Source organism: Stegostoma tigrinum, chromosome 32 (genome assembly GCF_030684315.1).
Source record: "Stegostoma tigrinum isolate sSteTig4 chromosome 32, sSteTig4.hap1, whole genome shotgun sequence".
NCBI lineage: Eukaryota > Metazoa > Chordata > Chondrichthyes > Orectolobiformes > Stegostomatidae > Stegostoma > Stegostoma tigrinum.
The window spans coordinates 36638658-36710746 of NC_081385.1; the positions used below are offsets into that span (position 1 = coordinate 36638658).

Below are 72089 nucleotides of genomic sequence, written 5' to 3' on the forward strand. Positions count from 1 at the left end.
TGGCAAGCCAGAAAAAGAACATAAGAGATTATTTATGCAGCAGAGGCCTTGTGCCTGTTTTTGATGCACTGCTGCCTCTGTGCTAGAAAGCCTTGGTTTCAAGTCCCACTCAGAAATTGTTGGCCACAGAGGATTTTTTTATGATGTGCTTTAACAATTGAGACTGTAAATCCTTCCAATGTGCCACTCCAATCTGCAGGAGGGCAATGAGTGCGAAAGTACAAGGACAAAAAGTTTCTTGATCATTTTGGTGGGATTTATGTTGGCTTGTATTTTTGTACCATGGTGAAGATGGAGTGGAGGGAAAGAAGGCAACTTGGTGGTGATTGTAAGCAACCCATAAGGTGGTTGAGTGATTGGAATTCTGATTTAGTTGAAGCATCGCTCAGTGAGCTGCTGTCTGAGAGCTCGGGTTGGTTGTCTGTCTGTTGGATGTTAATTTTCCATACCTCCACTACCCTGTAGCTTGTGGTGTCTTCCTGCTTGTTCCAATTCTGCTCTTTCTCAAAGGCATATTAAGGCATATCCTCAGATAGCACCTTCCAAACTCACGAGCTCTTCCATCCAGAAGGACAAGGGCAGCAGATATAAGGGAACACCACCACCTTCAGGTTCCCCTCCAAGCCACTCATCATCATGACTTGGAAATACAACATCATTCCTTCAATGTTGCCAGGTCAAAATCCTGGAATTTCCTCCCTAATGGCATTGTGGGTCAATGCACAGCAGGTGAACTGCTGCAGTTCTAGAAGGCAGCTCCCCACCACCTTCTCAAGGGCAACTAGGATTAGACAATAAATGCTGGCCAGCAAGCAATGCCCACATCTCACAAATGAATAGATAGAAAAGAAATTGGTCCACTGTTAAAGGAATGTAGGTGCAGAGAGGCCAAGGGATTCATGTGCACAATTCTCCGAAGGCAGCAGTACAGTTAGTAGGCCATTTATTAATTATATGGAATTCTTGGCTTTCTAAATGAAATACAAAAATGGGAAGGTTGTGTGAAAACGTTAATAAATCAGGCTTAAGTTGGAATATTATGTTTAATTTTGAGCACCACACTTTACAAAGGATGTCAAACTCTTGAAAGGCCTGCACTAAGAGGTTTGCTGGCCTGGTAACCAGAGAGCAGGGGCTTCAGTTGAAGCAGCTGGAAGTGCTACTGTTGGAGTTTCAAAGGTCCAGAGGAGATTTGGGAGAGGTGTTTAAAGTCATGAAGGGCACAGATAGAGTCATTAAGGAGAAACTGTTACAAGTGTGTGAGTTTGAATGATCAGTAACCGAAGGACACAAATTTAAGTTGACTGGCAAAAAAATTAGAGGTGAGGAAAATAATCTACATAGCAAGTTGTCATGAATTAGAGTCCATATCTGGTAGACAGTGGAAACAGACTCAAGATTGGATTTGATTTATGTATTACCATCTTGTTTATCTTGTTTGCAAAATGCAGTAAAAACTATTGAATAGTGTTGCCGCTCTCTGGCTCCATCTTAAAACTCAGAATAATAAACCAAAACGTAGAATATAGAGGCAGAAAAATGAAGAAATAAATGGTGTCCAACTTTACAGTCCTGGCTAAGTGCTCTATCATGGGCCATGGGCCTGAGATCCCTTCACTATGCTGCTGCTAGAACAAAAGTTGTCGCTCTTTGGTGCCATCTCACCCCCACTGGTGCCCTCACCAGTATGAGTTCTCCCTGGACCTTGCCAAAGCAGACATCACTGATACCGCCTGGTACCACACAAGCCCAAACTATGCCACCGTTATTCTGCTTCAGGTCCACATCACCAATGCAGCAGCTGCTGATGCTATCAAGTCTCATATCGAGCCTGAACTTGCCTCTGCCACTGACTCTGTGAATTTGCACTGGACATAGATATCGCCAGGAACTCAAACTCACCTCTGATGCCACTGCTTTGAATCAATGCTGTTGGGCCTATTCGAGTCTGTGTTGCTGGGCCTACTTGAGTCCACGCTGCTGGGCCCAATTGAGTCAATGCTGCTGGGCCTACTTGAGTCCATGATGCTGAGCCTACTGGAGTCCACGCTGCTGGCTCTACTCAAGTCCACGCTGATTGGCGACTCAAGTCCATGCTGCTGGGACCACTCAAGTCAATGCTGCTGGCCCTACTCAAGTCCGTGCTGCTAGTCCTACTCAAGACTATACTGCTGAGCCTACTCGAGTCCACACTGATGGGCTTACTCAAGTCAATGCTGTTGGGCCCACTCGAGTCCAAACTGCTGGGCCTACTCGAGTCAATGCTGCTGGGCCTACTCAAGTCCGTGCTGCTGAGCCTACTCAAGTCCACAATGATGGGTCTACTCGAGATTATGCTACTGGGCCTACTCAGGTCCATGCTGCTGGGCTGACTCGAGTCCACACCGATGGGCCTACTCGAGATTGTGATGCTGGGCCTACTCGAATCCACACCGATGGGCCTACTTGAGTCTGCTCTGCTGGGCCTTCTCGAATCTGCTCTGCTGGGCCTACACGAGTCCACATTGTTGGACGTACTCAATTCCACACTGCTGGGCCTACTCGAGTCCTCTCTGCTGGGCCTACTTGAGTCCACACTGATGGGCCTACTCAAGTCAATGCTCCTGGGCCACTCAAGTCCATGATGCTGGGCCTACTTGAGTCCAAACAGCTGGGACCACTCGAGTCATTGTTACCGGGCCTTCTCGAGTCCGTGCTGCTGGGCCTACTTGAGTCCACACTGATAGGCCTACTCGCGATTATGCTACTGGGCCTACTCAGGTCCATGCTGCTGGGCTGACTCAAGTCCACACCGATGGGCCTACTCAAGATTTGCTGCTGGGCCTACTCGAGTCCACTCTGCTGGGCCTTCTCGATTCTGCTCTGCTGGACCTACACGAGTCCACATTGTTGGATGTACTCAATTCCGCACTGCTGGGCCTACTTGAGTCCTCTCTGCTGGGCCTACTTGAGTCCACACTGCTGAACCTACTCGAGTCCATTCTGCTAGGCCTACCCAAGTCTGCTGTGCTGGGCCTTCTTGAGTCCATTCTGCTTGGTTTACTTGCCACCACTGATACCATAGCTGTGTCCGAGCTCTTCACCAAGAGGGATATGAAATAAAATAGAAGAGAAAAGAAACAAGGAGAAAGAGCTAAAACAAGAGAAACAAAAAGAAAAGTGTACATAGCCGCATACTCAGAAGCCTTAATCCACCGACATCTTACCAAAAATTCCTACAACTAGAGTTTAGCCATGCTAAATTGCCTGTAGTGTCAGGGGTATGTGGGTTATAGGGGGATGGTTCTGGGTGGGATGCATCAAGGGGAGATGTGGACTTGTTGGGCCGAAGGGCCTGTTCCACACTGTAGGGAATCTAATCTAATCTAATCTAAATTTACGATAAATATTTGAAGGTTTACATGGCCAGGAGGAAGACTGACTAACTTCTGAGCGTCATCGTCCTGACATTCTATAAATTCTGATACCATTGGACTGAATCAATAGATTTCTTCCCATTTGCTCACAGCCATAATTCATCATTTTCAAAGATCAATGAATGTAATGATTTTTGAAACAAGCTTTTGGGCAGACTAGCAAAGAAACCATCCTGTGCTTTTGAAAATGTTTATAATCGCAGAGCAGCTGTGTGCACTTAACTTCATTTCAGAATGAATGCTGCTGTTCCAGGAGCCAATTTATTTATTCAGATGAAATCTCAGCAGTGAAAATGGAATGTTAAATATTAAAAAACTGGTCTAGTGCTCAGTTTCTTCAGTTATATTTTATTGCCAGTATTAAATCCATTGCTCAGAGAACCCACTGCAAAAATTGCTGACTAATGACTAAGATTAATTTATAGAAATACAGGATGCCTACTGCCATTTTGGTTTTGTACTAAAATATTGTTCAAAATGAAATGTAATTAAGTTTGATGTTGTTCCTTATCTTGAGGGAACATAACACTAGGCTTTTGTCTCATCAAATAAAGGAAAAATATTGCCAATGCTGGAAATCTGAAATAAGGACAAAGAGCGCTGGAAATTCTCAGAAATGGGCTGGCTTTGGATCAATGAGCTGAAACGATGTCCTGGATGTAATATGGGGGCAATGGTGGTCATGTTGACTATTTGAAAAACCAATGAGAATCCTGTGTCACTTACACAAGGGAGTTCCAATGAAATTAGTGCCTATTGTTGCAACAGGTCAGAACATTGAAATACTGTCAGAGATAATGGGAACTGCAGATGCTGGAGAATCCAAGATAATAAAATGTGAGGCTGGATGAACACAGCAGGCCAAGCAGCTTCTCAGGAGCACAAAAGCTTTTGTGCTCCTGACATGCTGCTTGGCCTGCTGTGTTCATCCAGCCTCACAGAACATTGAAATACGACTGGTTTTTAGTTCTTAATTCAAAAACGGATTTTTTTGAAGCAATCTGTGACAAAAACAAAATAGCTGCAGGTGTATATTCAGTGGCTGGTGAGCAAATCATCTGTGTGGGAGCGATAGCATGTCATACTGAAAAGTGCGAAAGGAAACTTCAAACAGACTGGAGTGTGATTTCTTGTGACTACAAAGATAATGAGAAGCTGATGAACCCTTGCTCAGTAGCAAACAATCTTATGTGGATTACATGCAAAGCTCAGATGCATTTTGTCTCCAACCCTTTGAAGAATAAACAAGGACAGGAGTTAAAATGTTAATTTCAACTCTTCTGGAATGGGCTTGAAGAACTGAGCACTCTCTGTGCACCAGCCCAGATTCAAGCATCGGCAAGGTCTGAAGGTCACAGTCAAAGAACTACCTTCCAGTTACTCTTCAGTGATAAAGGGAACTGCAGATGCTGGAAAATCCAGGATAACGAAGTGTGGAGCTGGATGAACACAGCAGGCTAAGCAGCATCTCAGGAGTACAAAAGCTGACGTTTCAGGCCTAGACCCTTCATCGGAGAGGATGAAGGGTCTAGGCCTGAAACGTCAGCTTTTGTGCTCCTGAGATGCTGCTTGGCCTGCTGTGTTCATCCAGCTCCACAATTTGTTTTCCAGTTACTCTTCAGTGACTTTCCTTTGGAATTACAGAACCCGAAGCTGTCACATATGGGATGTACATCCAGACCCAGCAAGGTTTCAGGGAGGAGAATGAACTGACTCTACTTCTTCATTCGCCTCTTGGTCACACCTAAGATTATTGCGAATGAATGCCTTCCATTGTGGATACCTTTCACCGAGATCCAGGTGAACATATGTTTTAAAAGGAGTTGGTTCAGCCAGGCCTTCTTCAGTTCAGGTCAGAAATCACACAGAAATCACAGGTTATAGTCTAACAGCTTTATTTGAAAACACAGGCTTTCAGAGCATAGCCCCTTCATCGCTGAGGTAAGAAGGAAGCGCACAGAACACAGAATTTATAAGTAAAAGTTCAAAGCAGCACACAACTGATGAGGATGTATTAAACAAACCCAAGATGCTGTTAAATCTTAGGTTTGTTTAATACATCCTCATCAATGGTGTGACTCTTTGATCTTTTACTTATAAATTCTGTGCCTGACGCCACCTTTCTCACTAACACCTGAGAAGGAGTGAAGCTCTGAAAGCTTGTGTTTTCAAATAAACCTGTTGGGCTATAACCTGGTACGGTATGTCTTCTGACTGTGTCCACACCAGTCCAACACCGGCACCTCATCATGTTGTTCAGTTAAGAATGAGCAAGTTTCTTAATTACAAAAGGTGAGAAGAATTAGTACTGCAACATACAAACATAGAGATTGCAAATAAGAGGTGACTCCAAAAAAGATGAAAAAGGTAACAAACAGATATATATATAGATGAGCCTCTGAATTATTCACAAAGTGTGGGTAATTAAACACTATTGCTCTGGAAGTTACAGGTTATGGATTGCCATTAGCAGTTGAACATTTCATTTCAAGATTCTTAGTTAAGCAGATTAGTTGAGATTCCTTGGTGTTCTGCTTTCTTTCAGTGCCTGAATTCCAAAACCCAGGGTGAAAGTGCTTTTGCTGTCAGTTTCTTTTTGTCCAGCTTGCTGGTTAGCTATACTTCGACATTCAAACTGAGACATTTCTTTTACCTTCAACACAGAGATAACCAGGTGACAGTTCTCCAACTATGATCTGAACAGTATGCCAGCACTTGAACCCAGACTAGTATTATCTGGGTACCTTAACCCACTGTACAAAGCAATGTCGGTGGACAGTGAGATGTGTGTGGACAGTGAGGTGTGTGAGTCGAGGGGGAAGTGAGTGGAGAGATGGTGCGTGACTGGATAAGTGAGAGGGAGGTAAATGTGTGGAAGGTGTGTGAGTGGGTCGGAGCTGGGTGCATGGGAGGTGTGTGTTGAGAGGGAGCTCAGAGTTTGGGAGGCTGAATATGTGAGAGGTGTGTGAATGGGGAGGGAGCTGGGTGTGTGGGGGTGTGTGTTGAGAGGGAGTTCAGAGTGTGGGAGGCTGGCTATGTGAGAGGTGTGTGAATGGGGAGGGAGCAGGGTATGTGGGCGTGTGTGTTGAGAGGGAGTTCAGAGTGTGGGAGGCTGGATATGTGAAAGGTGTGTGAATGGGGAGGGAGCTGGGAGTGTGGGGGTGTGTACGCGGGAGGGAGCTGAGAGTGAATGGGAGGGAGCTGGGTGTGTCGGAGGTGTGCGTGTGGGGAGGGAGCTCAGCGTATAGGAGACTGGATATGTGAAAGGTGTGTGTGTGGGGGGAGGGAGCTGAGTGTGTGGGAAGTGTGTGAGCGGGATGGAGCTGGTTTTATTGCACTATGTGAGCAGGAGGGAGCTGGGTGTGTGGGAGGTGTGTGTTGAGAGGGAGCTCAGTGTGTGGGAGGCTGGATATGTGAGAGGTGTGTGTATGGGGAGGGAGCTGGGTGTGTGAGAGGCTGGGTATTTGTGGAGGAGTTTGTGTATGTGGGGTGTGCGTGTGGGAAGTGAGTGTGTCGGGGAGTTTGTGGGGAGGAGTGTGGGAGGGAGCTGGGTGTGAGTGAGGGAGCTGAGTGCGTGGGAGGCTGGGTGTGTGAGAGGTGTGTGTATGGGGAGGGAGTTGGGTATGTTGGAGGGAGCTGGGTGTGTGGGAGGCTGGGTGTGTGGGAGGGGGCTGGGTGTGTGGGAGGGAGCTGGGTGTGTGTGAGGGAGCTGAATGTGTGGGAGGCTGGGTGTGTGAGAGGTGTGTGTATGTTGGAGGGAGCTGGGTGTGTGGGAGGGAGCTGGGTGTGAGTGAGGGAGCTGAGTGTGTGGGAGGCTGGGTGTGTGAGAGGTGTGTGTATGGGGAGGGAGCTGGGTATGTGGGAGGGAGCTGGGTGTGTGGGAAGCTGGGTGTATGGAAGGGAGCTGGGTGTGTCAGGGTGCGTGAGAGGGAAGGAGCTGGATGTGTGGGAGGCTGGGTATGTGAGAGGTGTGTGTATGGGGAGGGAGCTGGGTGTGTAGGAGGCTGGGTATGTGTGGAAGAGTTTGTGTATGTGGGGTGTGTGAGTGGGAAGTGAGTGTATTGGGGAGGGTGTGGAGAGGAGTGTGGGAGGGAGTTGGGTGTGTGGGAGGAAGCTGGGTGTGAGGTAGGGAGCTGGGTGTATGGGAGCGTGCTGGGTATTTGTGGAGGATTTTGTGTATGTGTGGGAAGTGAGTGTGTGGGGAGGAGTGTGGGAGGGAGCTGGGTGTGTGGGAGGGAGCTGGGTGTGTGGGAGGGAGCTGGGTGTATGGGAGACTGAGTATGTGTGGAAGAGTTTGTGTATGGGGAGTGTGTGGGGAGGAGTGTGGGAGGGAGCTGGGTGTGAGTGAGGGAGCTGGGTATCTGGAGGATTTTGTGTATGTGTGGGAAGTGAGTGTGGGAGGGAGCTGGGTGTGTAGGAGGGAGCTGGGTGTGTTGGAGGTAGCTGGGTGTGAGGGAGGTTGGGTATTTGTGGAGGAGTTTGCGTATGTGGAGTTTGTATGTGGGAAGTGAGTGTGTGGAGGAGTGTGGGAGGGAGCTGGGTGTCAGAGCAGGAGGGAGCTGGGTATATGGGAGGCTGGGTAAGTGGGGAGGGAGTGGGGTGTGCAGGAGGTGAGTGTGTGGGGAGCGAGTTGTGTGTGTGAGAGGTTGGGTATGTAGATGTTGGGTGAGTGGTTGGGTGAAAGTGAGTGTTTGGGGAGCTTGTGGCTGAGGAACTGGGTGCGTGAGTAGGAGGAAGCAGGGTATGAGTCAACTGGGTGTGTGGAGATGGAGTTGGGTGATTGGGAGGTGAGTGTGTGGGGTGAGTGCTGGGTGTGTGGGAGGCTGGGTATGTGTGGGGGAGTGTGTGTATGGGCTGAATGTTTAGGGGGAAGGTGAGTGTGTGCGTGGGGTGTTGTGGAAGGGAGCTGCTTTTGTCGGAGGCTGGGTATGTGTGGGGGTGTGTGTGTGGGGAATAAGCTAGGTATGTGGAAAGTGAGCATGTGGGGATGGAGCTGGATCAGTGGGGAGGAAGCCGGGTCTGTGGGAGGCTGGGTATGTGTGGGGGAGGTGTGTGTTGGGGAGTGAGTTTGTGAGGTGGAGATGGTTGTGTGGGGGGAGAGTGAGGGAGGAAGCTGGGTTGTGTGGAAGGTGTGTTTTGGGGGCTTTTGGGGGGGAAGCGGGGTGTGTGTGGGGATGAGAGTGAAGGAGGGAGCTGGGTTGTGTGGGAGGTTTGGCTTGGGGATGTGTTAGGAGGAGTGTGTGTGTGTGTGTGTGTGTGAGGGCAGTGTGTGGAGATGTATGGGGGTGAGAATGAAGGAGGGAGCTGGGTTGTGTGGGAGGTGTGTTTTGGGGAGGTGTTAGGGGGAGTGGGTGTGTGTGGGGGGGACAATGTATGGGGTGCATGGAGTTGAGAGTGAAGGAGAGTGTTGGGTTGTGTGGGTGGTGTGTTTTGGGGCTTGTTAGTGAGAGAGGGTGTGCAGGCGGCACAGTCTGTGGGGGTGTATGGGGGTGAGAGTGAAGGAGGGAGCTGGGTTGTGTGGGAGGTGTATTTTCAGGGGAGGAATGTGTGGGGGTGAGAGTGAAGGAGGCATGTAGGGTGTGTATTTTGGTGGGGGAGTGTGGGGGGGTGAGAGTGAAGGAGGGAGCTGGGTTGTGTACGGGGTGTATTTTGGGGGGATTTGTGTGGGGGGGTGAGAGTGAAGGAGGGAGCTGTGTTGTGTGGGGGGTGTATTTTGGGGGGATTTGTGTGGGAGTGAGAGTGAAGGAGGGAACTGCGTTGTGTGGGGGGTGTATTTTGGGGGGTTTGTGTGTTGGGGTGAGAGTGAAGGAGGGAGCTGAGTTGTGTGGGGGGTGTATTTTGGGGGGATTTGTGTGTTGGGGTGAGAGTGAAGGAGGGAGCTGCTTTGTGGGGGAGGTGTATTTTGGGGTGTTGTGTGTGGGGGTGAGAGTGAAGGAGGGAGCTGGGTTGTGTGGGGGATGTATTTTGGGGGGATTTGTGTGGGGGGTGAGAGTGAAGGAGGGAGCCTGGTTGTGTGGGAGGTGTATTTTGGGGGTATTTGTGTGGCGGATGAGAGTGAAGGAGGGAGCTGGGTTGTGTGGGAGGTGTATTTTGCGGGGTTGTGTGTGGGGATGAGAGTGAAGGAGGGAGCTGGGTTGTGTGGGAAGGAGGGTGAAGGAAGGAGCTGGGTTTGGGGGGGCTGAGAATGAAGGAGGGAGCTGGGCTGTTGTGGTGGTGTGAGAGTAAAGGAGGGAGCTGGGTCGTGTGGGGGGTGTACTTGTCGGGGGGGGGGGTTAGTCTGTGCTGAAGAGGGTGTCAGACAGAGCCCGGTTGGCTCAGTGTGAGCAGGAGGGAAAGCTAGTGGCTGAGAATGCCTTCCCCATGCCCTGACTGGGTGATGGTGGCAATGTGACAGCGGGCTGTGATCACATGGCCGTGTCCCTCTCACTCCCCCGCTCCCCCCCATCCTTCCCTCCCTCCCTCTCTCTCTCTCTCACACACACGGACAGGCACACACACTGACGGGCGGATTTATAACTCGCTCCGCGGGAGCACAACCTGGAGCCGCTGCGGCACATTGAGCCAGGGAGAGAACCAAAGGGAGAGCAGCGCTTGTGATGGAGCGGGCAGCCAGACTGTACTAACCCGGGGCTCGGGCTGCTGTAAGTTCACTGGGGCATGGGCGGTGTAATTGCTGCGGGTTGGGGGTGGATACCTGCGGAACAGGGGATGGGGTAGGAACGGGGGGTTGCGCTGGTAAATGCTCAGGAATGTGAAGCCCAACGATGCTGGGTTCCAGTCAATGTGGGTCAGGGGCTGCCCTGTAACTGCTGCCCTGTGTGTGCGGAGCTGTACGGTGCCCGCTTCTCTCGGAGTTGGGGGCTTGGACAGGACACTGCACCACGACAGAGAGATCCCCCTCTGCCCCAAACCCAGGGCAGCTCCAACTGGATTCGCTCCGCTCCCGACAAAACGGAGATTTTATTCTGCTCGTGTAATTTAAAAAAAAAGCATTGAGTTTGCGAAATAAAAAGGCGGGGTAGGGGGATATGGTGGTGGTGGGGTGAAAGAATTTCTTGACCATGAATACTGAAACGGCAGTTCAGGAGTGAGGGGAACCACTCCCCACTGATTGCAGCCTGCAGTTACACTGCTCCTGCCGTGGTTTGTGAGGGTCTCCCCTGATTTGGGATTAATCCACATTAGCGGCCCTGAAGCTGTCTCCGAAGCACACCCGGATCACTGTGCTCGGAGAGAGGGCTTTCCCATTCCGGGCTAGGATCCCCTGCTAGATAGTTCAGTGCCCACAGGTGAGGGCTGGATAGTACAGCCAGACCTTCACAGAAAGGTCTCCTGTACGATGCAGTCAGCTCCAGGGGTTGCTGTGTGCCGGGGAAGAAAGCGCAGTGATATTTCAAATATAAAATCCGGAGAGAGTGAACAAAAAATGATCACCTCATTTGTTCCTGTTGGTCATCGTTCTCTCTTTGGAAATTGTCCATTTTACCCTTGTAAATTTAAACTTCTTTTTATGCTGTGAATAAGAATAGATGGAGGGAATCCTTTTTCAGGGACAGGAAGGATGGTTTAAAGAGGCCGCCAGCTGGAAATCTGTTTTTAAAGGCAGTATTTCTCACCGGGAAGGATAGATGGTGAATCACATCACAACTTTGATCAGGAAAGTGACTGGGCATTTAAAAAGAAGTTTATAGACCATGGGCAAGAACACAGAAATGGGATTAATAGGCGAGTTTCTTTCAAAAGTACCATCAGCAGCACGAAGGGCTGAAACGCCTTCTTCAGTGCTGTATGCTCTTCTTCAGATGAAACTGAACTCCAACTGAGAATAAATAATATTGTACAATCGTGCAGTCTGCTTAGTAACACAGCCCGTTCTGTTATTTAAATGGAGAAAGACTTCAGAAAACTACAGCACAAAGGGATTTGGGAGTCCTTGTGCATACATCACAAAAAGCTAAAATACAGATTAATCAGGAAGTCAAATTTAATGTTGGCTTTTATTAAAAATGGAATGGAGAATAAAATAGGGACATTGTTCTCAGACTACACAAGGCACTACTCATACCACAGCTGGAATACTGTGAACAATTTTGGGCCCTGTATTTAACAAAAGATATACTGGAATTAGAGAAGTCCAGACAGGGTTCACTTGGTTGATTCTGGATATCAAGGCACTGACTCTCACTAAGGTACGGCTCCCACATACACATTGACTCTCACTAAGGTACGCATCCCACATACACACTGACTCTCACTGGGATACAGTTCACATACACACTGACTCTCACTGGGGTACAGCTCACGTACACACTGACTCTCACTGGGGCATGGCTCACATACACACTGACTCTCACTGGGGTACAGCTCACGTACACACTGACTCGTACTGGGGCATGGCTCACATACACATTGACTCTCACTAGGGTACAGCTCACATACACACTGACTCTCACCAGGGTATGGCTCACATACACACTGACTCTCACTGGGTTACAGCTCACATACACACTGACTGTCACTAGGGTACAGTTCACATACACACTGATTCTCACTAGGGTATGGCTCACACATGCACTGACTCTCATTCAGGTACAGCTCACATCCACTGACTGTCAGCACCAGCAATGACTCCTTTGCCTCCACTTAAAATGTTAGTGCTGTTTGTTCAAATGCTGATTCCTTAAAAGTAATTTTCAACAGTGAGTTGTTAATATTGTTTCTTTCTTTGTTTCTTTCTTTTTGTTGAGCTCAGAACTAGCTAAAGAAATCTTGGTCCTGGGCATTTGATGGCTTGAGCTCCCTTTCATTTCCCTGTATATTACCCTCCACCAGCTCAAGCTGATAGCCAGGACAGAACATCAGAGCTGACTGTAGGATCAGCAGCAAGTGAAGGGAAACTACACCTGGGGCTTGAGAGCACTGATGGGCAGAGAATTTGCACCAAACGTTCTTTGACATGTGATGTGCCCCAATGGATTTGGCGCTGGGGTGTTCGGAGGAGGTGGTGAGCATTTAGTATTTTGTAAAAGACGTTTGTTTGTGGGATGTGGATGTCACTTATCTGTCTTCATGAACTGTTGTAGTTTATTTGGTTTAGGTAGACCCACAATGCTGCTAGGGAAAGTGTTCGAGGATTTTGTGTCAACAACACTGAAAGAATGAGATATATTTGTAAAGTTAGGATGCCAGGAGGGGAGCTTGCAGATTGTGCATGTCACCCACACACATACAGCCCTTATTGAGCAAGCTCCAAAAATTTGTGTTTTCAAATGAACCTGTTGGACTATGAGGAGTTCTGAGGGAGGATCACCAGACCCAAAACGTTAACTCTGTTTTCTGTTTCACAGATGCTGCCAGGCCTGCTGAAGTTTTCCATCAACTTTGTTTTTGTTCCTGTTGGACTATGACCTGGTGACGTGTGATTTCTGACCTAGATCATAGAGGTCGTGGGTGTGGAAGGAACTGAAGAAAAAGCATAGTGAGTTGTGCAATGAATCTTGTAGTTGGTACATGCTGCTAATACTGAGTGGAGGGAGTAGATGTGGTGCCAGTCATGTGAACTACTTCATCCTGGATGGGGTTGAGCTTCTTGACTGTTGTTGAAGTGTCACATATTCCGGCAAATGAGGAATATTCCATCCCCATTAATGTCTTGTGCCTTGTAGATGGTGGACAGGCTTTGGGGAGTCAGGAAGAGAATTACTCACTGCAGCATTGCCAATCTGTGACCTACAACAGTATCTATAAGGCTAATCCAGTTTGACCTCTGGTCAGCGATAACCTCTAGGATATCAATAGTGGGAGATTCAGTGATGGTAGTACAGTTGAATATCAAGATGACATGATTTGATTTTCACTTCTTAGAAATAGGTACTGCTTGGCACTGAGTGGCATGAGTAGCACTTGCCACTTTTCAGCCCATGTCTAGATATTGACCAGATCTTGATGCATGAGGACATTTGTAATAAAACTAGGGCAGAGATGGAATCAGCTGCCCTTTTGAACACAAGTGAGATCAATGGAAAAGAGAGTGAGGGACTGATGTGACTGCTCCAAAAATATGAAAGCAAAATACTACAGATACTGGAAATCTGCAATGAAAACAGGAAATTCTGAAAATCCTCAGCAGGTCAGACAGCATCTGTGCAAAGAGACAGGCAGAGTTAACATGTTAGGTCAGTGATCAGAAATATTATAATAATCAATTGCTATACAACAGCCAGACATTAGGCATGGTAAACCCCAATGTTTTAGGAAACAGCTTTGCATGAACACGCTATACCTCCAGGATGTTGATCATGGGAGACTATCATTCCATCAGGTCTCCATTTTAGAATCCCTACAGTATGGAAACAGGCCCTTTTGGACCAACAAGTCCACACAGACCCTCAGAGCATCTCACCCAGACCCATCCCTCTATAACCTACCTAATCTACACAACCCTGAACACTACGGGCAATTTAGCATGGCCAATCCACCCAGCCTGTATATCTCTGGACTGTGGGAGGAAACTGGAGCACCCAGAGGAGACCCACGCAGACGTGGGGAGAATGTGCAAACTCCACACAGTCACCCGAGGGTGAAATTAAACCCAGGCCCCTGACACTGTGAGGCAGCAGTGCTAACCAGTGAGACAGCAGTGCTAACCACTGAGCTACCATGCCACCCTGAACCAGTCTGGCTGTAAAGATCAGGCCTGAAACCAGCTGGAAATTAGTTCCTGCACCCTCCCAACACCCACCCCACATCCCACCCTATCCCATCATTTCAAATAAAAACAGAAAATAGTGGAGAAGCTCAATAGTCTGTCAACATCTGTGGAGAGACAAAAAGAGTTAATGTCTCAAGGCAAACATGATTCTTGTTCAAAACCTATCATTCCTAGTTACATATAAATTGCTGTAACCCGTTAATTCAATAACTCATTCCTTTGTGTTCATTATTTGAGATATCTTCGGTTATCCTTCTTTCAACTTAACTCTGCTGTCTCTTACAATGTATTGAAATTGAAACATTTAACTCCCTGTCTCCATTTGTAATTCATTCCAAGCTCCTGAAAGTTGTCTTCTTTCTCACAGTTGCTGGCCTTCTGCACTATGGGGTGTAATTGTTACCACTGGTTTTCAAGTTACCCCCAAGTGGAAGTCCCTGAGTTTTGAGGGAGGTCTTGGTCACAGTCCTAAAATGTGTGGACAAACCTGCACAGCTGTATGTATCCCGCTACCAAAACTGACAGGAAAGTTTAGCCCCCTAGAATTAGAACTAATTGCATTTTGAACCACATCCCTCCACCTTCCACCACAAGTTACATTACAGCCTCCAGCCAGGATTGCCATTAGTTCCTGCGATCATATGATATTTACGCTATTTAGATAAAACAGGGTTGGTTCAAAAGGATTAGTGTTGTTAAATTGAATTGTTGAGTTATCTTTCCATGGAAACAGCTGGACCTCTGCTGCTGTCAATGATGAGGAAATCTGTTGATTTTTGACAGTGGAAACAGAAAGTGCAGGAGAAACTCAGCAGGTCTGTCAACATCTGTGGGGAAAGAAACCAAGTTAATGTTTCGGTTCGATGACCTGTCATCAAAATATCGGGTTTTGTTTAAACATTAATTTAAGTTAAATTAAGTTAAAAAATAACTTGAAGCATTAGCTGCACAGAGGTAGTAGGAACTGCAGATGTTGGAGAATCTAGGATAACAAGATGTAGAGCTGGATGAACACAGCAGGCCAAGCAGCATCAGAGGAACAGGAAGTCTGACATTTCAGGCCTAGATCCTTCTTCAGAAAAGCTTCTGAAGAAGGATCTGGGCCCAAAACATCAGCCTTCCTGCTCCACTGATGCTGCTTGTCCTGCTGTGTTCATCCAGCTCTACACCTTGTTATCTCATATTAACTGCACAGATGCTTCCAGACCTGTTGCGTATTTCCGGCTATTTCTAGTTTGATTTCTGACGGTTTATTGCTGGTTGCAAGCGTCAGAAAAATATTTCTGAGTGATTTAAGGCTGCTGCAGGAGCTGGGCTGCAACATCTCTTACTCAAAGCCGTGGAGTCCTGTAATATCTAAAATTAGATCTGTTTGCTTTATCAAAAATGTAGCTAGTAATGTTCCTTATTAATGAGCAGCTTCTCCAGGACACTGATGTTGAAATATTACGTTGCTCAGGGAGTTGCATTGCTTTGCTGAACACTCTGGTGATGTACTGTGGGACCAATGATTAAACAATCAGCTATTGACTCATACTGTACACCTACTGACCCGCAGAGCCATTCTGGAATGAATATCATGCAGAGAAGGGTTATTTTGCAGGTGAACTTTGCATCTGTGTACCAGTGTCAGTGATGGAGGAGGCAATGCTAAATATTCACAGCTCAAAGGACAGTGAGACTTGCTGATGCAGTGAGTCTTGGCTTTATCATAATGTACCCACATTCTCATCTGAACAGAGATAAATATGAAAACTACTGAAGGGAAAATGGTGAGCGCAGGAGGCCTGGCATTTAATTTCTAATAAGGTCATATAGTGGGGGAACAGCAATAGAAGCAATTAGGAGGCCATTCATCACTTTAAGCCTTACAATTAGATCTTGGGTAAATGTACCTTTAAACTAATTCATTTAGCTTTATATTCCTTTATGTCTTCACTTTACAAAAGCCCTGTGAACTCAGTCTTAGGAGATGCAACTGTCTGCCAATATCAGTCACACTTTTAGAGCAAGCATTCCAAATTACTGACATCTGTTATGTGAGAAATTATTTTTCGTTTTCACTCCTTTTTTAAGATTATGTCACCCTCGACCTTCATTCTCTACTAGAGGAAATAGTTTCTCTGCAGCTATCTTATCAAATTCTTTTAATATTTTATGCAGCTCAACCAAATCCTCTGAATCTCCTTTAATCCACAAAATACAAATCATCTTTTTATCAACTTTCTTCATAAATTTGCCATTGAAAGTCTGCTTTGTTTTGGCTTGTCTGCACTGGGCATTCCCTTACAGAGCTATCTATCCCTCGGGAGAAGCTGTGCCCAGAACTGAATGTGGTATTTTAAATGATGTATAGCCAGAGCTCTATGGTTTATCCTCCATTGCATTGTATTCCATCTCCCTTGTGATAATGGTCAACATTCCTTTAGCTTTAAGTTATTCTTTGTCCGTGCGCACGCTGAGTACTTGCAGAATTTGGATTTCTAAATGCCTCTATTCCTTCTTGGTTCCAAGTTTTCATCATTCATAAAATATTCTCATTTGTCTTTCTGGAGTCCACATTGGATGAATCTGGCTTTACTCACATTGAATTTCAATGGCTGCAGCTGACGCATTAAATCTCTCATTCCCTTTGCTCAAATCTACAATCCAGACAATCTCTCCTAATCTCCTGTCATCCACAAGTGTATTTATACAACTCTCGATTTCTTGAAGTCATTCACAAATAAGAGAGCTTAAAGGTTTAAAAGAGAGATCTCTGCCTCCCATTCGATTTGACCTTAATTTTGCAATAATCACTCACATGGAATTTTATTGAAAGCCTTTTGCAAGTTAATACATAGAGCATTTGAACACATAAAAAATATATGAACACTAAAACATGTAAACAAGGAACAAGAGTAGGCAACTCTGCCCTTTGAATATGCTGTTCAGTAAGACCATGACTGATCTGATTTTAACCTCAAATCTACATTCCTGTATGCCCGTGATAATCTTTCATCCCTTTGCTAATCAAGAATTTACTTACCTCTGCCTTAAAAATACTTAAAGATCATGCATATACTGTCTTTGAGGAAAGACAGAAAAAGGAAGCATCCTTTCCGCATCCACCTGGTTCCATTCCCTCAGGAATTGTTACCTCTGACACTTTGAAACTCCATAGAGTATAGGCCTCGTCTGTCTAGCCTTTTCTCATAAGGCAATCCATTCGTTCTGGATAGTGGCCCAGTAAATGTTCTCTGAACTGTTTCCAACACATTAATAGCTTTCTGTAAGTATAGTGACCAATACTGTACATAGCATTCCAGATGTGGCCCTGTATGACCAAAGCAAACCTCCCTATTCTTGTATTCAGTTTCCCTCACAGTAAACTATAATGTTCCATTTGCTTTCCTGATTACATGCAGTGCCTGTTTACCAACCTTCTGCAATTCAAGAAATAGGTCTCTCTCTGTGTGTCAGAACTCTGCAACCTTTCACCATTTAGATTTTGTTTTATTCTTTCTGCCAAAATCAACTTCCTTACGTTACAATCCATTTGTCAGATCTTTTCCCACTCAGCTAACCTGTGTATATCCCTTTGTAGGCTCCTGATGTCCTCATCACAACTCACTTTCCTACCCATTTTTGTATCATCAGCAAATTTAGCTACAATAAACCTCAGTCCCTTCATCAAAATCATTCATATGAATTGTAAAGAGTTGAGGCCCCATCGCTGACCCCTGTGGCACAACACTCATGACATCCTACAGACCTGAAAAGGACCCAGTTTTTCATACTCTCTGCTTCCTGTTGGCCAGCAATGGCTATCCATGCAAATATGTGACCTCATATACTGTGAACTTTTATTTTCCCCCACAACCTTTGACTTAGCATTTTATCAAATGCCTTCTGGAATTTTAAGTACAGCATTAGCCCACTGATTCCCTTTTATCAACAGCACACATTGCTTCTTTAAAGGCCCCAGTAAATCAGTTAAACTCAATTTCCCTTTGGAAAAACCATGTCGGTCTGTCTGATTACCTTAAACTTAACCAATGTCTTTTATAACATATTTAATCATAGCCTCTAATATTTATCTATGAAAGAAGTTAAGCTAACCAGCCTGTAACTTCCTGCTTTCTGCCTTCCTCCCTGTTTGAATAAAGGAATTTCATTAGTTATTTTTCAATATAAAGGAAACTTTCCCAAAAGCAGATAACACAGTGTGACCCTCAGAAGGTAGCCCTGGGCCTTGGAATGTACCAGTCTGCAACACTCTGTGGTCAACTGTTTGATCTGGAAGACCAACATATTTTGGGCAGACCAAAGAGCATCTTTCACTAATTTGATGGCCCTCCAGGTGCAGATGATAATTGTCTGGGTTTGTGTACCAGGAATAGACTGTAGAGCACAAAGTCCTGTATCATGGAGCTGCTTGGGATGAACCTTGACAAAAACCACTCCATCTCTCTCCAGGTTTCTTTTGCATAGGCACATTCCAGGAGGAGATGTGTGACAGTCTCATACCACCCACAGCCCCTTCGAGTGCAGCATACGCTGGTGCAGAGGGTACACAAAGGATCCCACAGGTAGCGCCCTTCTCACCACCAGCCAAGCTACATCTTGGTGCTTGTCAGAAAGTTCTGGAGATGAGGCATTCTGCCAAATGACTTTGACAGTCTGCTTAGGGAGCAACCTACCCGAATCCACCCTGTCCTTTTAACGCAAGGTCTCGAGGATGCTATGAGTTGACCACTTCCTGATGGATTTGTGGTCAAAGGTGTTTCTCTTTGCAAAACTTGGAGCATTTCATGGCAACAAAGCCTTCATAACACCAGGGAGAAATAGAATCTCAGTACATAGTGACACTTGGTGTTTGCGTACCAAGGGTCTATACACAGCTTGATGCAGCTACACGTAGAAGTGGCCATCAGGATGGGGGCAACATTGGGTACGTTCCTCCCCCCTCCCCCATCCAGAATTTTGTACATTATGTCCCTGCAGACACGGTCTATCTTTGACCTCTAGATGAAGTGGAAGATGGCTCGGTTGACTGCAGTGGCACATGATCCGGGAATGTGCCAGACCTGCACCATATACAGCAACAGAGAGAACACCTTTACCTGCAATGGAAAGGGAGCCGTGCTCCCAAAAGCCCACCTACTGCCTCACTTTGGAGATGCGCTCCTCCCAAGATTCTGCACTCAACCCAGCCACTGTGAACCACATTCCCAGTTCAAACCAGTCGCAGATTCTCATGAGTCTGCACGCTGACAGCAGATCCAAGAAGAAAACGGTGATGTCATCCATGTACAGGGAGCCCATCCTTCCTGATGTACTCAGCAAAAGGCACACAAACAAGGCAGGAGAGAGTGGGCATCCCTGCCTGACTCCGGATCTGATCGGAAAACTTTCTGATTCCTACTCATTGATTGAGACTGCACCAATGATATTGGTTCGGCGGCTGGATCCAATTGTGGATTCCCTCCCTAAAGCCCATTTTCAAGAGTACATCCCACATGTAGATGTGTGATCTCCTGTCAAGGCCTTTGCCTGGTCCAAGCTGCTGTGGTAGGCATACCCCCACCCCCGCCTTCCTGGTGCTGCACGTACACAATTATATCCCTGAGGAGCACGAGACTCTCAGAGATCACCCCTTCGCTACAGCACTAGTTTGGTCAGGGTGAATCACCAATCCCAGAGCAGACCTGAACCCGTTGGTGATGACCTCAGATGGGACTTTGCAGTGAAAATGGTTGTCAACTTCTCTCTCCTCCATGAACCCACCCCTCCACATCGACCACCACCATCCCCACCCTGCTAATTCATCACTGATTGGTCATTTGATGTCTTGCATCAAGTAAATCAATCACATGTTCAACTCAGGCAGCTGTACCAGAGAAAGGAACACCAGCGATCGCGAGGCCAAGGGCCAGTTCAACCTGTCAAATGTGTGGTGCAAGATGTGCCTCTAAGAATGGGCTCAGTAATCACAGAAAGACTGACAGAATCTAGGAGCAATGACAGGTAGTGATTTCCAACGGCAATGATGAGTTAGGGTATGGAATGCACTGCCTGAGAGGGCAACACGAGGCAGGCTCAACTGAGGTATGTAAGAGGGCATTGGATCATAATTTGGATCGAGATAGTGTTCAAAGGTATGGGGAGAAAGCAAAAACACTGCCAGTAGGTAATAGTGCTTATGTGAAGTACAAGTATGATGGGCTGAATGGCCTCCTGCTGAGCCACTCATAATTCTGAATATGGATGAAGCAATATGGTATCAAAAGCAAAGAATGGTTTGAACTGATGACTACAGGCAAAGCTCCAAATTTAGGTGAGCTAACAGCAGAATATTTGAAGGCCCTTTGAGAAACAGTATTTGAACTGTTAACAGAAATTTGTGGTCAAATGTATCCTCAAGGGCACATTCCAAATGACACATTCACTCTTGCGTAAGTTACTGAGAAAGATGAAAGCAATGGAATGGAGCCGTTTTGAAATGATTAGGTCCATGCAGGTTCTCATTTGCATTCTCTTGGCATTCATAAAATTTGGAGGCAACAGCATAAACTTGTGCACGATACACAGTGCAACTTGCTGCATGAATAGTCAGGATCGTTGAGAAGGTGTTTAGCATGCTTACCCTCATTGCTCAGACCTTTGAGTATAAGAGTTGGCCATCATGTTGAGGTTGTGCAAGACATTGGTGAGGCTTCTTCTGGAGTACTGCATGCTGTTCTGGTCACCCAGATATCGAGAGGATATTATTAAACTGGAAAGGATTCGTATAAGACTTACTAGGATGTTGCTGGGAATGGAAGGTTTGAGTTATAGGAAGAGGCTGGATAGGCTGGGACTTTTTTCACTGGAATATAGGAAGTAGGGGATAACCCTATGGAGTTTTTATAAATCATGAGGGGTACAGATAAAGTGAATGACAAAGGGTTTTTCCATAAGGTAGTGGTGGAGGAGGGGGACCAAAACAAGGGGACATATTTTTAAGGTGAGAGGAGAAAGATTTTAAAAAAAAGACATGAGGTGCAATTTCTTTACACAGTGAGTGGTTCGTGTGTGGAATGAAAATTCAGAGGAGGTGGTGGATGCAGGTACAGTTACAATGTTTAAAAAGCATTGAGGTAAGTACATGCATAAGAAATACTTAGAGGGATGTGGGCCGAACACAAGCAGATGGGACTAGTTTAGTTTGAGATTATGGTCGACATGGACTCGTTAGACCAAAGGGTCAGTTTCCTTGCTGCATGAATCTGTGACTCTATCACACTTCATTCACTTTTCTACTTGAATCAGAAACCTAGACAATCCGTGGAGATCTGTACAAGAAAGTCAAGACCTTTGAAATATGGATGCTTAGACATATGTTAACATTCCCATATCCAGGCTGTAAGACAAACAGCGGCCAGTTTGAAATTGCAGGAGTGGAGAGAACTCTTAAAAAGTGGTATCCAGAAAAGGAGATTTCAGTGATTTGACCAGAGCTGAAAAGAAACAGAAATCTCTTCTCGAGGGCAGAGCGGAGGGCAGCAGGAAGAGGGATCAGTTGGGGGGGGAGGGGGTGGGTTCGGAGGATAGACGTCACAGAACGGTTGCTGATGAGCTCCAGTTGGTGTGTGAAGATGGTACAGGACAGGTGAGCATGGCACTCCATGACAGCAATCTTCTGGCAGGCATTGCCACAAACAGCAGGAACAATTCACATGTCTGAAAGAATCTGTTTAACTGTCTGTAGCAAAAATATGATTTTTTGACAAGTAACAATGAAAAGAAAATTCCTTCTCCTTCCTCAGAGATAGTAAGAAGTGCTGAGTCAGAGATAACAGTGTGGAGCTGGAGGAGCACAGCAGGCCAGACAGCGTCAAAGGAGCAGGAAAGTTGACGTTTCGGGTCAGGACCCTTCTTGAGAAATGGGCTTTTCCTAAAGAAGTGTCCCAACCCGAAACGTCAACTTTCCTGCTCCGCTGATGCTGCCTGGCTTGCTGTGTTCCTCCAGTTCCATGCCGTGTTATCTCCTTCTCCTTCCTAGCTACTTTCAATTAGACTATTTGGTTTCTTTCTCTTTCCATCTCCATATCTGTGAGCATTTCGATTCGCTGGATTCAACTCTTTCAACATCCCACTACATGTCAAAGCCAGAATATTGATTTTGGACACCAACACTAGACTATGTCATTGATTGTTTTGTGTTAATCAGAGAAATTCATTGTTTTGTTCTCCTGGTGGATTCAGTGGTACAATTCAAAAATTTAGCGTAATTAGAAAAAAAATTTGAGTGATCTGGCAGTCTTTAACATAGATAAGTCTCCAGGACTGTTTGAAATATATCCCAGGTTGTTGAGTGAGGCAAGGGAAGGAAGGAAGCAGCAGGGGCACTTGCAAAAATTTTCAATTCTTCTCTGACAACAGGAAATGTGCTGGAGGACTGCCAATGTCGTACCAAATTCAAGAAGGAATCTACAGGCCAATCAGCCCAACCTCAGTGCTGAGAGAACTATTGGAAGTCGTTCTGAGACACAGAATTAATCTACATTTGGGGAAGCACAAATTAATCAAGAATGGTTTTGTTAAGTAGAGGCCATGTCTGACTGACTTAATTAAACTTTTTGAAGAAATGACCAGGTGTGTGGATGAGGGCAATGATTTGATGTGGTCTGTTAGGACTTCAGCAACAATTTTGATAAGGTCCCACGTGAAAGACTGATACCAATGGTAATAGCACATGTAAACCAAGGAAATTTAGCAAATTTAATCCACAATTGGCTGAGTAACAGGAAGCAGGGTGATTAGTGAGGGATGTATTTCTGACTGGAGGCTTCTGTCAATTGGGGCCCCATGAGTCAAATTTGGGGCCCATGCAGTTTGTGGTTTAGACTTGAACAGAGGAGAACTAATCAATAAGTTCACAGACAATTCAATAATTGGTTGGGATGGTAAATAATGAGAAGGATAGTCTTAAACTGCTCAAGGATATGGATGGGTTGGTCAGATGGGACCTAACCTGTCCTTCCACTTATCCCGTCCTCCCACTTCAAGCCCCACCCACATCTCCTGCCTATTAACCTCATCCTGCCCCCTTGACCTGTCCATCCCTGGACTGACCTATCTCCTCCCTACCTCCTCACTTATACTCACCTTTACTGGCTCCATCCCCGCCTCTTTGACTTGTCTGTCTCCTCTCCATCTATCTTCTCCTTTATACATCTTCTATCTGCCTCCCCCTCTCTCCCTATATATTTCAGAACCTCCTTCCCCTCCCCCATTTCTGAAGAAGGGTCTAGGCCCAAAACATCAGCTTCCCTGATCCTATGATCCTGCTTGACCTGCTGTGTTCATCCAGCTCTATACCTTGTTATCTCAGATTCTCCAGCATCTGCAGTTGCTACTATCCCTCACTTCAGACTATCCGAGTTTCTCCAATACTTTCTGGTTTTGTTGCTGTTGGCTCAGCTTTTGTTTTTGCAAACTCACCCTGTTTGCAGTGCACCACCATTTCTGTCATCATTTAATCACGTTCAATGTAACATACATGAAGTCAGTCATCAGCATTATCCCCAATTCTGTTAGTCATGTATACAGGCATATTCCCGTTTACACATCACACAGTACGGTGGTGTTTCCAGTCCCATACATTGGATGAACCTCAGAGCATGCAGGGTGGAGGTTCTAGGCCGTGTAGTAACCGAACCAAGAGGGAGCAAAGGCTGCCTGAGGGTTTCAGCATCTGATGAGCTGAAGTAGGGCTGGATGATGCTACCTGGGTGTCTGAATTTGGCCAATAAAATCGATGCATCCAGCATGATTTCAGAATCTGCTTCTTTGATGTTCCAATTTGGCAAATTTGTTATCTCAATTCACAATGGCTTATCATTATTGTAAAGTTATTTTTTAGCCTAATGTAATGTTAAGCTCGAGAAAGGTGATAGATGACCATGTCACCCTCTATCTTTTGAACCATCATCAGCAAACGGCTTAGGATGTTCATTATTTTACTTATTTTAGCAATCTATATCTTATTTCACATACCCTTCCACACATCACCGATAAATAATCATTGGATGAGGTGCTCCATTACCTGAGAAAGTGATGTCTAACACGAGTCACATTTGTGATGGTCATTGGGGAAACTCAGCAGAATATTTCTCGGTCTTACCTGCTGCAGCATTTTGGAGTTTCTGGTGATTTCTCCAATGAATGTAAAAGTTGCCGCAGGTGGCACATCAGGTTAAAAGTCGGAGAACAGGTTGAAGCTGTTTCTCAAGCAGGACGGTCCGTGATTAAGGGTCACAGATTTAAGAGTCATCATGCAGTCAGATGTGAGATGAGAATCTTTCATTTAGGGAGGTTATCTTGACTGGAATGTATCTAAAGGTGATCAAAGTAGATTGAATCATAATTTTTGAAAGGGAATGGGGCAAACACTTGAGTGGGAAAAGTAAAGGGTGGTGGGACTGAGCCATTACCAGCATGATGAGCTGAACTATTACCTTTTGTGCTTTAAGCTTCCATCGTTTATTCTCAAATTTGACCGTAGTCATTGCTTCAAACTCTATCACTGAATCCCTCATGAGGGTCACCATTGACCCGAATCCAAGCTTGTCTTGCCATTAATATGCAATGGCCACAAGAGGTTAGGAACTCTGCAGTGAGTAACTCAGCTCCCAACACCCCAAAGCCTGTCCACCACCTACAAGGCACAAGTCAAGAGCGTGCTATAAAACATCCCCCTTGCCTGGGGATGGGCGGAGTTCTATCAACACCAAAGAAATTTGACATCATCAACTTGAATGGCACCACATCCACAAACATCCACTCCCTTCACCACACCAACACTCAGTCGCAGCAGTGTGCACTCTCGATAAAATGTATTGTAGAAATTTACCAAAGATCCTGAGCCAACACCTTCCAAACTCACAACCAGGTCCATCCAGAAGGACAAAGGCAGTGGATATATGGGAACATCACCACCTGCAAGTTGCCCCCCCCAAGCCACTCCTCATCCGGACCTGGAAATTTTCCTTATGTGTCACTGTGTCAAAATGCTGGAATTCCCTCCGTACTGACATTGTGGGTCTACCTACAGCACATGGACTTATGCAGTTCAAGGCAGCTCACCATCACCTTCTGAAGGGTGATTAAGGGTGGACAGTAAATGCTGGCCTTGGCAATGACACCCACTGCCCAATGAATGAAATATTTTTATTAAAAACTGGAAATTGAAAGTTCCACAATGCTTTACATGAGACAGTTCTAGCTGCTAATGGTTTAATTTAATCAGATATGTACATTCCCTCACTCCTCAATGTAAGGAATCTATTTCCTTTTCGCCCAGCCTGCCATTGATTTTATCCCCCAGACATGATGATGGCTTGAGTGAGTTACAATGAAATCCCAGCCCCCACCACTAACAGCTGACCCTGTAGCCTCTCTGCTTTGGCACCTCTGATCTGCCTTATCCTGGTCCTCTTTAATTGCGTCTCTAACTCTAGTACAAAGTGCAGCTACTGACAGTATGAATGTGTTTGTTGCTGTATTTAGCCCACTTTACTACACTGCTAGACAACTCTGTGCGCTGTTGTCAAATCCACTTTAGGCTTGGCAGAGACAAAGATTGTGGATTACTCAACTGGGGAATTTGTGTAATGTGTTAATTGATGTTGAACAAGGGAGGAACATGTTATGAAACACTCTCGCCCACTTTACTCAGCTACCAAAGGCAGCAGCCATATCAGGGATCGACGTTGAATGAAGTGAAGTGAAATGCTTTCTATCTGTCCATCTGCTTTCAAAACAAGACAATCTGAGGAACTTTCTAGGCTGTGATAATCAGCTTCAATAACCAATGCTCCAGTAAACTTACTGACGTGGCTATGACAAAGAATGTGTAATTTAGTCAGGGTCGAAGATGTTCGGCAATGTACAGGCCGATGGTAGTTTATTACAATATCTAATTCCATGATTCATATGTTTCACTAAATTAAAATACCTGGCTCGAGAAAGTGGTAAACAAATGAGCTGTAATTATAACTCAAAGAGTAGCCCAGGTTTATTTTACTGAGATCAGACCAGTAAGTATTGGAAACTGAACTGTGGTCTATCTCTCTAAGCTTCTGGGCAGAGGTGGGATGTCACAGCTGTCACAGTAAGGGGCTTCAGTTCTTCCCAGGTTTCCTGAAGCATAGGGATAGTTTGGGAATTGGGGAAAATAACTTAAATTACTCTATCTCTGACAACAAAGGGGTGCCACATTACCATGAAGATGGATTGGAGAGAGTTCTTTTTGAGTTTGAGCTTTCGTGAGTTGCATGATTTCTCACAGAAGCAGGTGTTGTAAAGGGGTATCAAAAAGCAGAGGTGTTTTCTGATTCAGAGTCACTGAGTAGTAAGCTCCACACTTGAACTGGGATGCCCACAATCATGAGGCATTTAAGGACAGTTGAATGTTCTGCTGAATTGTATGCTAATGGAAGGACTCCAATAGATCTCAGCTCAGAGAATAGGAGGAACTCAGAGGAGAATCAATGGGTGTTCCTGAGAGCAATGGCACACATTAATTGGTCCCAGAGAAAAGTGAAGAAGTCTGTAAAATATGGCAGAACTCAAGAATGGAGCAACAGTAAGTCACAGTAGGTTTATGACAAGTTAATGTTAGGTTAATATTGCCCATAGTGTTCAGGGATGTGTAGATTAGGGGCATGTGTCTGGGTGGGTTCGTTGTGGACTTGTTGGGCCGAAGGGCCTGTTTCCACACTACTGATTCTATGATAATCCAACAATTGCAGAGAAAAAAAGTTTTTATTTAAAATGTGCAAACTTGTGGCATAATTCTTTCGAGCGACAATTGGTAATTCAGATTTATTTTTACAAGTTACTGATCTCTCCTTAGATCGTAATAAGATTTGGTCACAAGTCAGAAGTGCATTCAGCTTTCAATGGCATTTTCCGAACCAATGAACTCTTCCATCTAGAAGGACAAGGGATACATGAGAATAGCACCACTTGTAAGTTCCCCTCCAAGCCACTCACTATCCTGACTTGGAAATATATCACCATTCCTTCACTGTCGCTGGGTCAAAACCCTTGAACTCCCTCCCTAAAGGCATTGCAGATATACCTGCACCGTAGCAACTGTAGCAGTTCAACAAGAAAGCCACTTACAATGACCAGGACAATTAGGGATAGGCAATAAATGTTTGCCTAGCCAGAAATTCCCATTTCCCATGCAAAAATAAAACAAGTGGACAATTGTCATCTTTCTTTTCTGCATCAAGCAGTACACGAAACAGCCTGTTTCACCAATTGTTTTTACTACCTGCAGGCTCCATATCAGCCCCTTTGTAAATAAGTGCCTCTGCCAATGTAGCAGTGATTCTGTCAAACATGCAGATGAGATATGGATTCCTGTCCTGCTAAATGGGATATTGTTATACCCAAAAACAGAGTGTCTGTCTTCCACCATCTTCATTTCTGAGGGATGTACCTTGGCTTCCATTGCATTGGCCCATGCTTATGAGTGAAGAATTGCAGTGGGTTTCTATTGCCTACGGCAGGATGGCTGACCCTCACAAGGCTACACTCATTGGTGCATGTTACAGCACCCAGGGGCTGATGAGAGGCCACTAGTGGCCGGTGCTGATAGTAACCACGCCAACCCTATGTTAGTTGGTAACAAAAAGTTCAATCTGAAGGTGGGTCTAGTATCCAGTGAGGAAGGTGGGAGATGGGGAGAAAAGGAATTGATATACACTATAATTGTGAGAAGAGAAAGAAGAGAACTGTGTTCATGTTGTATATTGCCAGCTGCTTCAGGACTACCCCAAGAATTACACACAATGGATTACAGTTACTGTTAAGTGATAAATCTTTGTGGTAGGGTAGTTAATGGATTTGATTTTCATGCCATAAAAAACAGCACTTGTTTTGATGATTATATTGCCATGTCAACAAACAGGTGATGGAGTATATGTTGTAAGAGGATGGAATGTATTTTGGAGTATGTCTCTTGTTCTTGTTTACCTCAGCTTTTCAAATATTCTGCTGAAGGAGCAGTTCTATAAAGCCATAATAATGTTTAAGATTGAGAGTAATCTGGATGGCTTCAGGAAAACAGTGCTAGGGATCAGCATCTTAATGCAATGACTTGCTATGACTGAATATTGTTATAATGGAGATGAAATGCGTGCTGTGTACTTGAAGTACTTTGCTGTGCTAATTACTGTGTTTAAATCAATGTAATTAGACCAGTCAGTGGCACTTGTGTTTCAAAAGATCAATTCCACTAATTAGACACATTGCCAAGAAACCAAACAGATATGTACTGTTGAAAGAAACCAAAAACAAATGGACAAAAACCTAAACCAATTAGACACACACTGTCCAGAAAAACCAAAACGAAGTGGACATGCATTGTCCAGGGTGGAAGCAATTTTGTATCAACATCAGGCATGAAGAGCATGTTGATCCGCTCACCACAGTTGAATAGCTCATTAGTATTCATCAACTTGGTTCAAAACTGAACACTAGTCAATTGGACCACGCACTGGTCTCAATCCTTAAGGCGCTTAACAGGCTGAGAAAGTATGACACCTAGCTTGACAATTTAAAACATGGACCAATAGTATTGGAATGAGTTATCAGCTATTTAGGACAGAAACGAGGAGAACGTTTTTAACTCAAAGGTTTGTGAATGCTTGCATTCTCAATGCCAGGTTTCTGGGAGTGCTGAGTCATTGCCTGTACTAAAGATAGAGCTTGTTAAATCCTGTATATGTGAGCAGTATAAAAGGAAGGGTTAAGCTATAAGGTGGACATGATCTGGTTAAGTGGCTAACCGGCTGTGAAAGGTAGTCTACACCAGCTCCGGTTTCACATGGTATCAGGAGTAAGTCGATGATGTGATAGTCAGGAATGAGCAAGCACCCTATTCCTTTTTACATCCCTCTTCCAGTTGCCACCTGAATTAACCAATCTTGAACATGAATCATTCAAACTGGGTAATTTAGAGATTCCATTTTAATGGCTACAAGATTAGGAGCCTGCACACGAGTTCCCGAGGAAGGGGTGATTAGCTGACGCAGTAGGGAAGATGAAAGCACATTGACACTTACCATAGACGTGATAATAACCCAATGGTATCCCAAGACTGTAATTTTAATCATGATGTAATATTATTGCTTGTTAGTTAGCCAGTATGTGCTGCTGCACACTCCGTGCAGCAAAATTTGCAAGTGTGCAATTTCACAGCAGAAATGATTTGTCTTTCAGGTGGTGACATTTGAGTGAAAACTATCTTAGATCTGAGGGCAGTGCGCAATGGCCGGAGATTCCAGAGTGCTCCCAAACAAGGACATGGACATAGCAGCAACTGCAAGAGAGTCGAAGAAGTTACCCAAACAAGCACGGGACAGCATCTTAACAACAGACAGGACAAGGCTCCTCACTGAGCCCAAGAAAATCAAGCAAAGGTATGTTGACAAGGACGGGAAGTGCAATGTCCACCATGGAAATGTCCAGGAAACCTACAGATACTTCAGTGATCTGTTTACCACATTGGTGGACCTCAAGTGGCGATTTAACCTCTTAATCTTCACATTGGTCTTCACTATTACCTGGCTGTTTTTCGGATTCATCTGGTGGCTTATAGCTTACATCCGGGGAGACCTGGACCATTTGGGAGACCCAACATGGACTCCTTGTGTGGATAATTTGAATGGGTTTGTGTCTGCATTTCTGTTTTCTATCGAAACAGAAACAACAATTGGCTACGGCCACAGAGTTATAACTGAGAAATGCCCGGAGGGGATTATCCTGCTCTTGGTCCAGGCCATCCTGGGATCAATTGTGAATGCTTTAATGGTTGGCTGCATGTTTGTGAAGATTTCCCAGCCAAAGAACCGAGCAGAGACCCTCATGTTTTCCAACCGTGCAGTCATATCTCTCCGAGACGATAAGATGTGTCTCATGTTCCGCGTTGGCGATCTTCGTAACTCGCACATTGTGGAGGCATCCATCCGGGCCAAGCTCATCAAATCCAGACAGACCAAAGAAGGAGAATTCATACCCCTCAACCAGACTGACATCAACGTGGGCTTCGACACTGGGGACGACCGCCTGTTTCTGGTGTCGCCGCTGATCATTTCACATGAAATTAATGAGAAAAGCCCCTTTTGGGAGATGAGCCGAAGTCAACTGGAAAAGGAAGACTTCGAGATTGTTGTGATTCTCGAAGGAATGGTGGAGGCGACAGGTAGAGTCTGTATGGCGCAAACAACTTGTCTGCGGTTAAAAATGTGTGGCAGTGAACTGGGATGAGGACATCCCATTTTAAAGGGTGTGGGTGGCTGCAGTGTTGCACCCCAAAAGGGGTGAAATGAACCCTTGGGGGTGTAAGGAAGTAGGGGCTCAGCAAATGTTGACGGCTTCAGACATGCGTCAAATCCCATCTGCCCAATCCCAGCCAACTTCCAGATTCTGAGGAGCGTGTGCACATAAGCTGGAGGTTGTAGTTAGAAATTCCTCAAGAGTCAGCCTCAAGCTTCCACAAAAAAGCAGTAGGGTTAGGGGGAGCAAACCCCATTGCTTGCTTGTGAAGTCTGGAAGAGCAGTTGGTCAACCTCCAGTAGAAACAGATACTTCCTGGGCCTCTGTAGGCCCATGAATCCCCTCTTCCCAGGTTTTGCCTGACAGTGGCAGTATCAGCAATTTCCCTGCCCCAGCCTCAGGGTAAAATATTCGGTCAGGATACAGGAAAGTTGCTGTATCTCACCTGGTTTCCCACATGAAGTGTTCAATCAAAGTTCTGCCCTCCTTTGTCAAAGATCACATCGCCCCATTGAAAGAAGAGCTTTCAAATTCTGCCTTGTATCCTGGCCAGTTCTTATCCTTCAATTGACATCTCACTTTCCAAAACAAGTCTCTTTTTTATCACAGTGCTTTCTGTGACAACTTGCTGCAGTTGCTACTCTTCATACGACACAACAGTGACTGCACTTTGAGATAGCAAGAATTGCAGATGCTGGAGTCAGAGACAACACAGTCTGTGGCTGTAGGAATGCAGCAGGTCAGGCAGCATCAGGAGAGCAGGAAAGCTGACATTTTGGATTGGGACCCTTCTTCAGAAAAGGGGCAGTGTGTAGGGAGCTGGGAAATATATAGAGAGAGAAGGGGTGGCACTGGGGAAGGTAGGTGGGATGGTAATAGGTGAGTGCAGATAGGGAGTGGCAGGGATGAGTGAGATGTGTGGGGGGGATAGGTGGGAGGAAACCTGCCTTTCCTCATGATTACACTTTCAAAGGATTTCATTGGCTGTAATGGCATTGTAAAAGTTGTTGTAGATACAAGTTAGTTTCCCCTCATCAGAATGAAGAACCCATTGGTCATGGCTGACTTCCTGTATGGTCAGGCATTTTAAGCTACTTCACCATTTCACAGCATTTGCTCAGTGTAACCTGAACCCTGGATCCTAAATCTTGGAGAGCTCCGTCCCTATACTACACCATGGGTGCGTCTTAGGCAAGTGCGTTACTTCCAGGAACAGCAAGTCAAAAGGATGATAATGTTGGAAAATGGCATTTGGACAGATCTAGAATGGCAGAACAAGTCCAAAGGGTTGAATGGCCAAGCCCTGCTCCTATATATTCAAACTGTGTGAAACATTCTCTCACTGTGACATCCCCTTCCATTAGATATGAATATTAATGAGAAGGTATTTCTTGCCCACCATTGGGTGCCCCTTGAGAAGTGGGTGGTGAACTACCTTCTTGAACTTCTGCAGTCCATGTGCTGCAGAGATACCAACAGTGGGAGCTCCAGGATTTTGACCCGACAACAGTGAAGGGATGGAGATATATATTTCCGAGTCAGGATGGTGAGTGATTTGGAGGGCAATTTGGATGGTGTTCCCATATATATGCTGCCCTTGTCCTTTTAGATGGTATAGGTCACCAGTTTAGAAGGTGCTGTCTAAGGATCTTTGGGCAATTTCTGCAGTGCATCCCATAAATGGTGCACACTGATGGTGGCACAGTGGTTAGCACTGCTGCATCACAGCACTAGGGGCCCACGTTCATTTCCAGCCTCGGGTGAATGTCTGTGTAGAGTTTTCATACTCTCCCTGTGTCTGCATGGGTTTACTTCCACAATCCAAAGATGCGCAGGCTATGTGGATTAGCCATGAAAAATGCGGGGTAACAGGGATAAGGCTGGGGATGTGGGTCCGGGTGGGATTCTCTTCTGAGGGTCAGTATGGACTAGATGGGCTGAATAACCTGATTCCACACTGTAGAGATTCTATGCTGCTACTGAGTGATGAATATTGTGACTGAGAGCCCAGTGAGTCAGAACATATACATTAATACAGCACAGAAACAGACCCTTTTGCTCCAACTTGTTCATGATGACCAGATATCCTAAATCAATCTAGTTGCTTTTGCCTGCATTTGGCCCATATCCCTTTAAACCCTCCCTGTTCACGCATCCATTCAGATGTCTCTTAAATGTTCTAATTGTACTAGCCTCTGCTACTTCCTCTGAAAATTTTGCCCCTCAGGGCCCTTTTAAATCTTGCCTCTCTCACCTTAAACCTATGCCCTCTAGTTTTGGACTCCTACCCTTAGGGGAAAAGACTTTGGTGATTCACTCTATCCATGCCCTCATAAATGCCTCAGTTGTGACACTCGAGGAAAAAGGCCCCGGCCTATTCAGTCTGTCCCTGTAACTCAAATCCTCTAACCCAGCAACATCCTTGCACATCTTTTCTGAACCCTTTCAACTGTAGCAAAATATTTTCTACAACCAGGAGACAAGAATTCAATGCAGTATTCCAAAAGTGGTCTAACCAATGCCCTGTACAGCCACAACATGACCTCCTAACTTCTGTACTCAATGCACTGACCAATGAAAGCAAGCATATCAATACCTTCTTCATTACCCTGCAACTGCACTTTCAAGGAACTATGAACCTGCACCCCAAGACCTCTTCGTTTGACATCACTCCCCAGGACCCTACCTTAAGTATATTAGTCCTGCCCTGCTTTTCCTTTCTGAAATTCAGCACGTCGCATTTATCTAAATTAAACTCCATCTGCCACTCCTCAGGCCATTGGCCCATCCGATCTAGGTCCCATTGTACTCTGACGTAACCTTCTTCTCTGTCCACAACACCACTAATTTTGGTGTCATCTATGAACTCGCGAATCATACTTGCTATGTTCACATCTAAATCATTTATATAAATGACGAAAACGAGTGGACCCAGCGCCGATCCTTGTGGCCCACCACTGATCACAGGCCTCCAGTCTGAAAAGCAACCCTCCGCCACCACCCTCTGTCTCCTGCCTTCAAACCAATTTTGTATCCAAATGGTGAGCTCCCCCCCAGATCTCATTTTAAACAGTCTGCCATGCAAAACCCTGTTGAACGCCTTGCTGAATAGAGAACATCTACTGCTCTGCCTTCATCAAACTTCTTTGTCACCTACCAGGCATACAAGGTTATGGGCCAAGTGCTGGACAATGGGATAAGAATAGTTAGGTGGTTGTAGACAGGACAGGCCGATAACCTTTATCTGTGCTGTGGACCTAAATGACTCTTGAGTCAGGACATGTATTGTCCGACTGTAGTCTGTAAGATGTAACATTGCCGATATTTGTGGACTTTGCTGAGACACTTGCATGCCATGCATGGAACTTTGGAAATGTCCCTGACATTATCCCTTGGTTAACTCCCTTTTGCGTGCTTCTGTGGAGTACTGAGTTAGGCTTTCGGCTTCTTTGGATAATTGTGCCAAAATCTGGAAGAAATCCCATTTTTTTTCTGGTAAATCATCCGTCACAAAACGCTGGACCCTGACTTAGTGGATGAGGCAACTTCTTCTCACGCAAGATTGAGATGTTTTGCTGAACTCATTAACAGCTGTAGCGTACTGAGTGGACCTTAGGCTTCTCACTCACTTTCTTAGCTCTGCCTTGCTCAGTGCCTACCCGGATACTCTTAATATCCCCACCTTGAATGGAGTGGCCTTTTTGCCACGTCACCCAAGGCTTCAAGACTGACACAACTGATGAATTGGTCAGGCCGTTGCCAAGGACACAAAGTCAGGCAGCGTGCCATGCTTGTCAGCAGTCAATGGATTCAACTTGTTGCTGCGTGCCCCCTGGCTACACCAATCCTACGCCAATGCCACGTGAAGCAATGTACATGGTAAACACACTGCATGTGCAGCAAGCAAAGTCCGTTTTGAGAGATGAGCCGGTCAACTGGAAGAGGAAGACTTCAAGATTGCTTCAAGGATCATAATAACTCAAAGTCTTCCTCTTTCAGTTGACCGGTTCATCTCCCAAAAGGGAGCACATGCTGCACATGCAGTGTGTTTACCATGTACATTGCTTCACGTGGCACTGGCGTAGGACAGGTGTAGTAAGGGGGCACGCAGCAACAAGTTGAATCCATTGACTGCTGACAAGCATGGCACGCTGCCTGGCTTTGTGCCCATGGCACGCTGCCTGGCTTTGTGCCCATGGCACGCTGCCTGGCTTGAGGTTTTCCTGTGTTTCTAGTGCTGCCAGTCCGGTGACACGATAATGGAGCAATATGAATATCAGTCAGGTGTCTGATCACTCATCACTATAACTGGGTAAGCCATTGAAAGGGATGAGCCATGGTCACTCCAGGGGTTCAATCCACTAAAGGTGAAGGGCACATCGGCTGGTCGATGCTATGACAAGGAGATTGGGGAGCTGAATGGTGAGGATTCATGGAGCCATAGAGATCTGCCAATCAGAAAAAGGCGCTTCGGACCATCAACTCTGTGCCATTCAGAAACAAGCTTCGAACTATTCTAAGATAACAAAGTGTGAAGCTGGATGAACACAGCAGGCCAAGTGGCATCTCAGGAGCATAAAAGTTGACATTTTGGGCCTAGACCCTTCATCTGTTGAAGGGTCTAGGCCCGAAACGTCAGCTTTTGTGCTCCTGAGATGCTGCTGGGCCTGCTGTGTTCATCCAGCTTCACACTTTGTTATTTTGGATTCTCCAGCATCTGCAGTTCCCATTATCTCTAACTATTCTAATTTCATTTTCCAGCACTTGGCCCATAGCTTTCAGAACAATGGGATATGGGGGAGATAACAGTGTTGAAGGGAGGCAACTTCGTATGTAAAGGGCGGATCCCATAGAACATGGGAGGCAAATTGGGGGAGGGTGGGGGATCTTCAGTTGTAAACGGCTAGATCAGAGGGTGTTGGGGAGTTGGCAGGGTGAGAACAAGCAGGTACAGAGTGACTGTGATCTAGCAGCTAGCGAATGGCAGAACTTAGTTCACCATGTTTCTGGACTGGACAGTGGACTGCACTGACACTTCGGACCAGCTGGCAGAAGCTGGTGCCATGGCCTTCTCTGGCACTCGCTAGAGGGAAGAGGACCTCCTTCCTCTGCACTACTCCATACACCAGGACCTCCAGGTTCTTGACCATGGAGTGTGATGCCACTTTCTCCCTGTTGGCCATCCCTTGTGCCGTTGTGCAAGGTAACTCCAGAATGTTAACGCTTGCCCGTGTGCACAATGGCATTTTCAAGATGGCATCAGGGATGCCTCTATTCCAGGATATCTGGCCAGTGGTGAGAACTTCCAAGTCATGTCAATGGTAGATTCAGTAGTCTGGCTCAGACTAGAGAGACCCACAGGGATGTGGTACACAGTTATGAGGTAGGTTTGAGATGATCACACAAGAAAATGCATTAGATCTCACAAAGAGAAATCACCTGTGAAACTCAATGAAAATGACGTTTTGCTAAAATTTGAGAAGATTCAGCCCAGGGTTTTTATTAAGACAGATATCTTGAAGTTTATTAACAGCACTGTTTACACTGTTATGATATCTCAAACTTACCCATGGTCTACACTGAGTGACACCACACTGACTCCATTTCGCTCTGAAAGGGAGGCATTAAAAAAAAACTTTATATATAGATATGTCATGATGTTTTATCTTAAAGGTACACTGCCCACCTGGCTCTGGAACCTCTAAAATCACATAGTAATGGATTGTGGTGTAGTGTACTTTTGAAACAGCCTTGGTGAGGTACTGGAGGATATCTTATGCTTAGTGCACACAGTGTATTGGTGTTGGAAGAAGTCTGACATTCTTTTTGAAACATTCAATTAGTCAGTATTTGTGGTTTATAATTGGTTAGAATTTGGTTCACGTGTATCTAGGCATAAAGACTTTTCTAAGTGAGCTGAAAAGCCCATTAGATATCTCCCATCAAGACGAGGCTAATCCACCTTTTGAAGTAACAAGGTGTGGAGCTGGACAAACACAGCAGGGCAGGCAGCATCAGAGGAGCAGAAAAGCTGATGTTTTGGGTCTGGACCCTTCTTCATAAATGGGGGAGGCGAAGGGGGCTCTGAAATAAATAGATGGACCGGGAGGCAGTGATAGAAGTGGATAGTAGAGCAGATAAGTGGAGAGAAGACAGGCAGGTCAAGGCGGTGGGGATGAAGCTAGTAAAGGTGATTGTAGGTAGGAGGTGGAGGTGGGGGTTGGTCAGTGAGGTGAGAGGGCGGATAGATGGGAGAGAAGATGGACAGGTCAAGGAGGCGGGTACGAGAGGCAGGGCTGATCTTGGGATGAGGCCAGGGGTGGGGAGATTTTGAAGCTCATAAAGTCCACATTGAGACCATTGGGTTGTAGGGTTCCAAGGTGGAGTATGAGGTGCTGTTGGTCCAGTTTTCGGATGGCATTGTTGTGACACTGGAGGAGGCCCAGGATGTCATCCAGGGAGTGGGAGGGGGAGTTGAAGTGGTTCAGGACTAGGAGGTGTTGTTCATCACGAACTGCGCATAGGTGCTCCACAAAGCGGTATCCAAGCCTCCGCTTGGTCTCCCCCATGTAAAGGAGGCCACATCAGGAATAGCGGACAAATTAGACCACATTAGCAGATGTGCAGGTGAACGTCTGTTTAATGTGGAAGATTTTCTTGGGGCCTGGAATAGAGGCAAGGGGGGAGGTGTAGGAGCAGGCGTAGGACTTGCTGCCGTTGCAGGGAAAGATGCTGGGGGTAGTGGGGCTAGTAGGGAACGTGGATCAGATGAGGAAGCCGCGGAAAGAAAGGTCCCTCTAGAGGCAGAAAAGGGTGGGGAGGGAAATATATCCTTCAGAGCGGGGGTCAGATTGCAGGTGGTGGAAGTGGTGGAGGATGATGCGTTGAACCCGGAGGTTAATGGGGTGATAGGTGAGGACAAGGGGAATTCTGTCTTTGTTTTTACAGTGAGGGCTGAGGTGCGGGAAATGCAAGAGATGCGGTTGAGGGCATTTTCAACCACTGTCGGGGGGATATTGCGATCCTTGTAAAACGAAGACATCTGGGATGTTCAGGAGTGGAAGGCCTCATCTTGGGAGCGGATGCGACAGAGGCAGAGGAATTTGGTATAGGGGATTGCATTCTTGCAGGAGGTGGGTGAGAGGAGGTGTAGTCTAGGTAGCTGTGGGAGTTGATAGGCTTGAAATAGGTATCAGTTTCCAGGTGGTTGCCAGAGATGGAAACAGAGAGGTCCAGGAAGGAGAGGGAGGTATCGGAAATGGTCCAGGTGTGCTTAAGATCAGGTGGAAAGTATTAGTAAAATGGATGAACTATTCAAGCTCCTCGTGAGAGAACAAGGCGGTGCTGATACAGGCATCGATGTAACGGAGGAAGAGATGGGGGATAGGGCCAGTGTAGCTTTGGAAACGGGACTGTTCCTCGTATCCTAAGAGGGAGGCATAGCTTGGGCCCATGCAGGTACCCATGGCCACCCTCTTTGCCTGTAGGAATTGCGAGGAATTGAAGGCGAAGTTGTAAGGGTAAGGACGAGTTCAGCTAAGCAGACAAGGGTGTCAGTGGAGGGAGACTGTTCGGGCCTGCAGGATAGGAAGAAGCGGAGGGCGTTTAGACTATCTGTATGGGGAATGCAAGTATACAGGGATTGGTTGTCAATAGTGAAGATGAGATGTTGAGGACCAGGGAATCAGAAGTTTTGGAGGAGGTGGAGGGCATGGGTGATGTTACGGACGTAGGTGTGGAGTTCCTGGACCGGTGTGGGAGGGTGAGGGGGGTGGGAATGGAGTTGAGATAAGTGGAGATAAGTTCAGTGGTGCAGGAGCAAGCAGAGACAATGGGTCGACCAGGACAGTTGCATTAATGGATTTTGGGAAGGAAATAGAAACAGGCAGTGCAGGGTGGGGAATGATGAGGTTGGACACTGTTGGTGGGAGGTCACCTGGGGGTGATGAGGTTTTGGTGGTCAGGGGTGGGGTCATGATCCGGGGGCGGTAGGAGGAGGTGTCAGAGTGCTGGCACCTGGCCTTGTAGATGTCAGTGCGCCATAACACAACTGCACCTCCCTTGTCCGTGAGTTTTATAGTGAGGTTAGGGTTGGACCTTTCGAAATGTTGTTTTACATCAGGAACAATAGGAGGGAAAGAAGGGAACAAAATAGCACGGGCAAGGAACTCCGCTCTGGAGATTCTTATATGGTGGTGTGCTCCAGGTGGCCCATGACTTGGTCCAGAGTAGGAATCACAGCTATACAACATCATGGGGCTGTGGCTTTACCAAAGCTCGAAGTTTCCTCCTCATGATTTGCTTGGTGTTGTACCAGCAGTCTAGCCATTGTATACATAGCACCAGGTGTCATAAACCCTAAAACAACCAATAATTTTACAAGCATGTGTTATTGTTGATTCAATTTGATCAATAGAGATGGAAATTAAAGATTTATTTCACAGAAAACTATTATGTTGACTTTATAACAGTCATTAGAATATTTGAAATGAAAATGGCCATGCTTATTTTCTGGCATGAATCAGTAATTTACCTCAATTCCATTTTAAAAATCACATCTACATTTGTCACATGAAGCAGCAAAAAGCCAATGAGCCATTTCTAATTTTGCTAAGTTGCTGTGACTACTGGTGAGTTATTTTGTGGTGGTGAGTGAAAGTAGATGGGATGGGACTGGTGGCTAGTCCATGGGAACTTTGGTCCTGTCCAGGTGATCCTCAGATATAAAGGGCTAGGAGCCGCTGTTTTGAATGCTCCTTTTCAAGCCCTGATCTATAACGAGCATCCGACTGAGTGCAGTAACCAGGAGTCCTGCTGCACTGTGATGTGCAGTTGCTTTGTTGGTGCTCCCAGGAATTTACTCCAAACCCCTATGACCCTCCGATAAGAGGTGTTGCCTATTATTGATGCCTCCAATCAAACCATCTCTGAATGGGATGAGATGGGTGGGCGTTTCCCACACACTGTGGCATACCCACCAAGCACTGAAGGATAATATTTGGCTCACCACGCCTGGAGGAACAGCTCTACAATTGTTATGCCTACCATCTCTTTCCCAGAATTCCTTTCCATTTGAAGTTTTCCATTTTGTTTTGTAGGTTCTGACTGAAACTACTAACCATCAACCTTTTAATGGTGAGCTCCAGTTCAGACAGGAGAAAAAAAAGCACTTTATCTCCCTGTATCTGTCTTCTACTTTTATATCCAGGTGCTTTCCCACAGACAACTGGACATGTTCATTTCTTCCCGCCATGATGTTTGGGTGATTTTGTCTACTAACCGCTACCAGTAAATCACCCAAGTATCCAATTGTATCTGGCTCTCTTACCAATTATTTTAAACCTGTGTCACCTGGTTAGGAACAGAGGAGGCCATTCAGGTCCTTGAGCCTATCCCACTAATTAAGGTGTAGATCAGTGTGTGGTTAAATTCATGCGTGGGTGTCCTTAGGGAGGGAGTATGCAGAGTCTATCAGTGCTTTGGATGCCTTTAGTCGGGGGGGGCGGGCTGCCATGGGGCTTTATTTTGCCCTCCAACTTCCATTTTTGATATAGTCTCTTCCTTGTCTCCCTAACCACCCCCCTTCACTTTTGATGGAAATATTAATTGGTTGCACAGGTAATTTTTGGTGGTGGTTATTTGATTGGGTTACAAAAACAAGAAAGCCACAATGATATTTAACAGATATCTTTGCATCCTCCTTGGCCTCAAGCTATGTTGTTCCTTCATTTCAGAAGGGAGACCGAGATAATCCAGGTCAATTACAGGCCAGTGATGGGGAAGGTGCTGGAGAAGATGACGAGAAACATAATTTATTCCTATTTGCAAGTGAATGGACTTGCAAGTGAAGGGCAGCATGGGTTAGTGTGGGAAGGTCAGACCTCACCAATTTGATTGAGTTTTTTGAGGAGCTGACATGAATGACTGATGAGGGAAGGGCAGTGGAAGTGTCCATAAGGATTTTAGTGAGGCATATGGTAATTCATTGCAAACTAGTACAGAAGGTTGAAAGCCTTATGGCATCCAGGTTGAGCTGGATAAGTGGAGACAGAACTGGTGTGGTCGTAGAAGACAGAGAGTAGTAGTGGAAGAATATTTTTCGGAACAAAGATCAGTAACACATGGTGTTTTGCAGGGATCAGTGCTGAGACCTTTGTTATACAAAACCACCTGTGTTTGAGTAAAAGCAAAAAATACAGTGATACTGGAAATTTGAAAGAAGTCTCAGAAAGTTCTGGAGAAACTGAGCAGGCCTGGCAGTTTCTGTAGTGGGAGGAACGGAGTTAATGTTTCGAGTTCAGTTTGAGTTCTGAGGAACAATCTTATCTGCATTTGTGCTTACAAAACATTTTACACCAGCCCAAGATTTAATTTACTCTGTCGGGGCTCCCCCACAAAAGTGCTGTGCTTCTCGGTAAAAATTGCAGGGACTGCGTCAATTCCATTGGTTTGAAAAGGTTTTTAATTTGCATTCATTTTCCTCAGCAGCATGGTCTCTGATGAGCTGTTTTGGGATGTACTGAGAAAATGACAAATGTAGAATAATGAGCCAATTTAGTGGCTCATCATGGCAAGTCATTTCCAGTGAATTTTAAAATATGCTGCTCATATGAAGAATTGGACATATGAAAAGTTCTTAGCTTATATGATAAATCTATTCTCAGCGGCACTAATGAAACTTGCAGATCACTGATCTTAAACATGTTTTTTCTAATAGAAAGCAATAGGAAAAAATCAATTGCTTTAGCTTGTGTTACTGATTGATTCATGGAAGATTTTCAGTTTGTGATCATACAAATTGAATTTATTTTTATATGTTCAGTCATGGGACATGGGCATTGCTGGCTGGGTCAACATTCATTGCCCCTCCCAAATTGCTGTTGAGAAGATGGTGGTGAACTGTCTGCTTGAACTGTTGTAGTCCATATGCTGTAGGTTTACCCACAATGCTGTTCGACTTCATAGGAATTGATCGAACTGACTGGCCAGCTAGGCCATTTCAGAGGGCAGTTAAAAGTCAAACACATTGCTGTGGGCCTGAGTCGCACACATGTAGGCCAGACCAGGTGAGCATGAAAGATCTCCTTCCCTTGAAGGACATTAGTGAGTCAGGTGTTTCTTTCCGATGATTGACAATGGTTTTGTGGTCATCATCAAAATTTTAGTTCCAGATTATTTTAAATTTAATTTAGTTTCCACTATTTGCATAACTAAGCTTGGAATGGAGCAGATGCCACAAATTCACATTGATGTTTTCTGTCTCTGCAAAGTTGTTGGTTTGACCCACGTCAGGAGCAGCTACTTTAGATCACACACTCTGATCCTGCCGTTTCCATATGGAGGTCCTCTCCCGGGAATATACATCAGAAAAGAAACCATATAGTCTTTGGCTTCTCGTGACATTGCAGTTCTACCAATTGTACGAGGATCAAGACCTGCCCAGTGCATACTGATGTCAGTGATGTCAAAGAACGAAGAGAACAAAGAAAATTACAGCACAGGAATAGGCCCTTCAGCCCTCCATGCCTGCGCTGATCTAGATCCTCTATCTAAAACTGTCGCACATTTTCCAAGGATCTGTATCCCTCTACTCCCTGCCCATTCATGTATCTATCTAGACACATCTTAAATGATGCTATTGTGTCCGCCTCTACCACCTCCGCTGGCAAAGCGTTCCAGGCACCCTCCACCTTCAGCGTAAAGAACTTTCCATGCATATCTCCCTTAAACTATTCCCCTCTCACCTTGAAATTGTGAGCCTTAGTAATTGAACACCCCCTCTGGGGAATAAGCTCCTTGCTACCCACCCTGTCTATACCACTCATGATTTTGTGAACCTCAATCAGGTTCCCCCAAAACCTCCGGCTTTCTAATGAAAATAATCCTAATCTTCTCAACCTCTCTTCATAGCTAGCACCCTCTATACCATGCAACATCCTGGTGAACCTCCTCTGCACCCACTCCAAAGCATCCACATCCTTTTGGTAATGTGATGACCAGAACTGTACGCAGTATTTCAAATGTGGCCGAACCAAAGTCCTATACAACTGTAACATGACCTGCCAACTCTTGTATTCAATATCCTGTCCAATGAATGAAAACATGCTATATGCCTTCTTGACCACTCTATCGACCTGCATTGCCACCTTTAGGGTAGAATGGACCTGAACACCCAGATCTCTCTGTGCATTAATTTTCCACAGGGCTTTTCCATTTACTGTATAGTTGCTTTTGAATTGGATCTTCCAAAATGTATCACCTCACATTTGCCTGGATTGAACTCCATCTGCCATTTCTCTGCTCAACTCTCCAATGTAACTATATTCTACTGCATTCTCCAACAGTCCCCTTCACTATCTACTACTCCACCAATCTTAGTGTTATCTGCAAACTTGCTAATCAGACCATCTGTACCTTCCTCCAGATCATTTATATATATCGTCAATTATCATTGAGGGAGAAACAACCTCACTCAGAGTGGCTGCTCCAAGGCGGTCGTAAGTCTGCAGTTACAGAGCATTAAACTAAGCAGTTTAAGACTATAAGAAATAGGAACAGGAGCAGGCCATCCGGCCCATGAGCCTACTTTTCATTTTCCTGTATTTTGCTCCTAACCCTTGATTCCACTAGTGATCATGAATCTATCTGTCTCAGCCTTACATATACACAAAGATTCTGCTCCCACAGCTCTCCGTGACAAGGATCTCCACAGACTCTCAATCTCCTGAGACAAGAAATTCTTCCTCATCTCACTTTTAAATTGCCTCCCCTTTATTCTGAGACTATGCCCCCCGGCCATAGACTATCCCATGATGCAAAACATTTTCTCAGCATTTACCCTGTAAAAACCTCTTGAGAATCCGGTGTGTTTCGATGAGATCACCTCTCATTTCTCAAACCTCCAGCAAGTAGAGTCCCAACCCAACCTGTTTAGTCTTTCCTGATAAGAGAGTGCCTCCATACCTGAGATCATCCTAGTGAGCCTGCTCTGAACTGACTCCCATGAAATGACAACTTTTCTTAAATAAAGGGACCAAAACTGCTCACAGTATTCCAGGTGTAGTCTCACCAGCACTTTATACAGTTTCAGTAAGACTTCCCTACTTTCATACTATGACCGCCTTGAAATAAGAGCCAACATTCCATTAGCTTTCCAGATTAGCCGCTGTCCCTGTGTGCTAGCTTTCTGTGTCTCATACACAAGTTCCCCTAAGCCCCTTTGTGTTGTAATGTTCCGCAGTTTATCTCTGTTTAAATAATAATTTGTTGTTTTCCTCTCCCTTTCAAAATGAACAACTTCACATTTTCCCACACTATACTCCTTTTGCTAATGTTTTGCCCACTTAGCATAGCCTATCAATATTTCTCCATAAACTGCTTCCATGCCTCTCACAACTTGACATTCCACCAATTTTTATGTCATTCAACAAAGATAAGCCTCTAAATGTCCGAATACCTCGTACTGATCAGACAGCATTGTGTTTGAGGACAACTTCAGCATGTTCCAAAATGCTTTACAGACAGGAAAGCATATTTGAAATGTTGAACTGCTGAAATGTAGGAAACACAACAGCCAACTTGTGCACAGCAAGCTCCCTCAATTAGCAATGTGATAGTGACCAGGTAATCTGTATCAGTGCTGTTGGTTGAGAAATAAATCTTATCCAGGATGTAGAGGAAAGCTCTCCAGTTCTCCTTCCGATCGTACTGTGCAAAATTTCCCATCCATCCAAGAGGCCACACAGGTTCGCATATTAACATCACATTTAAAGGACAGGCCTTCTGTCAGTGCTTCTTCAGTATCAGTTGTTATTTGTCAGCTAAAGTCAGAGTTAGGCTTGAACCCAAAGCCTTTTGACTCGACACTGAGATTGTAACGGGTGGCACAGTGACTCAGTGGTTAGCACTGCAGCCTCACAGCGCCAGGGACCCAGGTTCGATTCCAGCCTCGGGCGACTGTCTGTGTGGAGTTTGCACATTCTCCCCGTGTGTGTGTGGGTTTCCTCCAGGTGTTCCAGTTTCCTCCATAGTCCAAAGATGTGCAGGCTAGGTGGATTGGCCATGCTAAATCGCCCGTAGTGTTCAGGGATGTGTGTGTTATAGGGGGATGGATCTGGATTGGATGCTTCAAGGGGCGGTGTGGACTTGCTGGGCCGAAGTGCCTATTTCCACACTGTAACTAATCTAATCTAACCACATGCCATGTGTGGCTATTTCTATACTGGGTGTCTAAGAGGGTCATATAAAGTGTCAGATCGTTGGATAACCATCAACTCTTCTGTATTTCACAAAAATACCCCCGTCCTGTGTGTTGGAACATTTCTCATTTACATGTCCAATATATTTTCCAACAGGAATGACATGTCAGGCCAGAAGCTCGTACTCTGACTCGGAAGTTCTTTGGGGACATCGATTCAACCCTGTGTTGACTTTAGAGAAGGATTTTTATGAAGTGGATTATAACAGTTTCCACGAAACCTATGAAACAAACACCCCCGACTGCAGTGCCAAGCAAATGGCAGAGATGCGGAAGGCAGGCCAGCTCCTATCAGAGCTCTCGTTGCCACACCATCCCAGTCAGGATGATCGGGTGCAGGAGGAGGAAAACCCTGACGGAGAAGACCTAATCAGTACAAACAACCCTGTTGCCGAGACAGAGGAATTGCTGCCTTTCTCTACAACCGAAGACTCTGAATGTTGTCCAGGGTTTTCAGCTAAGTTTATACAGGGACTGGAAGAAGCACAGAAACTCTAGTGAGCTGGGGATTCCCCTGGATGCCACTGTTCCATGACTTGTTGACCAAACTAGTGATTAATAACATAAGCAGAACAGGGTGCAAGGTGGATGTGTGCACATATATTTACATATGGAAGCTTAACATTCTACCGATCATGTACAGATTGAATTAATCAGAGTAGGACCTGGACTAGCATCATTTGTACCTAAAGAATAAATGTCACCATTTCACTCTGTACCTGCTGATTTATTACTGGTTACTCACTGTATGTTTTACCTGGGGCTGTTCCGAGATGGCGAGTATCAAATGGAAATTGAAGAGCAGTCCAAAGCTGGGACTGGACACAGATACAGAGCAAGTTCCTCGAGGGGGTCTGGTTTACTCTGTGCCATTTGCAACATCCCTACCATTGATACCAGAATCTGCTCTTTACACTGATTCTACTTAGGTTCTGATGGTGGCACAACGGGCATTGACAGGATATAAGACAGGAAAGTGTTCCCCCTCTTTCTCCTTGGGAGATTGGGTGAGTGAGCTGTGATCAAATCTATGGGTCACCACCTCCACCTTCCCCTCCCCTCTCAGCCACCTTACCCCTCCAGTTCTAGAAGTTGTTAATTTTCTGAATGATTCAGTTTGTTGTTGACCTTGACTTGTGATAGTAGACCCACATGCACCTCTTACTGAGATAATGGGAACTGCAGATGCTGGAGAATCCAAGATAACAAAGTGTGGAGCTGGATGAACACAGCAGGCCAAGCAGCATCTCAGGAGCATAAAAGCTGATGTTTCAGGCCTAGACCCTTCATCTCTCTGATGAAGAGTCTGGGCCCGAAATGTCAGCTTTTGTGCTCCTGAGATGCTGCTTGGCCTGCTGTCTTCATCCAGCTCCACACTTTGTTATCTTGCATCACTTACTGAGTTCACATTATGGACAGTGCATGAAGCACATGTCGGGTTAAAACACCTGATAGCTAATTCATTGTGGCATTTGATTTACCCACCAGGTTAGTCTTGGAGCCCCTAGCCCTTTTCATTTCCTTCCCAGTTAGTTCATTTGCTTTAGCAGCTCAGGACTCAGCCTTTGACCCTTCTGTACAGGATACAATGGCTGGGTTTGAGTGATGCCAATATCCCTTGAACCCTGAGCTTGAACCAGCTTTACCACAGCCTCAGTGGTTTATATTTGAGTGGCTACTGACACATCCCAACCCTGAGCATTCAGTCACTGAAAGCTGCCATCTTCTTGTGATTATTTCCTGCTGGAAAATGCTTGATGAAAAACACATGGCAATTGTAAATATGTCCTGAGATCTAACTTCCTCCTCTATCCTTTAGCCTTGTCCTTGTAGACACAATCATTCACCTGTCAACGATGGCAACAGAAAGACTCTCCCTGTCCCAGTCTCTCTGTTCCCTTTCTCTGTCTCTTTGGCCAGTGTTTCTCAACGTGATGGTGAGGGGAAATTGCAGGAGGGTTATTACACAGGAGGCTGTTCAGCCGATTGTGCATGTGCCTCCTTTCTCATCTAGTGTCACTTGACCACCTTCTCCCCAGATAATGAGCCAATTTTCTCTTGAATGCCTCACATGAGTCTGCCTCCGCTCTACTTTCGGGCAGGACATTCCAGATCCTAACCACTCACTGCATATTAACCCAGTTCCCTCATGTCACCATTACATTTTTTGCCAATCCTCTTGTTCTCAGTCATTTGATTAGTGGGACTAATGCATTCCTATCTGCTGTGTCCAGACTCCTCTATTTTAAACACCGCTTTCAAACTTCCTCTCAACCTTCATTTATCCCCAAGGTGAACAGACTCAAGCTCTCCAGGTTTAAGTTCCCCTTCGCTGAACTATCTGATGAATCTTTTCTGAAGGCTTTCTGATGCTTTCACGTCTTTCCTAAAGTGTCCAGCATTACACACAATCCTCCATTTGAGGCCAGTTTTTATATAGATACCAGTTTCCATTCTGAAGTTTCTCCCACCAACCTGTTCCAAACTGTCCTGTTGGAATACTATACAGGGAAACTCACTTTATTTATTATTTCATTCAGAAGGGAGGGAAGCTGGTGTGATCTTACACACAAGATAAAAGATTCTGGTTTACTTTTCAGGATATCAGAGCATCCCATGGTTAATGAAATTGTTTTTAAAATTGATAAAAAGATAGCTCGGTTCCTCATTTCAGAACAGCAGGGATAAACCAAGGGGTCCAAAAAATAACAAATACTGGGGATGCTGAAGATCTGAAATAAAAGTAGAAAGTGCTAGAGAAACTCAGCAGGCCAGGAGCTGAGTCACATTGGACTCAACATTAACCCTGTTTCTCTCTGCCAGATGTGCTGATTTTGTTTTCATTTATGATAAACCAAGGGTGTTCTTTCTCAGTATACCACCATCTCTGTCGTAAGAGCTGTAGTTACAAGATGAGCTGTCAAACATGGAATTATTATTAGAGAGTGACTAGGTCAGAGACAAATCTGTCTAAGTGGAATCAACGTTTGTTGGAATGCTTGAGTGCTTCCTAATATTGACATTGAGTTGCCGAAACATCAAAAAAACCAATCGAAAATGTAAATTTTGCATTTTATTCTTGTCAGTCTGTGAAGATATTGTGTAAAATATTCCCTTTCTTTCCCAACAACTTTGAGCATCTTCCTAGATCTTCAGCTATTTGCTGTTATTGATTTTGAGGACATGGTCAATTACCTGACTAGCAGACATTGATGGAGTCCATCTCACTCCAAGTACTGGTAACTACAGCACTCAGCCAGGATGCAACATTTGATGCATTGTCCAACTTTGAAATATTAGACCCACTGACATGCATGGAAAAAGCATTGGAAAGGCGTGTAGAGTGTAAACAGTTCGGCATGGTGTTTGCCAAGTAACCTCATCCTCACAGAGTTTCCAATATTTTCACACATAAGGTCCATTTAGAAAATACTATTGAGCACCAAAGGAAATTTAACCCTGCAGATTGAGACCAAAATTTATTGTCCTGGCAAAGTGCCAAATGGTGATTGGTCCCATGAAATTTTGCAACTTAATGTTGTAACCAGGATGTTCACACATGTTCCAGGATCGTATCACACAATCCTTACTGTTGAATTCTGTGAAAAATTAAGTGCAGTGATTAGCAAGCTGACATTGAGAGCGCAGTGGGATAGAGCTGTAACCAGCAGGACACTCATTATATCTCACAATACTGGGCAGAGAAAAATTGAACAATACAGAAATGCATATTTTCCAGAATTGAACCTGGTATTTTCTAAAAGGCCTTGAGGCATTTTTCCATGTGTTTTGGTCTGTATATTCAAGCTGTAAACAAAAGAATAAATCTGGGCGAATTTCACATATTTTAGTTAATAAAGTAGTTCTTGCAAATTAAAATTGACTGAAGATTTTTGTCCTTTCAGAAGGTAAGACACAATACAGCAATATTCCATCACGGTGGGGTTACACAGGACGTCAGTGGTTTCAAACCGCATCACAAATTGGAGCAATAAGTGCCAATTAGCAAAACTAGGGATGGTGAAGGAGCTTGCATTGGTAAGGGTTATTGGCACAGTCAGTTGCACTTCACAGAGGGCACTCAAGCTTTAATGAATGAACATCAAAAAGAGTTTTAAAAACTTCAGCTTCAAAGTGATGCTTGAGGCAAGAGATTGAAAGGAATGGATTGTCTCTTGAAGCACATATTCTGCAGCCTCAAGAACTCCAGTTTGAAATCTGAGAATTCAGTGACTGGAATACAGGTTTCCATTCCATGTCATCAAAACTCCACCAAACCATGTAATTCCTTTTCCCAGTTAATGCAGCTTTGTGACCCAATTCAACCAACCCCTGTAGTAGTGAGTTCCATGTTCTTGCCACTTCCTTGGTGAAGGTGTACGTCCTGAATTTACTGGAGACTAACTTTATTGGCTTTAGTTTTTGATACTGCCACGTGGGACTAACGTCCCTGTGTCTATTCAACATACTGTAATGACCTTAAAAGACCGATCTTCCCTCATCAGTCTATTTCAGGGAGAAAAATTCCAGACTGAAATAAAAGTCACCAGTCATAGAGAACAGAGACTGCTCTGTGATTGAAGAGAGAGGAATGTATTGCGCCTAACCCGAGGATCACCACACCATACTTCGTGGTTATCACAGCTGGTACAAGAACTGAAGCCGTGCTGTTGGCATTAGCCTGTTTTACAAACCAGCCACATAGCATCGTGAGTGAACCAACTCCCAACTCCACCATGTTCAGGTTGTGAGGGCAGCCCAGAAACACCCATCATAGTTATTAGGATCCCAGCTGACGGTAATACTGGAAAAGGCAGATCCCAGAGTGAAACCTGGCTTGACAGACTATAGAGATAACAAGGCGTGGAGCCGGATGAACACAGCAAGCCAAGCAGCATCAGAAGAGCAGGAAAGCTGATGTTTCGGGTCTGGACCCTTCTTCAGAGATTTTTGATTTATGAAGAAGGGTGTGGACCCGAAACGTCAGCTTTCCTGCTCCTCTGATGCTGCTTGGCCTGCTGTGTTCATTCAGCTCTACACCTTGTTATCTCAGATTATCCAACATAGGCAGTTCCCACTATCTCTCGACAGACTACAGGTCTGATGTTTGCAATGTGCTTATTATGGATCAGCCATTGAACATACTCATGAGAGGCTGCTTATGTATTTCTAACAAATAAAATCAAAGATTAGTACACATAGTTAAAAAAAACTATCTTACACTATATGAGAAAGATTTGAAATGGTCTTGTTACAGTATTCTTTAAGAAGAATTCAACATTTTTGCCCTCACATAAACCATACAGATCCTCGAAAACCAGTGAAGGGTCATTCTGTTTCCACCTTAGAGTTCCTTGTCCCCACTGACACAGCTGCACTTGGTTTCTTTCTGGCAAATATATGCATTCTTCTGATACCATGTTTCTTAGTTACTGTTCCTACATGAAATCCTTAAGCTGTTAACCTAGCCTGCTCATTCCTAAAAATATGTTCCTTTCACTGACTGATTCGACAGTATGTCTTCCTATTGACATGTTAAACCCTTTTGACCAGTTCTCTGACTAAATTCTTACCAACTCGGGACTTCTTTCTTTCTGCCCTTACTATTTTGGACACTGGTAAACTACACTGTTATTGTTGCAAACCTTTTCTCTGAATGACCCGCTTCTCTCTGAAAGAAACCTTGCACTCTCAGTAACCTTGTGGCATCTTATCACAGAATCTAGAAATATAAATCAAATATACAGCAACCCACTTCAGAATTCATTTGGTAACAATATATCATGAACATTCATCATTTGCCAGAGTGGAATTTTCACACATTTAACATTGCGTAGTGAACTCTCATTCTTAAATACAGGTGCAGTTAAAGGGAGAATTGGTCAATGTGGGAAGATCAAAGCAGCTGCAGCAATGAATGTTTTATTTGAAACCTCTTTTTGGTCATAGCAGACTCATAATTTTTAAACATTCTTTCACAGTAATCCCTGGGTAAGTCCAGCATTTATTGTACAGTTCTGCCTTTGATCTAAGTGGTTTGCTAAGCCGTTTCTCAGCAGTTAAAAATCAAGCTGAGAGTCTGGAGTCACATGCAGGTTGGATTAGGCAAGGATGATAGATTTCTTTCCCTCAAGGTCATGAACCAGATGTTTTCTTAAAACAATAAGTGCAGTCGTGATGCTTTGATGGTCACCAGAATTTACTGAATGTAATTAAATTCGACACGATGAGATTTTAACCCATGCTCCATGACACTCTGACTTATCCAGGTATGTCACCACTTCTCCAATATTTATTACCAACCATCCCGCCACCCTCACCCACATCCTGCCTCAACACCCCACCCCACCCCACTCCACTCCACCCCTCCTCCACTCTGTCTGAAATGAGTTAGTTCAGGAAGTATCAGAGGACAGTCAGTGGTGGATTGTGAGGCAGATGAGAACAGATCTGGAATGGAAGTGCATAAGTACATGGAGCACTATAAGTAAAGCTGGTGAATGGCAGGCTGACTGAGAGACCAGAAATCCATTTGACTGCTGAAAAACCTGAACCCCGAGTAATTTTACAATGTTTATTTATGCAAGGTTAAGAGTTGGCGTGCGCGTACAGTTTTTGCTATTGACACATTTTCTGGCCAGTAGTAAGTTGAAATGTCAAGTCAAGAATGAATTAAGAGATAAGAGAAAGTGATGTCAGTCAGATGACCATCATTTTTAAAGAAACCAATTAGGATTTCAGAAGATGATGTTGAGCAAATTCGTGCATCAAAATGCCAACTGGAATTCAGGATGTCCGATTGTGTACAGATAGTAATAGCTAGCAGATGTTAATAACTCGTGCTTCTTAGGGTTCAATGCACAAAAAGGGAAACCAAAGTTAAAAGGAGAATTTCAGTCAACAAAACAAGACAAGGTACAGTGCCCAGTCTTAGATAACAAAGTGTGAAGCTGGATGAACACAGCAGGCCAAGCAGCATCTCAGGAGCACAAAAGCTGACGTTTCGGGCCTAGACGCTTCATTAGAGAGCTCTCTGATGAAAGGTCTAGGCCCGAAACATCAGCTTTTATGCTCCTGAGATGCTGCTTGGCCTGCTGTGTTCATCCAGTTTCACACATTGTTATCTTGGATTCTCCAGCATCTGCAGTTCCCATTATCGCAGTGCCCAGTCTTCCTGTGTTATAAACTAATATCCCAAAGTGGATCAACTGAAAACTCACGGCTTTTATCACGTATCATTTATTTTGTACATGCTTATGACAAACGTAATGAATTCTGTAGTAGTTGCGAAAATTTAGTTGTACCCGGAATGGATCTGTAACTAGTAAAATTTTACTTTGGCTCTCTCAAAATTCAGACCATGGGCTGAATGGAATGTGCTTCTTTGGCTAAGATCTGTTTTATCAAATTTCACAAAGATTTCTCCCTGTGAGACCTCGTAAGATCTCTTGATGAATGGTAGCAAATTCACCTCTTAAACCACCAGTGAGCTCCTATGATACCCCTCTTCCCAGTTCTAGCCCATTCTACAGCCTACTGTTCCCTCAACAAGTTGCCACTTAATGGATACTGCCAAAAGACCAGCATCCCTGGTACTTACATCCTCTTTAAAAATACCACATTGCTCCTCCCAGCAGCCACTCTGCCCATGGCACACAATCCGTAAGGCTGACATTCCCTCACACATACCAGCCCATTCTCTCCTCATGGTCACTGTTTAACCATCAGGCTGCACGGTTTCCCTGTCCTTCGCTCCATCCTATCTATTCACACTCTCTAAATCACTGCTCCTCTGTCCCCAGTGCCTATTGGCGACCACCAGCTTCTCATTGGATAAAAGCAGCCAGACAATTCCAGACATGAGCTTTTATTGACACACAGCAAAAGTGAACACGAACAAAATAAGCAGAGCCCGCAGTTCACACCTACAATGCAAACCAAATGGTGGCAGCATGCCCAATGGTAATTGTACAATTCATGATGGTCTGCTCTCCCAGGGCCCTGCTCAAAGCATGTGACCAATCTGGTGAAGGTGCTACACCAGCTGAGACACCAGCATATTCCATCTAAAGGGGGCACTGCCTGCACTCCAAACCCGTTCTCATCCCAGAGCCACATCAATCCTGAAATATTCCATTACATTCAGCCCAGACCATCCTTACACTGACACAACAGATGGTGAGGCGATATTCCTCTCTTACCACAGCCCCATTGGAAGTTTCACAGTTGATGGGACGCAATTGAACAGCAATCACCTCACTGTTGGTCATGTCAGCATCCAGATGGCAATTTTTCATTTGCAAGGATTAATGACATGAGGCAAATTGCCGTTGACCATTATTTAAACCCTAAGCTTACTCGCTCTGCATTGCAAATGAAGAAATGATTGTGAATGAAATATAGTTGCAGTTTGCAATCGAATGCTTCCTGTATTTGTTGCTTCAGTGTCCGAATATCCAGCAGACGTGGATCCCACACTTTCACCCTTCAATGCCGCACTGACTGCGCCTACCCTCTGCATTGTTTCCGTGTATAGTGAACAGCAATTGATGGCAGGGTACACAGCTCATGGTGAACACCATCAGTTCTGGGTTCTGCCTGGTCACCAGGTAGATTCACCCACCCAGAGCCTCCATGTCCTGTTCAAAGTTCCACTATCCAACAATCATTCCCACTTATTCCCCCACTGGGGGCATCACCAGATTGAAGTCTGGCTGTAACTATCCTCTTTGCCTCTGAGCCCCAATATCTCACCTCGATGATGGTCCTCTATGCTCACCCTGTGGAGGTCACTGGCATGGTCACTAGCAATAGCCATCCTCTCTCATAACCTAGCATGCCCTTTGACACTTCACTGCATACCCCTTTTAGAGCCATCGAGCTTCACCACACAAACATGGCCCTTCAGCCCATTAAAGAACAAAGAACAAAGAAAATTACAGCACAGGAACAGGCCCTTCGGTCCTCCAAGCCTGCGCCGATTGAAATCCTCTGCCTAAGCCTATCGTCTATTTTATAAGGGTCATGCATCCCTTTGCTCCCTGCCCATCCATGTACTTGTCCAGATACGTCTTAAAAGACACTATTGTGTCTGCGTCTACCACCTCCGCTGGCAATGCGTTCCAGGCACCCACCACCCTCTGCGTAAAGAACTTTCCACGCATGTCTCCCTTCAACTTTCCTCCTCTCACTTTGAACTCATGACCCCTAGTAATTGAGTCCCCCACTCTGGGAAAAAGCTTCTTGCTATCCACCTTGTCTATACCATTCATGGTTTTGTAGACATCAATCAGGTAGCACCTCAATTTCCATCTTTCTAATGAAAATAATCCTAATCTATACGACCTTTCTTCATAGTTAGCATCATCCATACCAGGCGACATTCTGGTGAACCTCCTCTGCACCCTCTCCAAAGCATCCACATCCTTTTGGTAATGTGGTGACCAGAACCGTACACAGTACTCTAAATGTGATCACATCCACATCAGTCAAAAATAACCATCTGACTATTCTAATCCTATTTCCTAACACTTGGCCCAGACCCTTGGCACTGCAAATGTACACCTAACAACTTCTTCACTGGTTGTGAAGCCTTCTGCTTCTACCACCTTTATGGGCAGTGAGTTCTGGATTCTCACCCCTCTCTGTGTGAAAAGTCCTTTCCTCACATCCCCTCTAAACCTTCTGCCCATTACTTTAATTCTATGCTCTCAGATCATTGATCTCTCCATCAAGGGGAAAAGTTTATTCCAATCCACCCTGTCTGTCACCCTGATAATTTTATACAAATGAATCATGTTCCCTCTCAGCTTCCACAACCCCTGTCTGTCCAATCTCTCCAGCCCAAGTAACATCCTGGTAAATCTCCTCTGCATCCCGTCCTATCACATCTCTCCTGCAATGTGGGTTCTAGAACAGCACACAATGGTCTAACTGGGGCCTAACAAATGTTTTGCATAGTTCTAGCATTACTTTCCTGCTCTTAAACTCTACACATTGGCTAATGAAGACATGTATTCCATGTGCCCAATAAACCATGTTATCCAGCAGTTCTGATACCTTAAGGGACCAAAGTATATGCACACCAAGGTCTCTACGATCCTTGGTGCTTCGCAGGGTCTTACCATTTATCACATATCACCTCAACTTGTTTGTTCTTTTACTGTGAGTTATCCCTTTCACATTTTTGAATCAAAATGATAAATATTTCTGCTTTCTTCCTTCTCCAGCCTTGACTGCCCCACTCCTTTTGGCAATGAGTCTATCCTTACAGCGGCCTCTAAGTGCCAGTTGCTGGTGCACCATACACCAGAGGTGTATTATTCTAAAGGGTCCTGAAAACGGGATGAGAGAGTTGGCATTAGGGCACTCAGGTGTTTGTGGTTATCAAATGTCAATGCCTGTGGACTAGGGGTGCAAACAACTGGTGCCCAGGATACTGCCCTGCGATCCTGTTGCTTGGTGACTAACAGGAAGATTCCCAGCAGTGAGCTGAAATCGCCAGACACCCAATCAAATTCCCACAGTGGGCATTCTCAGCGTCTAGTTTTCTCGCTGTGAATGGTAGCATCGGAAGTTACATATTAATGAAGGGAGATGTGTAGTTAATAAGGTTACTAGCAAAATATTAACCCCTTGAAAGGCAACTCACCACTGTTTAGAGAGAATTTCACACCAATGTGCAAACCCTAGCGAAAAGACGCACTGGTTTGTTCCTCAAGTCGAGATCTACCTTGTTGGAATCTGTCACATTTCTCACAATAACTCCTGTCATTCAGGCCCCTATAATAACCCAACCTATCACTAATTAACTCAGATCTTACAACTAAATTTAGAGAGAGCCTCAACATCTAACAATGGAGAGAGAAGGACGGTAACGTGTGTATCGTGAGCTGGATGGCACTGGAATGAGGTGTCACTGAACTGAAACAGGCCTTTTAAAAACCCCAGCTTAACATCCAGCTACTCCTATGGTTGATTCCTTCCTGGGTTGACTGTCCCAAAGGCAGCCCACACCTGGCCATAACTGAGGCCAGTGGGCAACGCTGGGAACTCTTCCAATTCCCGCTACTTGACTGAAATTCTAGGCCTCTAAGAACTCATGCCAGTTGAACGTTAAAACCTAACCATCACATTTAGTTGATTTTGTTCAGGGCTAATCTTATTACACTTCTGTAATGTAATGTAAGATGTATGATCAATATAATTTATTGTTGAGTTTGGATTTTTCAGTTTGCACTAGTAGCATATGGGTTTTCTGCATGTCTGATGGAGCTTAATGATTAACCTGTAAGATTTTCTCTAGCCATGGTAATGTGTTTTAAAAGCAGTCTGTGGGAGATAGTGTTGAAAGCAAATGGGAATCTTTTTGCACTGGGGCATTTTATGAGCGGAGCTTAAAGCTCTCAGCTGGGAGATTCTGGAAATGTTGGGAGTTTTGTGAAATAGTTTAGTTACAAAGGGCTTTTCTTCAAGCTTCAATTTCTGCATTTCTGTGGGAGGTATAACTGTCGTTCGATGAGTAAAGCAGTTGCTCCTGAGGAAAGGGGAAGCCAGTTCAGAATTCTTCGATGTAGTTTACCTTAACGTAAGAAATTTATTTTGATTTAAAAGTTTCAAACTAGGATTGTTTTGTTAAAACCCTGGAGAGATTATGTGAAGTTGTAAAAAGTCTAGGTTCAGTTATATCATGAATCAAGGAAGAAGCTTTCAGATTCTCAAGACTGAGAATTGTAGCTATTGCTAAATCAGCCCAAGATGTGGAATAAAGAAGGGTTTTTGCACTGTGATTTGAGTGCTACAATGGAGTGCTGTTTGGATTAAATGGATTGTATTTTTACTGTGTATTTTGAAATCTTTAAACACATATTGTATGGAACTAGTTTGGTCTTAAGATAAATGAAGATAAAACAAAATAAACATAAGGAATATAACTGGAAAAGGCCATTCAGCTCCTCAAACCTGTACTGTCACTAAAGACTGTCATGACTGATCCAACAATCCTCATATTCACTTTCTGTATTCTCCCCACAACTCTTGATTCCCCTACTGATCAAGAATCTAAATATCTCAGCCTTCAATGTACACAAGAACTCTGCTCCCGTAGCTCTCTGTGGCAAGGATTTCTAAAGACTCATGACACTCAAAGAAGAAATTCCTTTTCATCTCCGTCTTAAATTGATGCCCTTTATTCTGTTGCTAACCCTTTTGGTCCAAAACACTTCCATGCAGGGAACCATCCTCTCAGCATTTACCCCATCAAACCCCTTACAAATTCTATATGTTTCAACGTGATCACATCTCATTCTTCTAAACTCCACTGAGTAGAGTCCCAACCTGCTTTGCCTTTACTCATAAGACTATTCCTCCACATGGGGATCATCCCAGTGAGCCTTCTCTGAGCTGCCTCCAATGAAATGATATCTTTTCATTAGTAAGGGATGAAAACCGCTCACAGAACTGTAGATGTGGTCCCCCCAGAACCTTGTACAGTTGCAGCAAGACTTCCCAATTGTATACTCCAACTCTCTTGAAATAACAGCTGAAAATTCCATTAGCCTTCCTGATTGCCTGCTGCATCTGCGTGTTAGCTTTGTGTTTCATCCACAAGATCTCTCAAGTCCCTTAGTGTTACAGCTTTCTGCAGTTTTTCTCTATTTAAATAAGGGTCTGTTCTTCTGATCTCCCTCCCAGAATGAACAATTTCACAATTTTCCACATTACACTCCATTTACCAACTCTTTGCCCACTTAACCTATTAATATCTCTCTGTAAACTGTTAATATCCCTCTCACAACCTGCCTTTCCAACTATTTTTATGTTGTCTTCAAATTTGGCTGCAGCCCATTCACTTCCTTCCTCCAAGCCATTAATGCATTTTGTAAACAGTTGATGTCCCAGCACTGATCCCTGAGAACCCATTGGTCACAGGTCGCCAATCTGAAAAAGAACCCCTTATCTACACTCGCTGTTTCCTGCCCATTCACCAACTCTCTACCCATACCAATATATTACCTCAATACCTTGGGCTCTTGTGACTTTTATAACGTAACATGTTGAATCTTTTGGAAATCCACAAACATCTACTATCTCCCTTCTATCTGCTCTGGTTGAGATGTTCTCGAAAATTGCTAATAAATTAATCAGTCATGATCTCCCTTTCATGAAGCCAAGCTGACTGGTTGATTAGATCATAACTAAATGTTTTGCTTTTACTACTTCTCCAACAATAGATGTTAGGCTAATTGCTTGCTTTTTGCCTCCTTCCCTTTTTGAATAGGGGCATCAGACCAGCTGTTTCCCAACTCGTTAGTTCATCTCCAAAACTGAAGGATTTTTGGAAACTTGCAACCAAGCCCCATTAGTTTATCGAATACACTTTCTCTAGCGATGGAGATGGTAATTAATTCTCACCAGTATTCTTTAGTCTTAATGGGATCTTCCACCATTAAGACTGATGGAAAATATCCATTTAATCCTATGCCATTTCTATGTTCTGCATAATCATCTCCCTAGAAACATCCTCTGTGGCCTATGTTCACTTTGACCTCTCTCTTCCTTTAATAGATTTGAAGAAGCTCATATTGTCAATTTTTATACTCCTTATCACTTCACCCTAATAGTTTACTTTCTCTCTCTTTACTATCCTTTTAGTCCTCCATTGCTGGATTCTGAAATTATCCCAATCTTCAGGGCTATCACTAACTTTTACCTCCTTCCATGCTTTTACTTTCAACTTTATAATCTCCTTAACTTCTTTGGTTTGCCCTAGTTGGTTTATCCCTATCTTAGAATCTATCCTCCTTACCAGGATATACTTTTGCTAATAGTCATGCATTGCCTCTTTAAACATCTGCCACAGCTTGTGTATTGTCATTCCTGCTAATCTATCCACCCAGTTCACTTTAGCAAACTAGATCCACATTTCATTGTAATTATTTTTATTTAAGTTTAGAACAGTTGTTTCCAATCTAAATTCATCATTCTCAAACTAAATATTAAATTCTATCATATTATGATCACTCCTTGGACAGGGTAGATGCAGGGCGGATGTTCTCCATTTTGGGCGTATCCAGAACCAGGGGTCACAGAATGAGGAATGGGATAGACAATTTAAGACTGAGATGAGGGGACATTTCTTCACCCAGAGAGTAGTTGATGCCAAAATATTGAATGTATTCAAGCAGCAAATAGATATTGCGCTTGAGACATTATCTCTTTTGTTAGTAAGAGTTATGGGGAGAAAGCAGGATTAGGCTATTGAGTTGGATAATCAGCCATGATCACGAAGAATGGCAGAGCAGGCTCAAAGGGCTGAATGGCCTTATCCTGCTCCTGTCATCTATGTTTCTATGTCAGGTCATTTCTTAATCCTGCTCATTACCCAGTAGAAGATATAGGATAGTCTGGTTGGCCCTATGATTTATTGTTCTAGGAAGCTATCCCCAATGCACTCTATGAATTCATTGTTGTTTTTGCCCTTTCCAATATGATCCCTGGGGCTGTTGCTAGACACAAAAATAACACAGATCCTTGTTTTTCTCAGGTCTGTTCATCCAACAATTAAGGACCATAAAATCTATCTGTTATCTCCCTTTATCTGACTCTTTTTCCCAAAATTACTTACTTTTCCAGTAAACAGCAAAATATCCACAGTTCTCTTGTTTCCAAGAAATCTTATGATAAAGCCTATTTAACTGAGTAGTGACCAAACAGTTCCATATCCCAGTTTCTCATAGTCCGTTCATAAATACGATCCTAACAGTTGGTTGATGTTGATATTATGTTGAATTTAGTTAATTTACTGAAGTAAAGTATAATTTCAAAGAGTAAAATCTTGACCATTCTGTTGGCTTCATGGGGATTCCTTTCCTTTAAAAGTTATTGATTGCTCCGGAGCTTCTTGTATCAAACAAATTGGTGACTTGGAATCCTTCTGTTGGATTAATAATTTGTTCTTGGTGAAAATTTGCTATTATAGCTTTCTCTGCTGGGAGCTTTTCTCTCTGTGCGTTCACAATCAATGAGTTCATTTATAAAAGACAGAGCCTGTTGAGTTCATGTTACATTAACCCTGTTTCTGCATATACCTGCTGCCAGACCTGCCAAGATTCTCCAGCACTTTCTGTTTTTGTTTTAAATCCAATTGAGTATCCAGACCCAGGTACCTTTCTTTCATATTGACTACCTTCAAAGTGTTTACCATTTTGCTTTTGCTCAGATGATTGAATCCATATAGTATCATTATTGTTTTTCACCTCTTTACTTTTAATAAAATTAACAATGTTTTGAATCCCCTAAATGCTTCCCAACGCAGCATCCCATCCACATGCCTTCCGACCCCCATTTTCCCAAGGTTGGCAACAGAGGTTGAGGGAAACCTACAGTTACTGATATGTTACTTTCAGCACGTCATTCCTGGAGCTGCACCGGGTGCCCATAGGTCGGGAGTGTCAGGGAGGTGATGACCTACAGGTATTATCACTGGGCTGTTAATCCAGAGACTCAGATAACATCCTGACAACCTTGGTTTGAATCCTGCCATGGCAGATGATGAAATATGAATTCAATAGAATATATGGAATTAAGAATTTAATGATGACCATGAATTGATTGTTGGGGAAAAGTCCAGCTGGTTCACTAATGTCCTTTAGGAAAGGAAACTGCCATCCTTACCTGGTCTGGTCTACATGTGACTCCAGGCCCACAGCAATTTGGCTGGCTCTGAGCTACCCTCTGGGCAGTTAGGGATGGGCAATAGATGCTGCTTACCCTGCAACATCCTCTCCTCTTAATGAATAAAGAAAAAAACACAACCAGAATTTTAACAACAGTTCCTTCAAAACAATTATAAAGGCACTGCCACCAGATGCACTCAACATAAATGTGAAACATCATCTCCTCCAGGCTACAGAAAGCGCATGTGGCCTGGTACCCAGTCATCCTGCTCAGTAACCAGTTATGCAGCACTCACTACTCCAGATCCCCGACATAAGAGGAGAGGACCCCTTCGTAGAGAAAGCCCCCACTAGGGACTTTCGCCTCCGGATGGTAAAATGTCACACCGAGGCATATCTGGGCAGAGAGTGAAAGCATGGCAGTGGACAGTGCGAATGCATCAACCTGGACAAAAAAACCTCCGTGCCATTCAAAGGGACACCAGGAGGATATTGCTAAAACAGCTCAGATTGCAGGGCACCCCCATCACAAGGGAGAGTCTGCAGCGAAAGGTCAACGTTGAGTTCCAGGCCAAAAGTGGTCAGTTCATCTGGAAGACCACCACACACCTGAGCTGCCTCGAGGGCACGCAAGATGTCAGTGCTGAGTGTTTTATCCATCAGGCTCTGGATGGCTCGGGTCATGAACCATTGCAAACCACATTTGAGGAAGAACCTGTTCCTGAGCAGCAACTCACTGATGAAAGCTACCACTTCCATAGGGGGACAGCACCAGTGCAAGCCAACCGTGTCTCTAAGTGTGATCCAGATAGAAGACAGGCAATTTGTCGAAGATGACCTTAGGCAGGGATCACTCCATTTATAGAAGCTGCATGTGGTAACAGAGGCCGCGCACTTGACAGAAGAAATATATCATCAGGCCGCACCACCCTGTAGGAAGCTCAGAGTAATGGTATCGCTGCAGGGCCTGAAGGCAGAATGTCACTACCCGGGTAGGAAGGTACACCAGTACCTGACCACACTCCTCAAGCAGAATCTCGGAACCACAGCAGCCCAGTGTTGCCTTTTATCATTGAAAAACTCAACAAACATTTTCTGGATGGCGGTGACAAAGCCAAGGGAAGGGACCAAAGTGACCAGCTGGTACCACAACATGGCAGCCACCAACTGGTATCTGACCAGCACTCATGCCCAAAAGAACAACACTGAGACCAGTCCTGTCTAGCATGCTATGTGAGCGGTCACCCTGGTTTCCAACTCAAACTCAGTTTTCCGGCCAGGATTCATCAGCAGGGCAAAGATGGACTCCCAAGTTGAGCAGGTGAGTCCTGGCAGGGCGTCCATTCGCAATGCACCACTTGCAAAAAGTCCTGGAGTTCTCCAACAGGAATGAGAGGGTATTGTGTGCAAACACCGCGTCCCTCTCAGCCTAGTCTAACTGGGCAGTACACATCCAGTCCTCCTCCAGGTGATCACCTGACACTTCTCCGGCATTGAGTGCAGGTTGTGGTCTCGGTCACCAATTGGACACACCCCTGCTTATGTTCTCCCCCACCGCCCCACCACCAGGGTTGACAGTAGGTAGATCCTTTTCAGGGACTTCCACATCTCCAATTATGTTAGAATCAACTAAAATATTATTGCCCCAGGGTGGCACTGGTTCGGAAACCTGCTCCACTCCCAGCAGTGGGTCACCCCCTGTATCTGGGAAAAGATCCCTGGAAAGGGTGGAGGTCCCTGACATGAAGGCCTAGGAGGTAGCAAGGAGGCCTGGTCCTTCATCGCTGCCATCCAGGGTGCCTTCAGAGTAACTATCCCCACCACAGTCCCAAGCCAGCGTAGAAGGCACCTCGAGGCCTTCGACTTCTTGTTGGACTGGGCAATACCTCAGCGGTCATGCCCTTCTCAGCCTCCGAAGTGCCTGACCCAGTTATAGTGGACTGCTGTGGTGGGTTCAGGTCCCCCTCCCCTAGCAGGGAACAGGAGGAGTTTCCGGGGAAAGCTACTCCCTCATTCCTGAAAGGGGTATTTTTTAGTACTGGATCCCTCCTGTCCCTCTGATCCCAAGGTGTGGCACTTTTTCCAGGAAGGTGAGAGCACAAGAGACGCACCTCTTCACTCTCCTGCTACCCCCATCATCCCCATCAATCATCCTCCCTTTTTCTTTGTCCCTCACGGATTTTGGCCACACGGTGTGGTGGGACCAGGGGAAACTGGGGCCTCCATCTGCTCACTCAAGCTTTTATAATCGACTGGCCCCAGGCCAGGCTCTAAATCCTGCATCTTCCCAACAGGCCCAGGAGTGCTATCCACTGTGAGGGGTACCCTCCCCAGGCTGTGGGCCCATGGTCTCACAGCCATCTGGGGAAGCCTCCTGGGAGGCCACCCCCAAATGTATGGTCTTCCTTCCAGGCTCTCGTCTGTGGCAGACGCTCTCCCAGTCACCTCACTACGGTCTGTATCCGAGGTAGCACTCTGGGGACGAGGGGACGGGGGGGGCGACGGTGCCGACTGCAGCTGCTCAGCTGTTGACAGTGGCCTCTGAGGCAGGGCAGTTCTTCCAGAGCTGCCCCACTTTCTCTTTTTTTAATTCATTCACAGGATGAGGGCATTGCTCACTAGGCAGCATTTATTGCCCATCCCTAAGTGCTCCAAGGGCAGCTCAGAGTCAACGACATTGCTGTGGGTCTGGAGTCACATGTAGACCAGGTAAAGATGGCAGTTTCCTTCCCTAAAGGACATTAGTGAACCAGGTGGGTTTTTCCAACAATCGATAATGGGTTCATGGTCATCATTAGATTCTTAATTCCAGATATTTATTGAGTTCAAATTCCACCATCTGCCGTGGTGGGATTCGAACACCTGTCCCCAGAATGCAATCTGTGTCTCTGGATTTACAGCCCAGCGATAATACCACTGGGTCATCGCCTCCCCTTGCAGGCTTATCACCGCACACACCCTTCACCAGTACACCCAGTAAACAGCACCCTCATGCTCAACCATGAAGGTGTCCTCCATGACCTCCTAGCAGATGAAAGCCTGTCACCAGAAGGAGTAAGTTTGTGTCAGACGGGCCTCCTTCAGACCGGGCAGTAGCGGCATCATGCCCAATCTCACCACCGCGCCACCACCCCCGCCCCACAGCCGAGCTGGCGGAGGTTGGGGAGAAGGAGCTCAGCTGGAATAGAAGTTGCTTTAGAGGTCCTCATAGTCATCATCGCCCCTTACTCACCCAGGACCAACACCTCCCCTCCCACAAACATTAAGTAAAGGAAACTGACAGAGGCCCATTAGGCCTCACCTGCCCAGTCTAGTCTCCTCAGGCAGCAGAGTCCCAGCCTGCCCCACCAACCTACAGGTCAAAAACAATAGTTCCCAATGCCCAGAGTCAACAGGCACTGGTGGCAAACAGGCCTTAGTCGCACAAATAATAATTAGGAAATGGCTCCAATCTCTGAACTGTTCCAGGTCTCAGACTCCAAAATACTCACTACAAGTGCTAAGGCCCCAAAGCAATCAATGTCCAGGCCTGAATCCCCTTCCAGAGATGCTCAGGCATTAAGAACAGGCCTTCCTAGGCACCGGCTGAACAGAAATGCAGGCCACCCATGCTCTCAGGGTAATAGCAACAACAGCAAGTCTTCCAGGCAGGTTGCACCACCCGAGACCCGAGGCCCCATGCCCCACGCCCCGATCTGCAGCAGCTGCTATTACAGCAGTCTTCAACTCACTGAGGAGAAATGCAGGCCAGCAGATTTCTAAAGGCAGCAGCAACAGAGAATCCCAGGTTACAGCGTCTCCAGACAGGCAGGCAGCAAACACAGAGACTGCCGGCTCCAGGCCTCAATCAGCTCCAGCTGTTCCCAGTTGTAGCAGGCGTTGCCACTTCAGCAGCCAAGCTCCAATGATAGCAGCATTGTGCAGATTCCCGATACACTGCCTTCTGAAGGAAAAGCCACCCTCTGTCTCCTACCTGCTTGACAATTTTGATTCCAAATGGATAGTTCTCCCTATATTCCATATGATCTAGCCTTGTTAACCAGTCTACCACAAGGAACCTTATCGAACACTTTACTGATGCCCATGTAGACAATGTCCACTGCTCTGCCTTGATCAATTCTCTTCGAAACTTCTTCCAACAAATTCTGTCAAGTTGGTGAGACATGGTTTCCCATGCACAAAGCCATGTTGATTATCCCTAATCAGTCCTTGCCTTTCTAAATGCATGTAAATCCTGTCCCTCAGAATTCGCTCCAACAATTTGCCTACCACTGATGTCAGGCTCAATGGTCTATTGTTCCAAGGCTTTTCCTTTGCACCATTCTCAAAAATGCCACCACATTAGCCAACCTTCAGTTTTCTGGCACCTCACCTGTGGCTATTGATGATACGAATATCTCAGCAAGGGGCGCTAGTTTCTCCCAAAATTCTAGATACACCTGATCCAGGGATTTGCTGACCTTTATGTGTTTTAAGATGTCCAACTCCTCCTTCTCTGTAATAAGGACACTTTTCAAATTATCACTATTTATTTCCCCAAGTTTTCTAGCTTCCATATCCTTCTTCACGATAAATAGTGATGTGAAATACATGTTTAGTATCTCGCTCATCTCCTGCAGTTCCTCACATAAACAGCCTTGCTGATCATTAAGGGGGCCCTATTCTCTCCTCAGGTACGCTTTTGTTCTTAACATATTTGTGGAATCCCTATTTAATAATGCTATGTCATGTCCCCTTTTTGCCCTCCTGATTTCTCTCTTAAGTATACGTCTACTGCCCTCTCAGAATTCACTTGCTCGTTGCTGTCTATATCTGACATATGGAGCCTCCTTTTTCTTGATCAGAAGCTTAATTTCTTTAGTCATTCAGCATTCCCTACACCTACCAACCTTGCCCTTCAATCATATTGCCCCTGGACTCTTCATTATCTCATTTATGAAGTCTTCCGACTTGCTATCTGTCCCGTTATCTGCAAATATTCACTCCCAATCAACTTTTGTCAATACTACTGTCAAAACTGGCCTTCTTCCAATTTAGAACCCTAATTTTTAGATCCGGTCTATCCTTTTCCATCACTATTTTAAAACTAATAGATTTATGGAAACTGGCCCCATAGTGCTTTCCCACTGATACCTCAGTCACCTGCCCTGCCTCACACCCCAAGGGAAGGCCAAGTTTTGCTCCTTCTCTAGTAAGTATATTCACATACTGAATAAGAAAATTTTCTTGTTAACAATTAACAAATTCCTCTCCATCCAATCCCTTAATACTATTACTGTCTCAAGTCTATGTTTGGAAAGTTCAAATCCCCTACCATAACTACCCTATTGTTCTTGCAGATAACTGAGATCACCATACAACCACCATCCAAATTTGCTTCTCAATTTCCCGCTGTTTTGGAAGCTCTATTGTACAACCCTAATAAGGTAACCATCCCTTTCTTATTTCTCAGTTGCTGGAATATCCTCCAAAGTTATCCCTAATCAAAAATGCCACTCCCCCTCTTCTCTTGACCCCCATCCCCTTTCTAATCTTCCTGTAGCATCTATACCCTGGAACATTAAGCTGCTAGTCCTATCTATCTCTGAGCCATGTCTCTGTAATTGACACAATATCCCTGTCCCATGTTCCTAACCATGCCATGAGTTCATCTACCATACTTGTTAGGCCTCTTGCATTGAAATAAATGCAGCTTAATTTATCAGTGCTACCTCATTCCTTCCTTTGCTCCTGTTTGCCTTGATGTTCGACCTGCTCCTTTTCCCAATTCCCTCAGAGTGTTCTCTTTTCTTACTGTCTCTCTGAGTCCCACACCACACACCCTGCCCCCTTACTAGTTTAAATCCACCTGTGTAGCTCTAGCAAGACTCCCTTTCCAGTTCAGGTGTAGCCTATCCTTCTTGCACAAGTCACTGCTACCCCAGAACAGATTCCAATGATCCAAAAATGTGAATGCTTCTCCCCAGCACCAGCTTGTCAGCCGCGCATTCATCTGCTCTATCCTTCTCTTCCTACCCTCACTAGCCCTTGGCACTGAGAGTAATCCATTACTACCCTCAAAGACCTACTTTTTAACATCCTGCCTAACTTCCTATATTCTCTGCTGAGAACCTCATCCTTTCCTCTTCCGACGTTGTTGGTTCAAATGTGTGCAATGACTTCCTGCTGGTCTCTCTCCCCTTTAAGAATATTCTGCACTATCTCCGAGATATCCTTGACCTTGGCATCCAGGAGGCCACGCATCATTCTGATATCTGTTGCTGGCCACAGAAACGTCTGTCTGTGCCTCTCACTAAAGAGTCCCTTATCACAATCAATCACTTGGAACCTGGCATACCCCTCGTTACACTAGAGCTGGTCTCAGTACCAGAAACCTGGCTGTCAGTGCTACATTCCCCTGACAGTCCATCACCCCCTACATTTTCCAAAACAGTATATGGATTGAGATGGGGATGGCCATAGAAGACTCCTACGCTATCTTTCCACCCTCCCTATCTTTCTTAGAGGCAACCCATTTATCTGACTGTATCTGCACTTTTTCTACCTTCCTGAATTTGCTATCCTTCACACACCCGGATCCTATAGATTCCTCAGTGCCGTTAACTGCCACTCCAACATATCCATGTAATCCAATAGGATTTGCAACCAAACACATTTCCTGCAGACATAATTATCAGTTACATTGAAATTCTCCCTAATCTCCCACATCTGATAGGAAGAGTACATCACTCTACTCAAAGACATTTTTGCAGCTTAACAATCAACAGACCCAGAAAATAGCACATTCTTACTGCTCTAAATACACTGCTCTAGGGTAACTTGGTACCTATATTTTATATTTAAAAAAGATTTCATCTAGAGACAGATCTCAATGCAACATATAATAACAATTCTACTCACTATTAACCTTACAAAAAAAGAGAGTATGATTAGACATAACAAACCACTTAGCTGCTCTCCCTGCTGTGAAGAGCTCTTGATGCTGAGTTCACTAAGGTCAGCTGTGATTTTCACTCTTTATTTAACTTTCTTAGACAAAACCAAGGTCCAGAGTTACTTGAAATTAAACAGTGCAAGCAGTCAGCTGTGAAAGGCCATTGCTCATTTTTCTTTAACTCCCACATGACAACTGCTCACTGTCTTGTTTTCTTATACCATTGTTTTGAATTCTTTTCCAAAAATTCTCAAACAATGCAACAGCTTGTAAAACAGCAATTACTGCTCCAAGAAATCGAGGAAATCATCTCCAAATTTGAAAAAACAACTCAAAAATGGAGATAACAAAGTGTGGAGCTGGATCAACCCAGCAGGCCAAGCAGCATCTTAGGAGCAGCTCTTACAGCCACAATTTTGCTCCCATCCTCCATCTTGGAATACCCACAGATTTTTGTTCCAGAAACACAAACTGGCAACTTAATATTCCAGTGCATAGATGCTACAAGAAGGAAAGAAAGGGAGACAAGAGAAGAGATGGAATAGTGTTTTTGTTTAAGGATAACATTACACTCTAATTAGGGAGGATATTCCAGGAAGAATATCCAGTGGAGGTATTTGGGTAGAACTGAGAAAGAGGAAAGGTCTGATCACCTGATTGAGATTGTACTGTAGGATCCACAATAGACAGCAGAAAATTGAGAAACAAATATGTAAGGAGATCTCAGCTATTGGTAAGAATGATAGGGCTTTACTGGTAGGGGATTTTAACTTTCCAAACATGGACTGGGGCTGCCATAGTATTAAGAGATTGAATGGAGAGAAATGTGTTAAGTATGAATGAGAAAATGTTCTTATTCAGTATAGGTTCATATCCACTAAAGAAGGAGCAAAGTCTGACCTTCTCTTGTGAAATACAGCAGGGCAAGTGACCGAGGTGTCAGTGGGGGCGTGCTTTGGGGCATGTGCCCATAATTCTATTAGTTTTAAAATAGTCAATGAAAAGGATAGACTTGATTCAAAGTTAAAGTTCTCAATTGAAGTTAGGTCCATTTTGATAGCCTTAGGCCAGAACTTTTAAAAGTTGATTGAGAGAGGTTATACGCAGATAAAGGGACTGTAAGAAAATGGGACACCATAAAAACTGAGATAACGAGAGTCCAGGGATATTATGTTTCTATTAGTGTGAAGGTCAAAGCTGGTAGGTATAGGGAATGCTGAACGACAAGGGAAATTGAGGCTTTGGTCAAGAAAAAGAAAGAAGCATGTGTCAGGTATAGACAGCTGGATTGAGTGAAAACCTAGAGGAGTATAAGGACAGTAAGAATGTACTTCAGAGGGAAAGCAGCAGCGCAAAAAGGGCATTTGAGATAGCTTTGGTAAATAGGGTTAAAGAGAATCCAAACAGACTCTACAAATACATTTGGGGAAAAAGAGTAACTAAGGAGAGAATAGGGTCCCTTAAAGATCAAAAGCTGACTATGTATGGAAGGTAAGCGAGATACTACATGAGTATTTCACATCAGTATTTACTGTGGAGAAGGATATGTGAGGTAGAGGGCTTGGGGAAATGAATTGTGATATCAAGTGTTGGTATTACAGAGGAGGAGGTGTTGGACATCTTAAAATGCAAAAAGGTGGATAAATCCCCAGGACCTGATCAGGTGTATCCAAAAACTTTGGAGGAAGCAAGGGAAAAGATTGCTGGGCCCCTTGCTGAGATATCTATATCATCAATAGCGACAGGTGAGGTGCTGGAAAACTGGAGATTGGCTAATGTTGTGCCTTTGCTTAAGAAAGGTGGCATTGAAAAGCCATGGAACCCCAGAACAGTGAGCTTGACATCAGTGGTGGGCAAGTTATTGGAGGGGATTCTGAGGGACATGATTTGCATGTATTTGGAAAGGCAAAGGCTGATTAGAGATGGTCAACATGGCTTTATGTGTGGGAAATCATGTCTTACTAACTTGATTGAATTTTTTGAATTGACAAAGAAGATTGATCGAGGCAGAGCGGTAGACATTGTCCACAGGCTTCTGTAAAACATTTGACAAGGTTCCACATGGTGGACTGATGAGTAAAGTTAGAACACATAGAATCCAGAGGGAGTTAGCTAATTGGATACAAAATTGGCTTGAAGGTAGATCATAGATGGTGGTGCTGGAGGGTTGCTTTTCGAACTGGAGGCCTGTGACCAGTGGTGGACTACAAGGGTCATTGCTCGGTCCACTGTTTTCCGTCATTTATAGAAATGATTTGGATGTGAATACATCAATTATAGTTACTAAGTTTACAGATGACACCAAAATAGTGTTAGTAATCTGTCCGAGAGCCATGGCAGGGCCAAGAGGTTGGGGTGGGGGAGAGCGGGGAGTATGTGGGTGACAGTGGAAAGGGGGAGGAGGTCAAAGGTCAGCCAGAGGTCACATTCGATGCAAGATACAGGAGCAAGGGTTTGGAGGTGAAAGACTGGATTCACTGAACACAGTGACAGCATTCCATCTGAGTAATTTAGAATAGCTGGTGACTCCAAGACCTGTCATTCCTTTCTTCACCTGTACTTGAGGGGTGGCAAATCAGATTCCAGCAAAACAGCCATTACCAGAACAGGCTAATGTTTATCAAACATCAGAGTTAATGATCCTCTGGCCCAATCAGAACGCTGCATTATCAGGGTTAAAATTAATGTGATACTGAGGCTAGTTATGATGGTACCAATGATGCCGTTCTGAAGGTTATAGATTCTGATAACTGTATCAAAATTCCCGGAGTGAAGGTGGAGGACTAAAGAGAGTGAACAAAAGGCCAATGCGATAAAATCATTGAGTCAGACTCTAGAGCTAAAGTCCTATCCAAATCATGACAGAAATATCAGTTTTACCCAGGTTGTTAGATGATGCTTCCACAGTTTGTTTGTACTTGTTACTGTCACTGCACCCTGGTGCTTGGTATAATCAGTAATGGTTCTTTAAGAGTTCAGTTTTGAGCTCAGGTAAGCTCCATCCAGTCTGACAATGTCATACAGCGTCTGAATGGAGAATCTAGCAGCATTGCCTGATGGAGATGCAGGTGTTTTCTCTATCTCCACTTAGTACCAGTTGATGTACCTCATATTTAAGATAATCAGATAAGCCACATAAAGACATTAAGATAAACCACATCTTCTTGTGAAAGACAGCAGCCTCATCTGCTGAGACTTATCCATGTTTCACCTCCACTACAGACCACTGCACAACCTTTTAGACATTCAGAGGGAAAGAGGATTGGTTGGAGCATTCATTCCCAATCACATATCACCAGTGGTTAGTTCCCAGGCACAAGAATATAACATAGTGCCAGTATTGAGCACAACACCAGATTATAACATTGTTGTTACCCAATCCAGCTCTTCTGCTACTGTGGTAATGAACCCAATAAGATCTTGAGCAGAAGATGGGAAAAGTGTGTGTGAACCTCTGAGAATCACAAGAGAAGATCAAGGGAAAACAAAGAAACTCTCATTTCGGAAATGAACTAGATTCAAATTTATTTGAACTTCCATTAACTTCCATTCCTGTTTCAAGCTCACTGGAAATCCAGTCTGTGATAGAATCAGCTTCAAATGTATCTGAATGATATCTTGGTTCTAATTTGATTACAAACTCACAGAGAAGTAGATGATCTAGATAACAAAAAATTGAAAAGCATGTTGTTTCAGCTGCCCTGCAGATTGTCCATTACTCAATCGTCACAATATTTCAAACCAGGAGCATAACCTGGCTGACCAGTACCTTCATATAACCAGCTATCCATTTTCATATTTATTATTCCTGTTTAAGTTACCAGCTCATAGGAATAAACATTTGTTCAAAATTATTTTCTCCAGTAAATAATTATTATGTTATTATACCAAAGAAATCTTATTCTGAAGAAGTATATTGCTCCCAGCAATAATACTGACATCACACAGCGGGCACTTGGGAATCGATAAGAGTAGGAGTCAGAGAAATTGAAGAGGCATATCAGAAGAAGTGACAAGAAACAAGATCCAAGTTCAAACACATCAGGCGAATAAGGCAGCACACGCCCTCTGTCCCTTTGGAATTTATTTATCTGGTGCACAAAGCATGAGAAATAAAAAAAACCACACAATTACAGACCAAGGGGCATGGTGTGGTGGCAATCATTGAGATACTGTACAAAACCGGCTGAAAAATCTTTCAGTTTAGAACAATGTCGTTGGAAAGGGAGAGTGAGCAGCCAATATTGAGAAGATAGGGATAACAGAATTCAAAAGAAGAGTGTCATTGTAGGGAAGGGGTCCATGTGTGCGAGGGGTCAGTTTGAGTGAGGGGTCAGTGTGTGTGAAGGGCCAATTTGTGCAGGGGGTCAGTGTGTGTGAGGGATCAGTGTGTCTGAGGGGTCAGTGTGTCTGAGGGGTCAGTGTGTCTGAGGGGTCAGTGTGAGGGAGGGGTCAGTGTGTGGGAGGGGTCAGTGTGTGGGAGGGGTCAATGCAGAGGAAGGATCAGTGTGAATGAGGGGTCTCTGGATACTATTGAAAAATGGTAACATTTATGAGATTTGGAGGAATAAACAGAGAAAATGCCAAAAATATCCAGAAGGTGAGGAAGTATCTGTGGAGAGGCAATGTCAGGAGTGACAGTTGACAGAGTGCCCACCCCATGGTTGAGGGGTTCTGTTGAATAATCCCCAGGAAGGGGTATTTTACAAAACCATCAGAATGTTACTGAGAACTGGGTGTCTTCTCACAGGGAGGGACAGTGGAGCTGATTGGAAAC

At 44.7% G+C, this 72089-nt stretch overlaps 1 protein-coding gene across 4 annotated transcripts; it reads left to right on the plus strand.

The window, feature by feature from the left end:
• The first annotated feature begins 9765 nt into the window (after nucleotides 1–9765).
• On the plus strand, nucleotides 9766–45930 carry kcnj5 (potassium inwardly rectifying channel subfamily J member 5). Of its 4 annotated transcripts, none has more exons than XM_059638973.1 (5): nucleotides 9766–10057; nucleotides 12249–12420; nucleotides 12764–12894; nucleotides 29389–30370; nucleotides 44799–45930. In XM_059638973.1, the coding sequence occupies exons 4-5, from the start codon at nucleotides 29437–29439 to the stop codon at nucleotides 45197–45199; spliced, it is 1335 nt and encodes a 444-aa protein (XP_059494956.1). In that variant the 5' UTR covers nucleotides 9766–10057; nucleotides 12249–12420; nucleotides 12764–12894; nucleotides 29389–29436; the 3' UTR covers nucleotides 45200–45930. The 4 variants fall into 4 exon arrangements, with proteins under 4 accessions (XP_059494956.1, XP_048418318.1, XP_048418316.1 ...); XM_048562361.2 differs by lacking the exon at nucleotides 12249–12420 and adding an exon at nucleotides 27011–27125; XM_048562359.2 differs by lacking the exon at nucleotides 12249–12420.
• Nucleotides 45931–72089: the final 26159 nt, after the last annotated feature.

Bases quoted from the DNA above. Each gene is read 5' to 3' on its own strand.
- kcnj5 (XM_059638973.1), top strand. From the start codon at position 29,437: ATGGCCGGAGATTCCAGAGTGCTCCCAAACAAGGACATGGACATAGCA. The intron at 30,371-44,798 runs GTAGAGTCTGTA...ATTTTCCAACAG, and splicing joins AGGAATGGTGGAGGCGACAG to GAATGACATGTCAGGCCAGA.